At 35.8% G+C, this 70,892-nt stretch overlaps 1 protein-coding gene, 2 long non-coding RNA genes, 8 other non-coding genes and 1 pseudogene across 13 annotated transcripts; 10 read left to right on the plus strand and 2 right to left on the minus strand.

The window, feature by feature from the left end:
* Positions 1-7,524: 7,524 nt before the first annotated feature.
* utrnp (utrophin, pseudogene) lies at positions 7,525-16,964 on the minus strand (annotated as a pseudogene). Its single transcript, NR_003374.1, is given in 3 exon segments — positions 7,525-7,615; positions 7,712-7,836; positions 16,576-16,964. The product of NR_003374.1 is annotated as an utrophin, pseudogene (transcript).
* Positions 9,254-15,260, plus strand: LOC147839909 (uncharacterized). Of its 2 annotated transcripts, XR_015513038.1 has the most exons (5): positions 9,254-9,297; positions 10,603-10,717; positions 10,978-11,015; positions 14,096-14,927; positions 15,149-15,260. It is a non-coding gene; the product is annotated as an uncharacterized LOC147839909 (long non-coding RNA). The 2 variants fall into 2 exon arrangements; XR_015513039.1 differs by lacking the exon at positions 15,149-15,260 and having other exon boundaries at positions 10,643-10,717; positions 13,770-14,219.
* Positions 10,638-10,720, plus strand: trnal-uaa (transfer RNA leucine (anticodon UAA)). Its single transcript has one exon. It is a non-coding gene; the product is annotated as a tRNA-Leu (tRNA).
* A 5,565-nt stretch (positions 16,965-22,529) lies between the features above and the next one.
* trnal-uaa (transfer RNA leucine (anticodon UAA)) lies at positions 22,530-22,612 on the plus strand. The gene has a single exon. It is a non-coding gene; the product is annotated as a tRNA-Leu (tRNA).
* Positions 22,613-23,891: 1,279 nt separating this feature from the next.
* On the plus strand, positions 23,892-23,974 carry trnal-uaa (transfer RNA leucine (anticodon UAA)). Its single transcript has one exon. It is a non-coding gene; the product is annotated as a tRNA-Leu (tRNA).
* Positions 23,975-26,983: 3,009 nt separating this feature from the next.
* Positions 26,984-27,066, plus strand: trnal-uaa (transfer RNA leucine (anticodon UAA)). The gene has a single exon. It is a non-coding gene; the product is annotated as a tRNA-Leu (tRNA).
* A 2,261-nt stretch (positions 27,067-29,327) lies between these two features.
* On the plus strand, positions 29,328-29,410 carry trnal-uaa (transfer RNA leucine (anticodon UAA)). Its single transcript has one exon. It is a non-coding gene; the product is annotated as a tRNA-Leu (tRNA).
* Positions 29,411-30,076: 666 nt separating this feature from the next.
* On the plus strand, positions 30,077-30,159 carry trnal-uaa (transfer RNA leucine (anticodon UAA)). The gene has a single exon. It is a non-coding gene; the product is annotated as a tRNA-Leu (tRNA).
* A 432-nt stretch (positions 30,160-30,591) lies between these two features.
* On the plus strand, positions 30,592-30,674 carry trnal-uaa (transfer RNA leucine (anticodon UAA)). The gene has a single exon. It is a non-coding gene; the product is annotated as a tRNA-Leu (tRNA).
* Positions 30,675-30,887: 213 nt separating this feature from the next.
* On the plus strand, positions 30,888-30,970 carry trnal-uaa (transfer RNA leucine (anticodon UAA)). Its single transcript has one exon. It is a non-coding gene; the product is annotated as a tRNA-Leu (tRNA).
* A 2,294-nt stretch (positions 30,971-33,264) lies between these two features.
* Positions 33,265-38,768, minus strand: stx11a (syntaxin 11a). The gene is given in 2 exon segments (NM_212910.1): positions 33,265-34,538; positions 38,689-38,768. A coding segment is annotated over 1 exon segment (885 nt). The 5' UTR covers positions 34,534-34,538; positions 38,689-38,768; the 3' UTR covers positions 33,265-33,648.
* Positions 38,769-47,594: 8,826 nt separating this feature from the next.
* LOC137488070 (uncharacterized) lies at positions 47,595-52,723 on the plus strand. The gene is made up of 3 exons (XR_015513003.1): positions 47,595-47,785; positions 48,544-48,739; positions 50,636-52,723. It is a non-coding gene; the product is annotated as an uncharacterized LOC137488070 (long non-coding RNA).
* The last annotated feature ends 18,169 nt before the right edge of the window (positions 52,724-70,892 follow it).

The raw sequence follows: 70,892 nt of genomic DNA on the forward strand, positions 1-70,892 counted from the left end.
TAAAGTGGCGTCTACATCATGTCTCCATCCAATCAGCTCCCTGTGCAAGCCCTGTGCCAAAAAAGCATAATAAAGGCCCAGAGATGTGACATTTAAACAAAACAGCAAAGATAAACATTCATTACATTTCATTCCAGAAACATTAGAGGCGGCGAAACTGGAGATATAATAACTTAAAAAGCAATCAGAGAACAATAATAAAAGCCAAATATAAGCTGAGCTGAAAGTGACAGATCGAGGAGCGAAATCAATATCAGAAGGAAAACTTTTGATTAATTCAGTGTGGTTTCCGCCGATAACGCAAGATAACATCACATGTATAAATGAGCCACTGACGTTAATAATAAAGATGAAAAATGGGGGAGGGGGGGGGGAATAAAATGAGATGCAGGCTATAGCAGATATTGCTTTTCCCTGTAAAATACTGCTGAATTGAATCACCATTATACACTACCTAACAAAAGTCATGTCATTGATCCCTGTTGTAAGAGCAACAGATAACAACTTGACTTCTATTCGATCATTTGGAAATAGTGGCAGAAGGTAGATCCTAATTTCCATCCCAATCATGACAAATACTGCAGACAGCCTGTTTGAATCCGCATGGACCCAAGATTCTCACAGATATCAGTCAAGTTTGGTGAAGGAAAAATCCTAGTTTGGGGTTACATTCAGTATGGGGGTGTGCGAGAGATCTGCAGAGTGGATGGAAACATCAACAGGCTGAGGTATCAAGTCATTTGTGCTGCCCATTACTTTACAAACCACAGGAGAGGGAAATTTCTTCAGCAGGATAGCGCTCCTTCTCATACTTCAGCCTCCACATCAAAATTCCTGAAAGCGAAAAAGGTCAAGATGCACCAGGATTGGCCAGCCTAGTCACCAGCTATGAACATTATTGAGCATGTCTGGGGTAAGATGAAGGAGGAGGCATTGAAGATGAATCCAAAGAATCCTGATAAACTCTGGGAGTCCTGCAGGAACGCTTTCTTTGCCATTCCAGATGACTTTATTAACGAGTGATTTGTGTCATTGCAAAGATGTATGGATGCAGTCCTCCAAGCTCATGAGAGTCAGACAATATTAACTCTTTCTTCACTGCAGCATGACTTTATAATCTATACTGGACATTATTTCTGTTAAGTGACATGACTTTTGTCTAAGCAAAGTCAGACCTTACTGTCCTAATTAAATAATTAAAAAATCAAGCCATAATTATATTTTATTTAGGTATAATAAGCGTAATCTAGAGGCCTTTGCCTTTCATATAAGCCACTTCTGACACCAAATGATCAACTAGAAGTCAACTTATTATTTGTTGTTCATAAAACTTGAATAGACAACAAGACTTTTGTCAGGTGGTGTATATAAAAAACATTTCATAACCTTGTGATGAATATAATTATATGAGTTATATTCATGATGACAGCCTTATTGCAAATGATGATAAAAGTGCAATGTTTTAATGCAGTGAATGCAACAAACTGCACTGATAAACTAAAGCTGTGCATCTAAAGGACATCAATAATTCAGCAGAGCAATAACAAACACAATCATTTCACAGCTTCTGCTTGAGGAATAGTAATCAAGGGGATTAATTATTTTGTATTGTATTTTTTTTAATAAACTAATGATGTCTATATTATCTAAGGACCTCAAGACGGCCAAAAAGCCAATAATCAGTGAATGAGGGTAGGAGGTGCTGAATGCAAAGGGGTAAACAATCAACCACGGCACGGTGGCTCAGTGATTAGCACTGGTGCTTTACAGCAAGAAGGTCGCTGGTTTGAGTCTCGACTGGGTCAGCATGTTTTCCATATGTTGGCGTGGGTTTCCTCCAGTTTCCCCCACAGTCCACAATTCCATAAGTGAATTGGATGAACAAAATTGACCTTTGTATGAGTGTGTGAATGCTGTGGATTTCCCAGTACTGGGTCGTGACTAGAAGGGCATCCACTATGTAAAACATATGCTGGAATAGCTGTCGGTTCATTCCGCTGTGGCAACCTTTGATAAATCAGAGACTAAGCCGAAGGAAAATGAATGAGAGTAGGAGGTGCTGAATACAAAGTGGTAAATAACCACGGCACGGGGTCTCAGTGATTAGCTGTAACGGGGAGACTGACACTGAGGGATCCATTATGCAGTATTTATTTATCAAGTTCTCACTCAAACACACAATATGCACAAAGGTGCAAACACACATCAACAGTAGTATTAAAGGTTTCCAAGGCTGGCGGCAAACAGACACAGAGTGATTTACCAGGCATGGGTAAAAGGCAGGATGCGAGAATCAGAGTCCGTGTATCAGGCTTGGGTCGAGGGCATGCAGCGAGTATCAGAGTCCGTGTTTCAGGCTTGGGTCGAGGGCAGGCAGCGAGTATCAGAGTCCGTGTATCAGGCTTGGGTCGTGGGCAGGCAGAAGGCGAAGCATAGTCAGAAACAGGCTGGAGTTATACACAAGAGATCAGGCAGGAAATAACGCTCAGTAATGCTGGCCGGGGCTAAACAAGACTTCACACTGACTGAGTGTTTGAGTGCGGCTTATAAGGGGTACGTGGGTCGTTAACTAGATTCAGATCAGGTGTGTGCACAATCAGCGTAAGTGGATGATGTAATGCTAGAAGTCCGGAGATGGTGGCCTCTGCTGGCCAGCGAGGGGAATGACTGGGACCGAGTCGGTGACATTAGCACTGTTGCCTTACAGCTAGAAGGTCGCTGGTTTGAGTCTCGACTGCGCCAGTTGGCATTTCTTTGTGGAGTTTGCATGTTCTCCCCATGTTGGCGTGGGTTTCCTCCAGTTTCCCCCACAGTCCAAAGGCATGCGGTATTAGTGAATTGGATGAACAAAATTGACCTTGTATGAGTGTGTGAATGCTAGAGTTTATGGATGTTTCCCAGTACTGGGTTGCAGCTAGAAGGGCATCCATTACGTAAAACATATGCTGGAATAGTTGTCGGTTCATTCCGCTGTGGCAACCTCCGATAAATCAGAGACTAATCTGAAGGAAAATGAATGATTGAAAATAACATCACTCAAACTTCACTGTGTTTATTTAACTGTCCTTCTACTGTGATTTAATGATCCTTACAGTTCGATTAGTTTCATCCTGTGAATAGGGGTGTGTGGAATTTACTGTGTGCAATAATATTGTGTTGTTTAACATTGGGCGACGCAGTGGTGCAGTAGGTAGTGCTGTCACCTCATAGCAAGAAGGTCGCTGGTTCAAACCTTGGTTCGACTCGGCTCAGTTGGCGTTTCTGTGTGGAGTTTGCATGTTCTCCCTGCGTTCACGTGGGTTTTCTCCGGGTGCTCCGGTTTCCCCCATAGTACAAAGACATGCACTACATGTGAATTTGGTAGGCTCAATTGTCAATAATGTATGAGTGTGCATATGAATGAGTGTGTGGATGTTTATTAGAGATGGTTGCGGCTGGAGGGGCATCCGCTGTGTAAAAACGTGCTGGATAAGTTGGCGGTTCATTCCGCTGTGGCGACCCCGGATTAATAAAGGGACTAAGTCGACAAAAAAAATGAATGAATGAATGAATGTTTATAATTGTTGAACAGAAGTACAGATAAAATGAGACATGACTGGGACAAGGAAATGAGTTTTAGCATTTGTGATAACAGATGGGATGACTGCTTGAGTAATGTACAATTATGTTCTGTGAACACAAAACTGATCCAATATAAGGTCATTCATAGGCTCCATTATTCTAAATGAAAACTTCATAAAATATTCCCAACAATCTCTTCATGTAGTAAGTGCAATGTGTCAGCAGGAACTCTGTTTCATACAATAAACAATACAATAAACTACAACCATTTTTTCTGAGGTGTTCTCCACCAATCTGGAACCTGATTCTAGTATTGGACTTTAAGGAGCTGAGAAAAGTTCTTGCAGTAGAAACCAAACACCAGCAATTCTATTATGTATGTGTATTGCAAAAACACTCAGAAGAACTGAGATTCACACTAAGTGACAAATTGTCCATTTCAAACTAAATTTGGGAACCATTTATATTATTTTTGTAGATACAGTGCATTCAGAAAGTATTCATAGCGCTTCACTTTTTCCACATTTTTTCATGTTACAGCATTTTCCAAAATAAAAATTACTTTATTTAAAAATAAAGTAAATGAATTTATTTCCCAAACATTCTACACACAATACCCCATTATGACAATGTGAAAAAGAGAAAATATGTTGCAGAATTATTAAAAATAAATAACCTGAAAATCACATGTACATCAGTATTCACAGCCTTAGCTTTAAATGTAGCTCAGGTATTTTCTGTTTCCTCTGATCATTCTTAAGATGTTTTAGCAGCTTAGTTGGATTTCACCTTTGTTAAATTCAGTTGATTAGACATCATTTGAAAAGGCATACACCTGTCTATATAAGGTCCCAGGGTTGACAGTGCATGTCAAAGCACAAACTAAGCATGAAGACAAAGGAATTTTCTGTAGACCTCCGAGACAGGATTGTCTCAAGGCACAAGGCTGGGGAAGGTTACAGAAAAAAATTCTGATGCTTTAAAAGTTCTAATGAACATAGCGGCCTCCATCATCTGTAAGTGGAAGATGTTTAACCACCAGGACTCTTTCTAGAGCTGGTCGGCCATCTAAGCTGAGTGATCGGGGAAGAAGAGCCTTAGTCAGGGAGATGATCAATAACCCGAAGGTCACTCTGTCTGAGCTCCAGTGTTCTTTTGTGGAAAGTACCTTACAGAAGGAAAACCATCTGTGCAGCAATCCACCAATCAGGCCTGTGTGGTAGAGAAGCCAGACAGAAGCCACCACCTGCCTGGAATTTGCCAAAAGGCATCTGAAGGACTCGCAGACCATAAGAAATAAAATTCTCTGATCTGATGAGACTAAAATTAGACTCTTTGGAGTGAATGTCAAGCATTATGTTCCGAGAAAACCAGGCACTGCTCACACACACATACATGGTGGTGGCAGCACAGGGGCGGACTGGCCATCTGGCAATTCTGGCAAATGCCAGAAGGGCCGGACCATTTTTTTAAAGGGCCATGAAACTCCCTCGTTTCAGCAGGGTGTTTTCACACCTCTACTTTGGAAAAAGTCAGAAAAGTGGGCGTGTCCAGCTCTGTTTAGGGGGGAGTGTCGGAGGAACTAAAGTGGGATGGTGTGTGAGTGTCTATTTGTGCACGCGCGAGTTTCAGAGTCAAAATACACACACACACAGACAGGAGAAAGTGATGGTGTTTAACCTACATGGACATCTGTAGTCGAATTATTTGCCAAATTATTAAATGTTGGACTTTAACTGCAGTTTGGCTCTTTCATTCAGGGAATTCATTCATGCCTCTCGCGACAAACAAGATATTTGATTCGAGGATCTGCTCTAAGCGTGTATTTTTCATGCAATGTTTGATACCGCACGGCGAATGAGCGAAAAAAAACTCCGCATTTCCCGGAAACTTAGATTCACACGGCAGGTAGTGTCAGAAAGCCGCGTGTGTTATTCCGGTCACAAAATGCGGTGCTATGTTTGCACTCAGTGCAATAGTTAACTTAATTCGATACGAACAAACTGAATAAACAAAGAGCGCTGGTCGCTCACTTACCAAATCTGTAGAGACAGGACAATCACCAGCAACTAGAGCCGCGTCTTTATGAAGAGAATACTACAAGCGAATCCAGATTTCAGCGTTTGCAGATGAGAACAGCTCTCAGGTAAACAATAATCCCCCTTAGACACGTAAGTTATTGTTGTCGAGCATCGCGTACACTGTAATCCACACGTGATCCAGATAAGCTCTCACAGAGAGAAAATGAAAACAAAACTTAACTATAAAAACTATAAAAGCAACACTTCACGCTTGTTTTGCCAACACAACGTGGCGTCTTTGTGGTGTAAGCACGGTGACACAAATGAATATTAATGAAGTTGCACAGTAGAGCGCGCTGATTGGTTTGAACCAAGCCTTACTCATGCATTAATGCATCACACTGTAAGACGTAATAAGACTCACTCTGGCACAGACGTCCAGTCTGCACGCTGGAATACAACGCTATTATGTCATGACCGTGACGCAGCTTCAAAAATTCGTTTCAAACAGGAAGTACGAATTTGCTTAAAAAACCGCAAAAACAACCAATTTACACTTTTTAGTGAAATATAGGTGTCCTAATAGTGTTTTTAGCAGTGTGGGACACATATACGGCTGTCAACAGCTCAAAAAATGTGTTTTGGTGTTTCGTGACCCTTTAAATGTGGGCCAGTCAGTTTTTTTTTATTTTTTTTTATTTTATTATTATTTTTTATATGTATTGTTTTTACATGCAGGCAGCTTTTATCTCGTGTAACGTGAATATTATGATGACGTTGATGATGGTAATAATAGTAATAATAATAGTAAATGTTAAGCATTTGGCCCAATCGGTGATAGTTTCGAGAGGGGCTGACTCAATCAAAGATTACGCGGACATAATCAAAATCTGGCAAGAATGTCAAACAAACAGTACGTATGGTAATGTGGGCTGGTGTGGCTATAGTGCCAGAGCTGAATTTTTGTCCCAGTCCATCCCTGTGGCAGCATCATGCTGTGGGGATGTTTTTTAGCAGAATGAACTGGAAGACTAGTCAGGATAGAGGGAAAGATGAATGCAGCAATGTACAGAGACATCCTGAATGAAAACTTGCTTCAGAGTGCTCTTGATCTCAGACTGGGGCGACGGTTCATCTTCCAGCAGGACAATGAACCAAAGCACACCGCCGAAATATCAATGGAGTGGCTTCACAACAACTTGATGAATGTCTTTGGGTGGCCCAGCCAAAGCCCAGACCTAAATCCTATTGAACATATCTGGAGAGATCTGAAAATGGCTGTACACCGTCGCTTCCCATCCAACCTGATTAGTACTAAGTTTGGTGAACTGAACAATTTAAGTATAGTTTACAAAACCGGCAAGTTAAATAAAATTAAATAAGCAAGTTTTGTGAGACCCCATTACTCAATTAAACTGATGCAACGAGTTTCCTCAATTAATTTAGTTTAGTCAACTTATTAGGGTTTTCAGTGTTTGTATGAAGGTTTTTTCATTAAAAAAAAAAAAGATTGTTCGAGCTGATATTATCATGTCTGTCATTGTAAACAACTAACACAATCAAATATTGAAAGTCCAAATGCACTGAAAGTTAAATTAATTTTATTCAAATGGAGTTAGAATTATGCTATATTTAGGATTAGGGTAGATATATTTATTTTTGACAGAACTAAACCAGCCAAACCACACACTTAGGAAATTATATATATATATATATATATATATATATATATATATATATATATATATATATATATATATATATATATATATATATATATATATATTTAATATGCTGTAGAAAAAAAAAAAAAACAGAAACATCAAGATTTGACTTGTTGCTGTCAATATCGCACACCTCTTACCTGTGAGTTGACCGTCCGGTAGCGTTGTTTCTGCAGTAAAGTATGTACAACTTCTCCCATTGGCCTTTGCCGTGTCAGTTCCTCATCTTTCAGCTTTACCCAAAACCAAAGCTCTTGAAGGACGGCTATGAGTCCAGTCCATTTTTCCACACCAGCCTCCAAACGCTCCCTGAAAAAACAAGTCAATTTGAAGGAAAGCTCTGGCCGTTGTGTTCCAGTGGTTGAGATATTTATTTGTTTATCTTGCTGGATTTATTGCACAGACCTTCTCGAGGCTACGTGGTTCATTTCGGCAAACTTATCAAGCTCTTGTGTTTTGGTATTCAGGATCTGACCCCCCAGAGCCCTTTTCGAAAGATCAGTCTGGGTGTCAACATCTGTCTGAATGTCCTGAGGAGAAATAACAGCAGGCACGAGGCAGAATTTGCAGCAAATATCTCAAATCTCAATGGACTCTGATTAAGTGATCTTCTGCTTGTTCTTTGTGGCCTATAAATAGCGTCAGATAGCACCGCTTCAATAGCTGTTTAATGCAGGAGGACAAAGTCTGGAAAATTATGTGACAAGCCATCCAAAAAGTTATCCAAAAACACACTTAACTATAAAGCATTACCGCAAACAGCGGTTTTCTCGCCTGACATCAACAGACTGCTGTAATTCCTGCCTATAAAATGTTCATTTATGGTGGCAGTCCTCCACAGACATATAATGACTTGTATATCAGAGGAACTGAATCTCTTTCTCTCATTTAGGGCCGCAGTGATGATATACAGCCGAAAGAAAGACATCAAACAGAGACAGAACAGGCAGACTTTGCTTATTATTATGCTGGGATTCATTAAAATGCCTATCCGTCGTTATCTAATCAGCTAGAGCTGGGGAGTATGAAGCAAAATGACATTTGACATCATTATTACTGCATAAGATGTTGGTAACACGTTGGTTTTAGTACCAATTCTCACTAATTACTAGTAGTTTATATATACAGTTGAAATAAGAATTATTAGCCCCTGAATAATTAGCCCTCCTGTTTATTTTTAAGACACACTGTGAAAATTTCCTTGCTCTATTAAACTTTATTTGGGAAACATTTAAAAAGAAATAAAAAAATTAAAAGGGGGGCTAATAATTCTGACTTCAACTATAGGCCTACCTGCCTAATATAAAGATGTTGTTGTTGTTTTGGATTACTTATGCATGATCTTACTAACTTAGCTATTATTACTAAAAAACAAACGATGAGTTTAATAATACAAAAGTCACAGTTTATGATTTGTTAATAGCGAGAATGGTTATACAACGTGTGACAATAATTAATATTTTTTACAGTACTGTTAGGTTTGGGGCGGGGGTAAGCATTAAAAAATATAATTTATTGGGTAATTGGATTACAACTTTATAGAACATTATAATGTTAGCCTACTTGTTTTTAAAAGTATAATGTATACTATAAAGGATTGATTAGCAATCTAATGAGAATCTGAGAATTAGTAGTAACCGTCACGATGCTTTGTTTAGCTTAGCCTGTAGGTTTGAATCACTCGTGGGAAGGAGCCAGCAAAACCATCTTCTCCGGGTGTTGGTGAAACAATCAAAACAACTCAATACACATTGTATGATAATTACAGTTAACCTTCTCATTTTAACGGCAAATATTTGTTAATTTTTGACAGAGTAGTTAATCTTTACTTAAGGGAAGATAACGCCGTCTGATCGATAGTTCCTGTTACGACGTAACTGACTCTTGTGAGCCGACTCTTTTAGTGAATCATTCAAAACGAATTAGTAAGTACCAGCTTTATGAATCATTCAAGTTGATGGAGCATATACGAACATGCTGAAGCGATGCAGGTACTGTATGATGGCTTCCATTATTGTCAGTCTCACATCTGAATCAAAAACTGGCTCTTTTTGGACAACCAAAACAGCAGAACGCCTGCAATCAGAGTGATTCTCAGGAAATCTTTTCAACAATTAGAATGACAAAGCAACTAGCATGCTAAGAGCTTCTGAAACGTACAGTTTTCAATGAGATTTTTGGAATATGTTCATATTTTAGGGATACTTTTTGTACTAATTCTTTACACTGTAAAAAAGACTGGGTTTCACACAAATCCTTCTAGTTGTCGCAGCACAAATCGATTAAGTTAGCCTAATTGCTTTTACATATTGAATAGGATTGAACGTAAAGCAATTGAGTTGTCCCCCTAAAAAACTTCAGAATTGTGATAATTCAGCACATTTTAAATAAGTAGTTTGAACAAGCAACAAAAATATAAATAATAAAATTAAGCATAGTCGTAGCCCTAAATATGTATGTAATAAAATACATTTATTTTAAAAAATGTATGGGTTTTAACCTTTAATGTATGGAATGGTGCTGAGAATTGACAGAAACTAGTTGGGAACAGAGAGAGGAAGGGTCGACCACGAGTCAGGAATTGAACTCTGGTCACCGTGAACACCATGGGATCATATATTGGCACATTTAACCACTAGGCTATTGGCACAGACAACAATCAATTTTTAAATCTACATTTTGGGGATGTGTATTTAATGCTTTTCACGTTTAATCAAATTATGTCTGTTTAAATGTAATATATTAAATTAAAGCTCTTATTTAAAAAATATTTACTAATAGAAATTTAGTTAATTAGACTAATTTGTGATGAACTCATTCATTTATTTTCAGCTTAGCTGCTTTATTAATCAGTGGTCACCACAGCAGAATAAACCACTAACAACAGCAGATGTCCTTCCAGCTGTGAACGTGGGAAACACCCATAGACGCTACACTAAAGACAATTTAGCTTACCTAATTCACCTATAGCACATGTCTTTGGACTTCATGGGAGAACATGACTTAGAAATGTCAACTGACTCAGCTGAGGCTTAAACCAGCAACCTTCTTGCTGTGAGGCGACAGCCACTGCACCACCCTTTGTGATTAATTAGATTCAATTTAAACACATTTGGGCCTACCTGTATGTGACTTGGACATGCCATTCAATGCATTTTGAGTCAAAAGATAATCATTTTTTGAGTGTAATAAAGATGTCAAATGTGTTACTGTATCTGTCATTAGAAGCAGTATCTTATCTATGAGATAAAACATATAGGTTAGCTTGCTCTTTATGGACTTTATGGCCACTTTAGGGAGTATCCAAGTGCATTAAGCTTGTCTTTGAACGACCAGGGTGGCCGAGTGGTTAAGGCGTTGGACTTAAAATCCAATGGACAGATGTCCTCGTGGGTTCGAACCCCACTCCTGGTAAGTTTTCAGTGGAACTGATATAAACTTGTTTACATAATCAGCATCTTTGAACGAAGACTGCATATTGCTGAAATAACAATTTCTTTGTAATTGATTAGACTTTGGATGGCAAATCTTCAGGACTACCTACATAAATGCCAGAAATGCATATATATTGAAAGAATATCAATAAATGAAATGCATTAAAAATGGCTTGTGCTGAAGCCTACAATGATATTACAGTATGCTCTTTTGATTTGTTAATACTTGTGTTTCAGTGCAAAGTGCATTGCCTCCTCTTGGATTTATCTCAAAGGTAAGGTGCAACTCCTTCCATGCTCAATGCAAAAAAAGATGGCAGCCAGTATCAGTCACACATTATTTTAAAGTACAATTCTTGCTATTAATAAACCTTTAACTATGACTTTTGCATCAATACACTTTTATTATGCTTATTTATAATTATTATAATAGTAAGATTAGATATTAGGCTGGGGATGCAGAATAAGGTCTAGCAGAAAATATACTTTATAAGTTCTAATAAACAGCCAATTTCTTAATAACAGGCAGGTAATAAGCCACTACTCAATAGAGAATTGTTACTTAAACCTACGTGTTACCATAATATCATAATACTGTTTATGCCAATCTAGTGACAGCCTAGTGGTTTAGCGTTGGGTTTAAGATCCACCATTATTAACTGTGCATATTTTCAATGCAATAGCTCATGGTTGCAATTAAAAATAGCTGCTTTAAAGTGAATTTGAAGTGTCCATTTCTTCCAAAAATGTCAGTCACGTTGTAGATGATGCACCATGTCAAAAAGTTTAAATGGTTTAGAATTTCCAGCACAAGAGACAAAACTTTGTATCTCACATGACCATATTTCTGAAAAGAATCCAGGAACTCAGATTGCAACATCTTTGAGATAAGCAGTAAGTCTGTTTGCTTTTAGCCCGGATCAGAGATTGGCACGCTGTTTTAGGCACATTAAGAAGTTCATAAATGTCTAATGTTTTTGGCACCTCACAGACAAGATGGCACTTGCATCCCTGTATAAATCACTTCAACCTGTTGGGAAAAATCAGAGTGTCTGAGTGGGAAAAACACTGTACACAAGATCTAATGATTGATATCCTTTTAAAGTAAATCCCTCGGTTCCAGCTCGCATCTCAGCCTGCCTGTTGGATATTTCACACTGGATGAAAGATCATCATCTCCAGCTGAACCTCGCAAAAACGGAAATGCTTGTAGTTTCTGCCAACCCGACTCTACACCATAACTTTTCAGTCCAGATGGATGGGGCAACCATTACTGCATCCAAAATGGTGAAAAGCCTTGGAGTAACGATTGATGACCAACTAAACTTCTCTGACCACATTTCTAGAACTGCTCGATCGTGCAGATTTGCACTCTATAACATCAGAAAGATCCGACCCTTCTTATCTGAACATGCAGCTCAACTCCTTGTTCAAGCTCTTGTTCTCTCCAAACTGGATTACTGTAACTCTCTACTAGCCGGGCTTCCAGCTAACTCTGTCAAGCCTCTTCAGCTGCTCCAGAACGCAGCAGCACGAGTGGTCTTCAATGAACCTAAACGAGCACATGTCACTCCGCTGCTAGTCCGTTTGCACTGACTGCCAGTTGCTGCTCGCATCAAATTCAAAGCTCTAATGTTTGCCTACAAAGTGACTTCTGGCCTTGCTCCTTCTTATCTGCTCTCACTTCTGCAGATCTATGTGCCCTCCAGAAACTTGCGTTCCTTGAATGAACGTCGCCTCGTGGTTCCATCCCAAAGAGGGAAGAAATCACTTTCGTGAACGCTCACGCTAACTCCCTAACTGCATCAGAACGGCAGAGTCACTCGCTATTTTCAAGAAACGCCTAAAAACTCAACTATTTAGTCTCCACTTCACTTCCTAATCTGCAATTGCCTCTGAATATCACACTAACTGTACACAAAAAAAAAAATTACTAATACTACTAATACTTTCCTTCTTAGACTTTACAGACCTAAAACTTGCCTATAGCACTTATTCATTGTTGCTCTTAGTTGTGTAAGTTGCTTCCTTGTCCTCATTTGTAAGTCGCTTTGGATAAAAGCGTCTGCTAAATGACTAAATGTAAATGTAATGTAAATGTAAATTCCCGCTTGGTTTTAAAAAGAATATTGCCAAAGTATCCAGTACCTTTCATGAGGTTAATGTGCAAATTCGTGTATATTTCATGAGAAATGGTTTGGGATTATACCAGGGGAATGTTCTCTATAAATAACCAATGTCGTTCTCATTACAGTCCATGAACTGCTGCTTTATTGTTTGGCCATAAATGAATCATGCATCTTTTTTTGCAAAATCGTTTCATATTAAAACTGGATTTCATCTCATTCCTCCTAAAACAATTAAATGGTGTAATATATTTATCTTGCTTCCCAGTAAAGGCATTCATATATCAAAATATGAACTAAACGACAAGAGATATTAAATCTTGTTATCTGAAAAATGAATCTAGTTAATATCTTTCAGTGAGGACAGAAAAAATCAGCAGGTGAAGTTTATATATGCCATATTCCAATTGCAGACTTATGTTTAAATTTTTAGGCTTAAAGGGATAGTTCACCCAAATATGATAATTCTGATATTGTTTATTAAATAATGTTTGGGTTTCTATCAAAAAGACATGTAAATGGGCAAAGTATTACAAATGTCACTGAATTCAAATATTTAGATATCACATTGGACCCAAACATTAATTTTAAAACTCAATCTTAAAAAGCCTGCTACCACACTGAGATTCAATCTAATAAATATTATACATATAATTAGAGAGACCTTTGGTATGTATTTAAACAACATGATTGTTCCACATTTGTTGTACTGTATAATGAGCTGGTCTCAGGCATGTAAATCATCTTTGGATCAACACCATTGGAATAATTATACAAGAGAGCACTTAAAATTCATGATAAAAAGCCTTGGTTGTACCATCACTGTAATATCTTTAAAAAACATAGTCTCTTAAGTTTTAATAATATTATTAAATATTTTAATATTTGTTTTATTGTTCACAGTCTTTCGGCTCCTTCAATAAAAGATTTTTAATTTCCACTTTGGAGAAAACATCGTGAATGACACGCTTTGTGGTAAGGGGAATGTATTGTCCCTAGATGTAAAACCTCAATCTTCGTTCATTTATAAAGCCACCAATCTATGGATTTCTCTCCCAACAGAAATAATCCCATGTTCAATAAGGTGGTTTTTGTCAAATTAAATTTGTACATACTGAGTGAAATATTTTTGATTTGTCAGTGTTTTAGTTCATATGTGAATATGCCTGTTTGTTTTAAACTGACTTTTAAATTAATTGATTATTATTGTTTTATTTGTACCTGTCCAGGGACTGCAGATGAAAAAAAGCAATCCTGCTACAATCTGGCACAATGCATCTATCCTTTTTGAGGTAAATGTAATTTTTGTGCATGTCTCTGTTAAATAAATAAATTCATTCATTCTAAAAACTGTAAACTGATACACTGAAAACAATGATTTATTGCATTTACTAAAATTAGCAAACCAACTCAGGCTTATTCTGAAAACGTACCCCTATATACATTTCTGGAGAGCGCCAAATACGTCCCTGGGCGTACTTTTTTTGCACTTTTTGTTTTTGTGAATCCACAAGAGGCCACTGTGTATGCTTTTTCAGAACTTAAATTTCTCTCTCGAGTGCCATTTGCACCTGCTCTCATTTAAATCCACAAGAGGCCACTGTGTACGCTTCTTCAGATGTCAAATTTCTCTTTCAAGTGCTCTTCTCGCGTAAATCCACCAGAGGTTGCTGTCGACTGACTGACTGACTGACTGATCGACTGACCCACCCTCTTCCTTCCCTAAACCCAACCAATTTTGTTTTCAAAAGCACCGATTGGTCAGCGCCCACCCACTTTCCTAAACCCAACAAACAGTTTTAAAAAGTAATCCAGAAAAAGCAAAGCCCTCGCCTGATTTTTACCACATTCTCACCCTGTTAATTACTTGTTTATTTTAGTTTTTGGCTTTTGTTTTACCCGCTTTCTGGAACTGTTGTTCACCAGACTCAAACTTTACCCTGTAGCAATCCTCATGGTCATCTCTTCCCTGCGTCTCAAGTCCGTCAACGTATCCAGCGAGCCACTGAACAAGGTGATAACAGTGGGAAAGCAGTCAGATGGTAAGCGCGAAAAGGAATGGTGTCATACCACCAGGGGAGCTGCTGGCCGGTATGGTCCATAAGACAACATTCTGACAGTGTCATGGACAAAAGTGAAGAGCAGGGCAGCATGGCGAGTGTAGGGGATTGGGTGGTTGGAGGTCGCATATGAAAGTCCAAAAGTGAAGAGGAGGGGGGTGGTGTCATGGACAAAAGGGCTCCAAAATGGCATTAGAATCATTCTAACTCCATTCCCCCTAGCGGCGCTGTTACGCACCGTCTAGGGATGGTGCACAACATGAAAGACAAGACAACAAAAATGAATTCAATGACTTATTGGGGTTTGAATTCGGGAGCTGACAAGGCCAAAATATGGCCTTTTTAAAATTTATGTTAAATCTCTAACTTACGTGATCGAAAAGAAAAGAAAGTACAATTCTCTACCCTAACTACCTAACACAAAAACAGAGGTCAAAAGGTTTTACAAAGAAAATGGCGTCAAACTCCTTACTATCCCAATACACTATTTACAGTCAATTTATAAAAAAAAAGAAAACCTTATTTGAAAGACAATCCAAAATCAATGTCAGCAGGCAGCAAAGGTCAAACAAGCCAGTGGAACAAAATATCATAAACAAAGCAAACACTAAAACAAACAGTACTCACAATTCTCAATATAATCTCAGAAGTCACACAAAACAAACAGTACTCACAATTCTCAATATAATCTCAGAAGTCACACAAAACAAACAGTACTCACAATTCTCAATATAATCTCAGAAGTCACACAAAACAAACAGTACTCACAATTCTCAATATAATCTCAGAAGTCACACAAAACAAACAGTACTCACAATTCTCAATATAATCTCAGAAGTCACACAAAACAAACAGTACTCACAAATCTCAATATAATCTAAGTCTTAACTCATCCAAAAAACAACAACTCTGCACTATACCACATACAATCGTTTCAATAAAACAACAGGAAGTGACCAAAAACAAGATGGCTGCCAAGGAAGTGGTGTCATGTGTCATGGCTTTTTAAAACACTGTAGGCTAATCAGGAACAAGCAAGCTGGAAGTGGCCAATTAGGTGTGTTCTAAGCAAAACAGAAAAAAAAACAGGTGAGACAAGACAAACAGGATTGTAACAGGCGCCCCTACATGCCGCCCCGTAGTGTTCATTTTAAAGATGAAATGCAGCCATACGTACTTCTGGCTATATAATTAGCGATCTCCAGTAATGTATATAGGGCTACGTTTTTCAGAATGAGCCTATGTTGCAACCTTAATCCCAAATGAATTGTCTGCAACCACTTACCTTAAAAAATAAGAGTAAATCCATTGAATCACATAGCCATTGACATCCATATATTTCTCTTTTCGTACTATGGATGTAACAAAAGAAATCCAACATTTTTCAAAATACCTTTTTTTGTGCTGAACGTAAAATAGAGAAACTCAAGACTTGAAACCACGTGCCTTTTTTATGAAATAATTTCTGGAAGAACTATTCCTTTAAAATTACTCAGAAAACATTCATCTTACTTTCTAATTTGATTTAAATTCAACAGTAGCCTGAATCTGTCTTGACTTTAGGTATTTGAGCTGGAAAACAAAACAAAAACTGTCTATAGTGTAGATCTGAATGCAATGCCGTAATTCAGTGTAAAGCGCTCTTTTACCTTGCACAGTTTCTGATAGCGTGGTGAGGTGACAGCCATTCTTTGGATGTGCTGTAAAAAAAGCATGACTTTCTGCAGTGAAGATCTCACCATAGCCATTATCTTCAGACTGCTGGGCTTGTCTAGGACTCTCATGGTAAAGAATCGCCACTCCTGAGGTTTTCACAGTTCATCTAGGCTTAGAAAGTGCATCCAAATACTCAAACAGCATGTCCAACAACTTCTTATGCAAGCGTAAAGTAGAACAAACGCCTTTCCAAAACAATTAGACCCAAGAGATGTCCCGTCTTCAGACTCGTCCTGTAATTTTCAACGTGATATTGAATGATAAAGAGAGAGGATTGATTCAGAAGCATGGAAATTGTAAGTTGAGCTACGGTGAAAAAGCTTGTTTCCTTGTCAGCAAAAACTCCCCGTGTGGAAGAGATGATGCTGGGCGGGAGAACGAGAGTCTGAGTGAGTGGCAGAGAGAGGGAGAGAGAGGTTTGAGGAGAGCACAGAGCATCCTCACTACTAGACCGCATTATACAGACTTATATAACCAAACTGCAACCTTTGCAAATTGTACTTAATAAATATTGGATGCTTTCCAAATGTCTTTTTTTGCAGGAGAATGACAAAAGGGGATATAAGTCTATTTCTGTAATCAGTAGTTCTATAAAGAACCTTTAACTCTTGTGTATGGTTTAAACTGACTACCCTTTCGTTGTGTCAGGGGCTTATTTTGCCCCATTGACTTCCATTATAATGACAATTTTTGAGTGCAAAGCCTTGACACCATGTAATGATGCGTTCTTCATTGTTGGTGGTTTTCCCTGTTGGCAAGAGGTTAAATGTGTTATTAGTTACCCCTACCAGTGGCGCCTGCAGCCGTACGGCTGTACGCACTGTGCGTACCTACCATGGGAGGACAGGAATTAATGCCGCTTTTTATTTATTTATTTGTGACATCATTTAAATTGATTATTAAACAGTATACACTACAGCTGCCTGCTTTTCCACTATCGTGCCAAATTGTTTTAAAAACACTTCCGTACGGTCATGGTTGTTTCTTTACTGAGCTTGGAACGGCGCGTCACGATTACAAACCGTTCTCAGCCTGGAATTCTCCGCACGGAGACAACCATGCTGAACTTTGCTGACAGATTCTGTGTGTTGACGTCGCGGCTCTGTTGCCAAGCTACCACAGCTGGTTCAGCGGGAGCGCGCTAGTTATCAGACATCCACAAGTGAACTACACTACATTTGAATTAAAAACATTGATACAGGTGTAAACCGTACAGTTTTGAAAAGGGTTTTAAACAGCAGTCTCTGGCAGAGAATCACTGGCCCAGCACATTCTTACGAAGATATGGTATTTATTAAAGTTATCATTTTATTGACTTAGATATAACCATGTATAATACAAATACTAACTCGTCGTCTAAAATCTTAAAATAATAAAATAGCCTATTATTTTATTCGTGGCTAGAGCTTGATTATTGTGATTGACATCCTAGGACAGTGGTCACCAATCTTGTTCCTGAAGGGCCGGCGTCCTGCAGATTTTAGCGTCAACCCTAATCAAACACACCTGAACAAGCTAATCAAGGTCTTACTAGGTATACTTGAAACACCCAGGCAGGTGTGTTGAGGCAAGTTGGAGCTAAACCCTGCAGAGACACCTGCCCTCCAGGACCGAGATTGGTGACCCCTGTCCTAGGCAATGAGACCTTTACTTCGACTGACTGAATGTGAGTTTATTGCATGCATCGCTATATTTGGTAGCACAAAAACTCGCTCTGATCCGGGAGTGAACTTTACCAACAGCTGCATGCACCGCTGAAAGACTTTTATTCTGATGCGCATCGAATAAAGACACGCTTAACATCATCGATGTCCACAATCCTATACATCCTATATCCATGAAACACGAACTTTCAGACTCTTTGAACAACAAGGAAATAACTGCACTTTAGGCCGTACTCACACTAGGTACAGTTGCCTCGAACCGGGCCAAAGCACGCTTGTCCCCCCTCCTGTCTCCCCCGATGGCCCGCGCTCACACCACAAATGGGCCTCGGCACGCTTACGTCATCGCTGCTGCGATTTGTTATGCAGTGACATGCAGTCAAATATTTCGCCAAACAGTCCTTAGGGATGCGGGGACACGCAGTCAGATATTTCGCCGAACAGATCCGCCACTTTTGGCGCTCAAAAACAATCATAAAGCTCTCGTGCTGCCGGAATGAGGAGGTCTGCTGAAGCCGCGCAGCTGCCGTGCAGTGAGGAGTTCTCGTCTTTAATAAACTACGGCAGTTTGCGTTCACTAAACAGTAAGAATGATTAATAAATCCATATGAAAAAGCCCCTTAAAAGTCACGTCTCGCTTTCAGTTTCGGGCTTTGGCGCGTTTTGCACTCACACACAAGCGTACCGTGCCAAAGCCCTAGTGAACCGGGCTCAGGCACACCTCTTCCAACTGGGCCATGGCCGGCCAAGTGAACCGTGCTTGAGCCTGATTCAGCGCACTTCAGTAGGCCCTTAGTCAAGCCAGACGGCTTGATTTGTAATTTAATGCCAGCTCTAGCACCTGAAGGACGGTTACGGTGTGTTGTGACGTCGGCCATCAATGGAGAAAATCAAGTCTTTCTTAACTTTTTTGGACTTTCGTTTGAAAGTTTTAGTGGCTCTTTAGCTGTCCAATTTACTGTTGTATGAGTTAAATTATTGCCTATATGCACCAATAAACAGGTCAAATTAATGAATAGATAAAATAAATATGGATTCTTAAATGTCGGTAATATTTAAAAAAAATAATAAAATGTTTTATAAAAATAAAATGAGCAATTTTCACCTTTTTTTTTTACAATGCAGTTATATAATTTTGACATTTATGGGGCCATGTAACATGTTTCTGTGTTTGTTTGTTTGTTTGTTTGTTTGTTTGTTTGTTTGTTTGTTTGTTTGTTTGTTTCTTTGTTTGTTTTTTCTCTGTGATCTTTAATGGCTGGGTAGCTACGCAAAACATTTTCTGAAATGTCAACCAGGAATTTGTCGATAGCTTTAATTATGAAGACAATAAAATATTAAAAATGACAAAAAATAAAATGATAAAAATACAAAGATAAAAAGAGCAGCATTTAGCTAAATTATAATAAAAATATTTGTTTTTATTTCACTTGATGCATTCATTATTTAATGTTTGAATACTGAAATAACAGCCATCGGAAGGGGGCGTGCGGTGCTGGATTTGTGTACCTTGGAATAAAATCCTGCAGGCGCCCCTGACCCCTATCCCTAAACCCAATCCTCTCAGGAAACATTTAGCATTTTTACACTTTCAAAATACTTACTTCTGTGTGATTTATGAGCCGTTTTCCTCATTCATTTTCTTGTCAACTTAGTTCCTTTATTAATCTGGGGTTGCCACAGCTGGTGTCCGTTCTTCGTACGTGGATAACTCAGTTAGCTGGATTTGGATATTGACGATTTGCCATGATCCAGGATCGTTTCGTTCTTCAAAGCTGATCCGAGAGTTGTTGTCATAGCAACAGTTCTGCTAGGTCAAACCTGATCGGGAGCAGGTTCAATTCATATAAACAGGATTAGATCTGCTCAGTTCAAGCAAAGATAATACAGAAAGTATGTTCTGAATTCTGATATTTTCTTACAGTAGTAGTTATATAAACTTAGGGAAATGGTACATATTTTTAAACTATATAAATAAAGTTATAGTCATTAATAAAATAAATTAAGTTATACATTTTAATAAAACGTATGCAATCTGCACCCTCGAAATAAAAGTAGGCTACAAAGATTGCCACCTGGTGGTGCAAAGAGAAAACTTATTGATATGAACTTTTTAGATCGCTTTAGTACAAATTGTGTATAATAGAAATGCACAATATGTGACTTTTTTAAAGCAATAATACATTAATGCAGTCATAAACATGTTTTGATGGTTAATATGACAGTGATTTGATGCTTCACAAAAGTTGCAGACGCCTTTACCAATATGAAAATGCTTTTGTAAACAACCAGTTATTCTTTACACGGATTAAAAAACGGTTACTATAATAAAGAAAATATTTTCTAAATGAAGAACTAAATACATTGATTTGCATTGAAATACATGATGAATACACTTGTCTTGACAAATGAAAGTGTAAAGCCTGCAGCTCACAACAAATGTGGAAGGTTATTGCGTGTCATATTTAACAAACCGTTTACTGCTAATTTGATGTAATTTTGCTCACATGGATAATTGAATATTAATCAGATGATGTCATTACGCTGCTGTGCCGTCAGCCAATCGTTGCATTGCTGATCATGATTTCGAGGATCGATAGATCTGTCCTTCACAACACACACAGCGATCTCAGATCAGTTTATCCAGACATTCTAATCTGATTCGCAAACTTGTTTGAAGAACCAAATTAGCGAGAGATCAGTTATCAAGATTAAAAGATCCAGCATCTGCCAAATCATCTTAGATCATTTAAGCGAGGTACGAAGAACGGACCCCAGAATGAACCGCCAACTTATCCAGCATGTTTTTAAACAGCAGACACAACCCATCTCTGGGAAACATCCACAAACACTCATACACTACGGACAATTTAGCCTACCCAATTTACAGTACCGCATGTCCTTGGACTGTGGGGGAAACCAGAGCACCCGGAGGAAACCCACATGAACGCAGGGAGAACATGCAAACTCCACACAGAAATGCCAACTTAGCCAAGGATCAACCCAGCGACCTTCTTGTTGTGAGGCAACAGCACCTATAAATTGGGACTGGGACACACACACACACACACACACACACACACACACCCCTATATATAAAGGGTGAATTGGGGTTTGAACCCACAAGGACATCTGTCCATTGGATCTTAAGTCTAACACCTTAACCACTCGGCCATTCTGGTCACCCATTTTCCTCATAGGGACCAAAAAAAAAAAGTCTTGCATTGCTAATCTTGAGGGCAATTTGGTTCCCACAATGTAGGGATTACAAGGTATACACACACATGCACATATTAGAGCAAACAAGCAACAGTATATAAAAAAAACATGTTTTCTAGGAACTGGGATTGATATAGTTTCATGAAGAACCTTTAACAAACTTTTCATTGCCCAAAATGATCTTTATAGTGGAAAAATTGGTTCTTAGAGGGATTAAGATTAATAAATTGTATGTCCTTCACACAAAGAAAAAAAAAAAGCTTAAAGACTTTTCACTGTAAGGTTCTTTGGAAGGCAAAATAATGTAATAAGAAGTTAGTGTGAATTCTCTTAATCTTCATCTAATATATTACATGTACAGTTCATTCATTTGGCAGCTTACAAATGACCATAGTAGAGGCAATTTAACCAACAATCAACTGACAATATGCAAGTGCTGTAATAACCCACGCAGCAGGCACAGGACGTCAACATGATGTCAGATTGACGTTGTACCCCGACATCATAGGGACATTGCATTTTGTTTGGGAATGAAAATCAGGTTGATGTCAGAACCCAACGACCAACTTAAAATCAACTAATTATCAACATCTAGTGATGTCACAGCATGACGTTGTGTGGATGTTACCACCATGACGTCTATCAGATGTTTAATTTTGGTTGCCATGTCTGACAAATAAATGTCAGTATTTGACGTCAATGTGAAGCTGGTTTAAGATGTTGGGCGGTCACTTTTCATCACAACCTAAAATCAATCAAATATTAACGTCATTTCACGTCGTTACTGGACATCAAAATAAAGTTGTCATTAGACGCTGGCTAGATGTTGAATTTGTGTCACATGACGTCACGACCTAAATCTAACCTAACATTTTATGATGTTGTGTGCCTGCTGAAGGCCCAGTTGGTCTAATGCAGGTGTGGTTTTTATTAGTCATTTCTGATACATTAATTGTACATTGGAAATAAACGTACTGGGATGGACATCAGTAATATGTTCTGTGACCAGGATGGCCGAGTGGTTAAGGCGTTGGACTTAAGATCCAATGGACAAATGTCCTCGTGGGTTCAAACCCCACTCCTGGTAGAACTTACCCTATTTATAAGGCAGAGCGTCTATATAATGTAATTTATATGATTAGTTTTATACAACTAAAACAACGAAAAGGGAAAAAAAATATCTATTAATAATTTCAGAGTTGTTCTGTATCAGTACACTTTCATTTAGGAAATAACCGTGAATCTTCTTTCTTTTTAAAGTACTTTTCTTCTAACTAGCTCATTGTGAAGTGTTGCTTTCAGATTTCTTACAGTGATGTATTCAGTGTCACAAGCTTTACACTTTTGCCTTGAGGCTTTTCTGTAGATCTGAAAAGCACATTGAAGAGAAGTACTTTAAAAAGAAGGAACATTTACTGTTATTTCATGACTGAAAGTGTACTGATACAGCAAATCAATCTGAAATTATGAGTTAATTGACTATTTATTTGCTGCATATTTTTTCCCAACTTTATTTATAGAATTTTCAAAAAATTTTACAAAATCACACATTTTACAATGCTGTTGTACTGTGCATCCGGAGAGTATTCAGAGCGCTTCACTTTTTTCCATATTTTTTTATGTTACAGCCTTATTCCAAAATGGATTAAATTCATTTTTTTCCTCACAATTCTACACACAATACCCCATAATGACAATGTGACCAAAATATTTTTAAAATTTGTTGCAAATTTATATAAAAAACCCTGAAAAATCACATGTACAGAAGTATTCACAGCCTTTGCTCAATACTTTGTTGATGCACCTTTGGCAGTAATAACAGCCTCAAGTCTTGTTGAATATGATGCCACAAGGTTGGCACACCTGTCTTTGGGAATTTTTGCCCATTCCTCTTTGCAGTACCTCTCACGCTCTATCAGGTTGGATGAGAAGCAACGGTTTACAGCCATTTTCAGATCTCTCCAGAGATGTTCAATAGGATTTAGGTCTGGGCTCTGGCTGGGCCACTCAAACACATCCATTGAGTTGTTGTGAAGCCACTCCATTTATATTTTGGTTGTGTGATTTGGGTTATTGTCCTGCTGGAAGATGAACCGTTGCCCCAGTCAAGAAAACAGTGGAAACAGAACGTACCTGAGCTCAATTTAGAGCTTCACGCCAAAGGTTGTGAATACTTCTGTACATATTGCGTGTAGAATTTTGAGCAAATAAGTGAATTTAATCCATTTTGGAATAAGGCTGTAACATAAACAAATGTGGAAAAAGTGAAGCGCTATGAATACTTTCCTGATGCACGGTACATTTTGACAGAGAGAGAGAGAGAGAGAAGTAAACAGTGATTTTGCCAAATTATTCACCAGCTTGTCATCAGGATGGCCGAGTGGTTAAGGTGTTGGACTTAAGATCCAATGGACAGATGTCCTCGTGGGTTCAAACCCCACTCCTGGTAAAGCTGAGTTTTAATGTGCTTATAATCATGTTTGTAAAAGTACAGCTATCAGGATTCCTGTGTAGATGTCTGTAATGTGGTCCTAAAGCAACATGTCATTTATTTGTTTTAGCTTCAACCATTAGATAGTTCACCCAAAAGAATATACAGTTTACTCGCCCTTTTTTCCAACCTTTCTGAGTTTCTTTTGATGAAACCTAAAAGAAGTTATTTTGAAGAATGCTGAAAGCATGTAATAATTGACTTTAATTTTTGTTTTTCCTACAATGGAAGTCAATGCTTACAAGTTTTCAACATTCTTCAGACTATCTTCTTTTGTGTCCAACAGAAGAAAGAAACTCATAGCCTAAAGGTTTGGAAAGATTTAAGGGTGAGTAAATAATTAGTACATTTTAAATTTAAGGTGAACTATCAATCATTCATTCATTTTCCTTCAGCTGAGTCCCTTTATTTATCAGGGGTCGCCACAGCGGGATGAACCACCAACTAATCCAGCTTATGTTTTACGCAGCTAATGCCCTTCCAGCTGCAGCCCAGTACTGGGAAACAACAATACACTGTTACATTCTCACACTACGGCCAATTTAGTTTATTCAGTTCACCTTCAGTATAGCACGTGTTTAGACTGTAGGGAAAATCGGAGCACCCAGAGGACACCCACACCAACACGGGGAGAACATGCAAACTTCACACAAATGCCAAATGGCCCAGCTGGGACTCGAACCAGCGACCTTCTTGCTGAGAGAACTATCCCTTTATTTAATTGTTCTCGGTAGACCAGTTACTTGTTCTGCTAAATTGACAATATCTAAAACAAAGGTAATCTTACAACATTTATTACAGCATTTTTAAATATTAATTAATTCATTTGCTCAATATGTAGTGCATCAGTTTAGGTCTCATTGCAACACATAGATTGAGAGCTAAAAAGTACGATGAGGACATCTAGTGGTGTAACAGCAAAACATCCCATTTCCTCAACTGAACTGAGAATTAATGTTTGATTATAACAAATATCACTATAAACAGGGCAGGCCCGTGGCATAGGCAGTATAGGCAAGGGCGCTATACATCCAGGGGGCGCCAGAAATGAGCGGGGGTAAGTTGGTTTTGTTTTCAGTATTCCTGACACACATTCAGTGATAGATGGCAATAACTCAAAAACCTCTAACCCTAAAAAGATCTAAAGTGTGTTTCCTACAAAAAGACCAAGCTGGCTATGTTTCACAGCTGTCTTTTTCTCTTTTTTTCGCTCGATATTACGAGCACTGCTCCGTTTAGCCGGGAGAGCTGAGCTCGCGCGGAGTGGAGCTCTCAGTTAAGGGACCGTCGGAAAAGTGCTTCTTTTTTATTTTTATTATTATTATTTTTTGCTCTATTCTGCTTGTTTTATTTTAAACACAACTAATTTTCTCTTAAATGAGCACAACAGTTACTAAAGTAGTCGAATGCTTCATTCATTCATTCATTATAGATCTGTGAATTCTTACAATTAACACCTCTGTTATCAAACAAAACACAATGAGAGATTCATTTGCTGCTCTTCACTAAATAGCAAATACAATTAAAAGTTTTTTAGCTTTATTTAATTTCTGGATAGGCCATTGATTTTAATAGGTTTTAATAGGTTAAACCTTTTATTTTATTGTCAATATTTTCTATTGTTTGCTATGTATTCTATCATTTGAAGCTATTTGTTGTCCCATATTTTAACATCCCAACGTTGATAGATATGACATAACATTGCTAATCATTAAATAGCTATAGTGCTATCTGTTCGTTTTACGTCAGCTAATGTTATGGAAGGGCATAGAGGTTTTGGAAAATAGTATTATTAATGTAACTACCTCCATCATTCCTTCCTCAAGCAAATGTGTAAATATTAGATCTATTCAGCAATAATGTTAATTGCATTGGCATATTTATCTGACATTTTCCCAGCTTGTAGTTGTCGATCAAAAAGCTGTTTAGTTTCTTTTGACTTTACACTAGCAGTGGAATTTACTGCGATGTGACGGGGCGCCACCTGAAATCTTGCCTAGGGCGCCAAATTGGTTAGGGCCGGGCCTGACTATAAATAATGCAGTAGGACACTCAGTTTTTCAGTGCATATAAGTTTTCAACTTTATGCTTATTATATATATATATATATATATATATATATATATATATATATATATATATATATATATATATATATATATATATATGTAAGAAGATAGCATGCTTTTGATTTAACACGTTTTTGCCCAAATCTAACATAACTGAATAGGAGCATTTAGACAAAAGGAGCAGGAAGGCAGTGAGTCACTTCTCTCTGAAGAGGACATCACAAACACATTCATAAATGACAGTGCTTTAATGTTGTTGGCCGTCAAATACAGATGCAGCGCCAACTGCAGTCACGAAGTGAATTACAACATCAAATTGTCTGTATGGCCTTGTTTCATCAAAATCCAAAGAAAAAAGACCAGAGAATAAACAAATGCAATATAGCTGACACTGACTGACAACAGTTTGAAGATCTACTGCTACAGTATGGTAGTATACAGTATGACTGAAAGTGTACTGAGATATGGCAAATCTGAAAGCATTAGCAAAATCACTAGATAGGCATCCTCTTGAATAGCTGATTAGCTGACAAGATTTTTGTTGTTATTGTTTGCAGTCAGGTGAAACGGTGGTGCAGTGGGTAGTGCTGTTCCCCTCACAGCAAGAGGCTTGCTGGTTTAAGCCCCGACTGGATCTGTTGGCATTTCTGTGTTTGCATGTTCTTCCTGTGTTTGTGTGGGTTTCCTCTGGGATGTGAATGGATGCTTCTCAGTACTGGGTTGCAGCTAGAAGGGCATCTGCTGAGTAAAACATATGCTGGATAAGTTGGTGGTTCATTCTGATGTGGCAACCCCTGATAAATGAAGGCACTAAGCCGAAGGAAAATGAATGAATGATGTTTGCAGTCATTGGCAATGAAACATATTTATTAATGATAACATGTTTGAATACTTTGCAATCGGGATGGCCGAGTGGTTAAGTCGTTGGACTTAAGATCCAATGGACAGATGTCTTCGTGGGTTCAAACCCCACTCCTGGTAGAGCTTAACTTAATATATATTGTAAAATTCAAGTAAGATATCACAAACATTTTGATGTCTTTGACAATTCAAACATGAGCCGAAAACAGAGACAAATTGACTCCACAACCCAGCAGACAGGAAAAGACCAGTTCCCCTCCTTTGCTCCATTTACATTTGAATCCCCTGAATCTCCTTTGTTCAACCACCCCCTCTACACACTGTACTCATACAGTATGGCCATCTCAAAGTCTGAATGTTCTATTTCCACCCAAGTGACTGTATCTATCATGTTTGATATCATTTGAAATGTCTCAGTGCGACTAGTACAATGGTCTCATTCCGTCAGAAATAGACATACTCAAAACAATAAATATATAACTTCAGGTATCTTTTGAACCACTGTAAAAGGTGTGCCTTTCCTACAGTCAGCACTGAATGCAAATGCCTTATTCACACACCCCTTTTCTTGAGGGAATTCTTGGATTTACTACTTAAAGGGAGGTTTGAAAAGTGTTCAGCGCAATTCTGCTTACAGATCAGCCCATAACGGTCTGATTGACGCCATCATACCAAAAATTATGTTTTTATTTTTTTGTAAACTATGTTTTTTGTTGATGTTGTTGTTGTTAATTTAACTAAAATGATGCTAAATAAATTTTATGACCCCAAATTGTACTTTTCAGATCTACAGAAAAACCTCAAGGCTAAAGTATGAAACGTGTGACTGAATGTATCTCTGTAATAAATCTAAAAGAAACACTTCATGATGAGCCTGTTTGAAGAAAAGTACTTTACAAAGAAAGAAGATTCACTGTTATATCATGACTGAAAGTGCACTGATACAGCAACTCTTAAATTATTAGTACATTCACCTGATGGGTGTTCTCTTGCACTATAATAAACTATTAAACTATAAATATGGCAATAAAACTATAAAGATTTGTTTTGTTTTAACTAAATTAATGCAAAACTTTTATTCTGACACCGTATGTTCATCTGCAAATCCCAATAAAATTATTTTTTACATCTGAAGTCATTCATTTGTCAAAGAGAAGGTCAATCACTATAATTAACAACCAGGATGGCTGACTGGTTAAGGCATTGACCTTGAGATCTAACAGACAGATGTCCTTGTGCGTTCAAGCCCCACTACTGGTTGAACTTCACCTTATATGTAAAGCAGAATATGAAAATGACACCATTTATGATTAAAATGTAAAATGGATCTAACAGAAAAACTGAGAAAAAATAAACAGTTCCTTTCTTGAAAAGTCTCTTCATACCAAAAGCATGAGCATTTAGCTATAAAATTGTGCATTTGGAAATATAAATTAAGCTTGAACATTTAAAACATCATGCATGTGCTTTTCAGATCCACAGAAAAACCTCAAGGCAAAAGTGTAAAACTTGTGACGCCAAATACATCACTGTAAGAAATCTGACAGAAACATTTTATGATGAGCTTGTTAGAAGAAAAATACTTTAAAAAGAAAGAAGAATCACGGTTATATCATGACTGAAAGTGTACTGAGCCAACAAATTCACTGGGAATCTCTTTATTAGCTGCCTAAACTAAGCTTCCCAGATAGCAAAGAATTCTGGCCCAGATTTGGCATAAAGCTGGCACAGCAGGCATTCGTCCAGCACTGGCATGCAGCATGTAGGCCAAACATGGCCTAGGTTTGGCTGAGGTGGCACTGTCTTACAAGCGGCACTCAAGTCTTGGGCCAGATCCCAAATGTAGTATTTGGCCCAGATGTTTACATGTATATATATATATATATATGTATATGTATATCTGGGCCACATAAGTTTGGTCTATCTCGATCGACTTTTAAAATAAATTAAAATTATTTTTGTGCAAAGAAAAAATTCTATCAATCAGGTCGCTTCAAGAAAAAGCACAGCCATAAAGAGAAATACTTCATGGGTTAATAAAAAACATTGCAGTCATGACACCAACATAGCTGGCCTAGTCCAGGCCCAGTTATGTGTTAATTACTTGGCTGAGACTTGGCCCAGATATGGTCCATGTTTGTCACTTGTATGGAAGCCAGACTTGGTCCAGTCATGTACTGTAATTCACTGCGGCATGTGGGCCAACCAAATGCTGATGGTGTGGGCCAGATCTGGGCCAGATAAATTTTGCTATGGGGGTTTCTTTTTGTTGAAAACTGTTATTTTGTCCCCCACATTCATCAGCAAATCACAATGAAATTCATTTTACCAGAAATCTCTAGTTATTTATTTAGCAAACGAAAGATTGTTATCTCACAATTACCAGGATGGCCGAGTGGTTAAGGCGTTGGACTTAAGATCCAATGGACAGATGTCCTCGTGGGTTCAAACCCCACTCCTGGTAGAGCTTAGCTTTATATATAAATACAGCCAAATGAAACAAAGTGAGAAAACAAACTGCTGCTTTTTACAAAGACAAAAATATATCTAAAAAATGCTCATTAAATACAGTGACGGTGCTTTTTCATGAGTCTCTTCATACCAAAATCATATTCACTGCACTGATAGCCTCTTTATTTGCTGCATAAACTATGATTTTTTTAGTAAACTGCATCTAACAGAAAAAATAAAACAGCACCTTTCCAGAAATGTCCCTTTTCACCAAAAGCATGAGCATTTAGCTATAGAATTGTGCATATGGAAACATAAGTTAAGCTTGAACATTTAAACCATCATGAATGTGCTTTTCAGATCCACAGAAAAACCTCAAGGCAAAAGTGTAAAACTTGTGACACCAAATGCATCACTGTAAGAAATCTGACAGAAACACTTCATGATGAGCTTGTTAGAGAAAAAGTACTTTAAAAAGTAAGAACATTCACTGTTATATCATGACTGAAAGTGTATCCAATAAATTCACTGGGAATCTCTTTATTAGCTGCCTAAACTAAGCTTTCTTTTTGTTGAAAACTGTTATTTCATCAGCATTCATCAGCAAATCACATTGAAACTCTTTTAACAGAAATCTCAAGTTATTTATTTAGCAAGCGAAAGTGAAATACTCACAACAACCAGGATGGCCGAGTGGTTAAGGCGTTGGACTTAAGATCCAATGGACAGATGTCCTCGTGGGTTCAAACCCCACTCCTGGTAGAGCTTAGCTTTATATAAATACAGCCGAATGAAACAAAGTGAGAAAACAAACCACTGCTTTATACAAAGACAAAAATATATTTAAAAAATGCTCATTAAATACAGTGACGGTGCTTTTTCAGGAGTCTCTTCATACCAAAATGATATTCACTGCACTGGTAGCCTCTTTATTTGCTGCATAAACTATGATTTTTTTAGTAAACTGCATCTAACAGAAAAAAATAAAACAGCACCTTTCCAGAAATGTCCCTTTTCACCAAAAGCGTGAGCATTTAGCTATAGAATTGTGCATATGGAAACATAAGTTAAGCTTGAACATCAAAAACATCATCAATGTGCTTTTCACAATGCAAATCACATTGAAACACATCTCATTTTAACATAGATCCCAAGTTATATATTTACCAATCAAAGAACTATCAACATGTAACAACCAGGATGGCCGAGTGGTTAAGGCGTTGGACTTAAGATCCAATGGACAGATGTCCTCGTGGGTTCAAACCCCACTCCTGGTAGAACTTTGATTTAGGGTGACGTGGTGGTGCAGTGGGTAGCATGTTGGCCTTAAAGCAAGTAGGTCGCTGTTTCTGAAACAGCAAATTCACTGGAAACCTCTGTATTAATTTTTATTTTACCTCCCACATTCATCGGCAAATCACAATGAAATTAATTTTAACAGAAATCTCCAGTTATTTATTTAGCAAACAAAAGATTATTAAGTTTTAACAACCAGGATGGCCGAGTGGTTAAGGCGTTGGACTTAAGATCCAATGGACAGATGTCCTCGTGGGTTCAAACCCCACTCCTGGTAGAGCTTAGCTTTATATGTAAATACAGCCGAATGAAACAAAGTGAGAAAACAAACCACTGCTTTTTACAAAGACAAAAATATATCTAAAAAATACTCATTAAATACAGTGACGGTGCTTTTTCAGGAGTCTCTTCATACCAAAATGATATTCACTGCACTGATAGCCTCTTTATTTGCTGCATAAAATATGATTTTTTTAGTAAACTGCATCTAACAGAAAAAATAAAACAGCACCTTTCCAGAAATGTCCCTTTTCACCAAAAGCATGAGCATTTAGCTATAGAATTGTGCATATGGAAACATAAGTTAAGCTTGAACATTTAAACCATTATGAATGTGCTTTTCAGATCCACAGAAAAGCCTCAAGGCAAAATTTTAAAACTCGTGACGCCAAATGCATCACTGTAAGAAATCTGACAGAAACACTTCATGATGAGCTTGTTAGAGAAAAAGTACTTTAAAAAGAATTTATTTTTTTTTTTAATTAAAATTATTTTGTCCCCCACATTCGTCAGCAAATCACATTGAAACACATCTCAATTTAACATAAATCCCAAGTTATATATTTACCAATCAAAGAACTGTTAACATGTAACAACCAGGATGGCCGAGTGGTTAAGGCGTTGGTCTTAAGATCCAATGGACAGATGTTATATTATATTATATTATATTATATATATATATATATATATATATATATATATATATATATATATATATATATATATATATATATATTAATATATATTAATATATATATATATATATATATATATATATATATATAATATATATATATATATTAATATATATTAATATATATATATATATATATATATATATATAAATATATATATATATATATATATATATATATATATATATATATATATAATATATATATATATATTAATATATATTAATATATATATATATATATATATATATATATATATATATATATATATATATATATATATATATATATATATATATATATATATATATATATATATATATATATATATATATAATATATGGAACAGTGTATAAGCCAAGCAATCTATAAAAGAAAGTAAATGCATCTAACTGACCATAAAATTAGAAAACAATTGCTTTATTTAGCCTAGAAATAATTAATGTGCATATTACATGCATTATGAATATGCAAAATAAAATTGGCATTTGAAACACAATGAATCTGCCTTTCAGATCAACTGAACAGCAAAAACTGAAATGTTGTGATGCCAAATACTTACTAGGTAGGTAGGTAAGTAAGTAAGGAGGTACAGTAAGTAAGCAGTTAAGTAAGGAGGTAAGTAAATAGGTAAGTAGGTAGGTAAGTTAGCAGGAAGTAACCAGGTAGTATGTAGGTAAGCAACCAAGCAGGTAAGCATCCAGGTAAGCATGTAAGCACGTAAGTAAGTAGGTTAGAAGCATGCAAGTAGGTAGGTAGGTAAGTGGACAGACAGACAGACAGACAGACAGACAGACAGACAGATAGACAGAAAGATAGATAGATCCTCGAGCCTGGGGCTCCCTTCCGTTTGCAAGGCGAGAGGGGAGTTTGAGCTCAGGTACATCTCAAGAACTCCTCTGCTGTAGTAACTAATGGACAGATAGCGACTGCTCTTAACAGATAACTACTTACTAGGAGCATGTCTATGGTGCCGATTTGGATAAGTCAATTAACTTTAGTTGCATGTTTTCAGACGGTGGAAGGAAACTGGGAAAAACCCACGTGAGCATGGGGAGAGTGTGTAAACTCCGCACAGAAACGTCGGCTCGCTTTGTAACGACTAGAACCAGTGACGTTCTTGCTGTGAGGCAACAGTGCTAACCATTGTGCCACCCATCTAGAAAAGGAGGAGGAGTAGGGGTGGAAGGGGGGATTCTTCACAACGAACATGGCTGTTATATAAAACTTAGGGTATTTATAGTGGCTTAGGAATCGTCTGATTGGTGAATCATGAATTGAATAATAGGCTGCAAGCAATCATAAGCACGTGATCCTCTCCAAATTAGTTTATAAATAAACTTATATGTAAATACAACGATGTAAAAAGTTGCTTGGAGATTGTTCTCGGTAAATTGTTCAAATAAAGGAGGTTTTCAACCTTTACTTCGAAACCACAATGTACTTTTGCACAACACCTTTTGCAAGTGATATTGCAGAAGTGCCTCTCATGCTTGGGAAACCTACAATGTTGCAATACAACGTATTGCCTAAATGTTCTCATGATGAACCCCAGAGCAATACGCTGACGAAACAAACATTAAAAGAAAAAGGTTTCAAAGATAAAAATATTTATTAAATTAATACAAATGTACACAAACCCAAATGCCCCTTAAAACAAAGCAGTGGACTCCCCATTAAAACATGTTTCTGTGTAATGTTTTGCATGTGTACTGTACATGGGCGTAAAAAACACTTGTGGTTTCCTTTTTAATATCTTCAAACACATCATCTAGATGTCCTGTGACACCCACAGAAGAGCAGCAGTGAAAATGCATGATCACTTCACCTCATTTGCATCGCAGTTCCTGTGGTTTTTCACAATGACAGCCATAAAGCGCAGGCAACGGGCATTGGTTGGTGTCTTGAGAGTAAATCACATGACATGGTTAACGCTAGCATGCAAGACAGCTGTTTGTCTGCTATGCGAAATGCACAAAGGTTATTTATTGCAACACGGAAAACAGCAGCAGAAGATCTGCCGACAGGGGTTTTTCTTCTTGTATTTGACAGCCTTCTTTATCTGAGTTGTAGCTTTGGCCATGTAGTCTTGGGTGGCGTATACATTGGCCTCAATGTTGTCCACCATGGGCCCTTGTTCCTCCACCAGTAAAGCCAGTTGGAAAAACAACTCTCGGATGTCCCGTATGCGACTCTCCAACTCCAAAAGCTCCTTGTGGCGATTCTCGATCTCAGTGAGCGCTGAGCGAGCCGTTCGCCCGTCCGTGAGCAAGTCATCAGAGAAAACGTTCCACTTGCCGGTCTCAATCATTTCTTCGATTTGATTCTCAGTCACTTCTTTGCCCACGATCTCCGCTTGCCTTTGGATGCGTGTCATGCAGTTGTCTCTCTGAGCCATTTCTGCTGCATTGTACTCATTCATAGCCTCGTGAAAAGCACCAGTTATGGAGACAAACTGGCCGCGTATCATGCGCACCAAAGCCGAATGAGCTCCTTGTTTCTCCTCCAACTCTTTGCAAAGTCCATCCAGCTTCTGTATCCGTGCATACAGGCTCTCCCCTTTGGTTTTGATGCTGCGTGCAATGGTATTCGAGTCGCGCTTGATGCTGCTAATACGTCTGACGGAGGTGAGAAAGCGCGTGTTCTGCTTACCCAGCCTCTTCACCTCCATTCGGAGCTGGGCGATTTCTTTCTGGATGGATTGGGCTTCCTTGAAGGCGTCCTCCATGATGTCCTCGCCCTCGAACACCACCGCGTGCTGCTCAAATTCATCATTGTCCACGTCATCTCCACTGTCTGCTTGGTCTTCTTCTTCTTTGATGATTTTGGTGGCGATACCTTCCAGTTCAACCAGCCTGTCTCGCATCTTTCCTAGGAAATAAAGATTAAAACAGAGAGTAAATGATGAGGTTGTTATGGCCTGCGAGATTTGCCTCTACAAACACATGTATGAGACCTTTATTGCACCATATACAATGCACTGTTGTTCATAATGAAAACTTAAGGGGATGTTCACACTTGAAGTTTGGTTCTTTTAGTGCAGACTTTAAAAAATAACTATATAATAAAAAATGTATGTTGCAATGATAGAATTTATTTATTTTTTGCTGTTGTTTTTGCCGATGCTAATTTTAACAACACAAATGTTCAAGTTCTGACTCTGATATTGGTCAATTACATGCAGTACTATCTAGTATCTTTTTTCTCCATTAAATTAATTATACGGGGTGACGCAGTGGCGCAGTAGGTAGTGCTGTCGCCTCACAGCAAGAAGATCGCTGGTTTGAGCCTCGGCTAGGTCAGTTGACGTTTCTGTGTGGAGTTTGCAAGTTCTCCCTGCGTTCGCGTGGGTTTCCGCTGCATGAAAAAAAGAGCTGAATAAGTTGGCACTTGGCAGTTCATACTGCTGTGGCGACCCCAGATTAATAAAGGGACTAAGCCGAAAAGAAAATGAATTAATGAATGAAATTAATTCTAATAAACATGGATTGGATGGATTTCAATTATACAACATTTTAAGACATTTTAAGATTTAAGATAAAAAAAAGACAAGTTGATCTTGAAAAAAGTACAATATGAAAATCTACAAAGGTGATTTTTGACATTCAGAATTCGCTATAGGCCCTATCATACACCCGGCGCAATAAGACACAAGACGTGTATGGCGTGATTTGTTTCTATTTTCAGACCAGCGCAACTCTAATTTTCACATTTTGCAAAACGTTGTTTAAATAGCAAATCAATTTGCATAACCTTATGTATTCATGCGTGTGCTGGTCTACAAAGGAAGTGTGCTAAGGCGCATTGTTGGTGCGTTGCTATTTTGAGAAACTGAAAAAGACCACGCTGTTGACCAAGTAAAAGTCCAGAGCAAAGCGCGCAAGTTAAGTGCCTATGCAGGTCCAAACGCTTACACATTGCTTAATACACACAGAATGTAGAGCAATACACAAATATCTTTTTTAAGTTTTAAAATGTTTTAAAAAGTTTTAAAATATATATATATATATATATATATATATATATATATATATATATATATATATATATATATATATATATATATATATATATATATATATATAAATTATTTTCTACATAAATATTAAAACCACTGCCTCCATGCCTTCTTCACCCCAGGACTTTTTTTTTTCAGTTAATTCATGACAATTTGCATTTGTATAATGTTATTATTAGTAGTATTATTAATTTTATGCATGTTTATATTTGATTTAATAAAAAAAGGTTTAGATTTGTCCACCTGTTGGGTTTTAGAGACATTTGCATCACCATATGGGGCATAAGAATAGGATGCGTGTTTGGATATTACTTTGCTTTTTGACCACACTTCATTATTATTGTTCATTTATTTATTTGCTGGAAATTAGAACTGAATTCATAAATAGTTTTGAAAAAGTCTTTCCACTTAAGCTGAATTAAGTATGTAGGCTAATAGATGTCTTCAGTGGAGTGTGTATAACACCGTTTCCTTATTCCACGAAATAAAGGAGTGAAGGGTAAAAGTAAAGTAAAGAGTAAGTAAAGAGGCATAATGAAGAAGGCTCGTTCTTTATCCTCGCGCTGCAGATGGTCTGTTTAACAGTTTTCTTGCTAGTGAGGTATTTAGTTTTTCCACTTCAACACAAAGTTCGCCATGTAAATAGCAAATGCGCCATGGCTTGACACAACTGACTCTAAACGGGAATGGCAGATGAAACTCTGATTGGTTCAATGCATGTTGTGCTAAAAGCACACCTATAACTCATTAAGAGAACAAGCACAACCCTGTTGGACCAGGCGCCAGGGCGCAGACTGTATTTTTCCATCCTTAAAATAGCAAAAGTGTATTCGGACACGCCCTTAAAGCTTTTGCGACATGCGCTTTAGACTTTGTGCTTAGATCATTAAAACAGAGCCCTAAGACTTGAATTTGACCATGTCGATGTACTTCCAAGTGAAATTAAATATTAAGTACATCATTCTCTTACATCAAACTAACCGTAAGCAGGGTGTGGTTAAGGACATTAATATGCAGTTGTTATGAAAGCCCTCACTTTGACATCAACGAAAGAAATTCTACTTCAAATGCAGAAGCAAACGGTCAGAATTTATTTGAAGATAACCAAAACACATTGTTTTTTTAGTGGATTACCTAGCGTGGATTAATTATTCACCTTAAGCATAACTATGTGAGCTAGCAAAATAAACATTGTAAATTTTGATTTCACATGGACTTTAACAACAGCAACTTTCATTTGACATATAATAGAACACATGTATTTAATACAGTTAACTAATAAAGCCAGTGCTTTTGTTGTAAGGAATATATAAATCTTGCTGCTCCAAACAAATACTGACTTATTAAAGTGTGGTTGATTTCTTTTAATGTCAAAGACGTTTTACCCCAAAATAACTAATCATTTTTCCCAGTGTATGCGCATGGTGCACACCAGCTGATTTCCCAAAGCACATCTGGCATTTAGTACACATTCTAATATTTTTTTACAGATTATATTTAGTTCTTTGCAAGTATTTAACAATTTTGCGCTGAGAAAACATTGAATTACCGAAAAAGATATCCAAATTAATAAAGCATCGATGCCTTTTCCCTTATTATTGCAATAGCTTAAAATATAAATATCAGCAGCCGACAGTCAGTGCATCCTTAATAAAAATACTTTTCATAATATACAAATAGGTGTACACATTGTAATTTATAAGACATAATTGCAATTTATAAAATAAAAACAAACTTTTATGACATATTTTGTGACTAAACTTTCCAAACATCCAAAATAAATGCTATGTGCTGTGCATTTATGACTTGTATTGACATGACTCATTGACATTGTATGTCTATTATAACTCTATTAATATTATATTAATAATATTCCTCTTGCACACAAATTAAGATCTACTGGCCAGATTTCAAATGCATATTGATGTTTTTTTTTTTTTTCCAAGTTGCATAAATGTATTGTGTTCCTGTGATGAGAATAAACATGTATGGCTTCTCTCATTCTTCAAATCATGTCTAGGTTTAAGTTTGTCTGAATGCCTTTGGTATGTTTTCACCAAACATATATTTTAATTTAACAGCACCGTGGTTCATCTGGACGTGATCAAAATTCATCATTTCAGTAGTCTTGGTCCACTTCTTGTTGAATAGTGTGATTCAAATAGCAGTGTTTACACTTACAACACCAACAGAGCAATCACACCAGTGTTTATTTAAATCCCAGCAAACCTGTCAAGGGTGAACACAACCTAAAAGTGTACTTCTAGCTTCTTATAAATAGTTTTAATAAAGCAACAACCTTTTACCATAAAGCCAAGACCAAATGTCTAATACCAAATCTAGTTGTTAGTCACCGCAATGACAGCTATGATGCTGCAGATTTCCCACCAGAAATGATCCCCACCACCAACATAGAACATTAAAAGGGTGGGGACTTCCCTATAGAGAACACTATGAGGCAATATGAGCAAATAAGGGATTACGTACTTAAATCTTAAATCCTAGACTGAACTTGTAATTGTTTTACCGTGAACATGCAAACATCAAGCAATAGATAAACAGGTCAAAAGAACAATAGTCTTTTATGAGACCATCCATTCAGGCTATTCCCGGATGTAAAGTCAACAGTGGACACCAAATAAATACGTCAAGGTACATTATTATGTCTCACAAGAAAATTCAGTCATGAAAAACAACACTGACAGGACACCATTTTACTTTTGTAAACACTGATGGTTCAGTCTCTTAATAACTAACGTTAGCATCCTCATTTAACTTCCTCAAATAATCCCAGTAGGCTAAATCACTAAAAGGATGTCATTAAAACCACATTTTAATACAATAGAAGCATAATCACACTGCATACATGCTGTATTTTGCAAGTTCCTTGTTTAATTCAAATCAAACGAGAGACTTGAGGTTCCGCTAACAACTTTGCGACGAACTTTTTTTATGTAAATCGTACTGAAATCAGTTGAAAAGATTTATAAAACGTCACTTTACCTTATTTCATGTCCCTCCTTTCAATGCAAACGCTATAAACGTGAGCTTTTATCGTTTCCCTATGCGCATCACCTCATGTCACACACATCGCTGCAGGAAATAACGTTGCACTTGAATGACTGACTTGTGGGAGTTTCCGACAAGTCAAAGCACGAAAGTACCCGTGTTTACTCAAGTCTAATTATAAGGAGTTCACTCGGAGTCATTTACCATAGTAGAGTACAGTTTACACCTTGCACCTGTGGTATCACTTGTGGTAAAAAAAAAAGTTCATATTTATAAGGGTTAAAGTTCTCAAACGTTTTGTTATTATATTTGCTGAACATTTCCAGTCAATGTACATTAAATCTTACAAAATGATATTCACATTGTTGCATAAAATATGTAAATAAAACGGATCATTCATACTAATCAGTGGCATTTGTGTCCCCAATGTAGCCTATTATATGGTACGGAATATTTAAAATGAAATTCCTTAAAGCTTGTCTAGGATTATCCCTTCTCCACAACAGGATACAATAGCAAGTGCTCAGAATTTAAAGTAATTACTTTAATTTCAGTGTAAGTAGCTGAATTGCCATGTGCCATATGTGTGTCATGTATTCTCATGTTCCCTTAGCTAATACAACTTTTAAAAAAATCTAATAAATACTATATTTTTCATTGATCTTGTATTGTTATATGTATAATATAAATAAAATATGTAAATAAACAAAAAGAAAGAAAGAAAACAACTTATTCAATACTTATTTTTATCATTAAAAGTGCAGGATGACGTTTCACACAAATGTAATATTCACTCATTCATTTTCTTTTTGGCTTAGTCCCTCTATCAATCAGGGGTTGCCACAGCGGAATGAACTGCCAACTTATCCAGCATATGTTTTACTCAGCGGATGCCCTTCCAGCTGCAAACAAATGTAATATATGATTGAATCCAGATAGCATATGTATTTATAAATGTACATCTGTAACTTAGAATACAGACCATTTCATTCAGTCATCCACTATTTCATAACTGTAACAAGAGGCAATTTAATCATAACTTAATGGTAAAACAGCTATCATAACATTATTTATCAATATGTGGCTCTTTTTGCATTCTCGGAAGCTATAGAAATTAAAAATGTAAAACAGGAAATACATTTGGACTACTGATTTTGTTTACATCCCTCAAAATCTCAAAATGGTCTATACACACACACACACACACACACACACACACACACACACACACACACACACACACACACACACACACATATATATATATATATATATATATATATATATATATATATATATATATAAATATATTTATTTATTTTTAAATCCTGGTTGTTTTTTATTTTTAGGCTGAATCAAATTAATCTTATGAGTCCATTGAACTTATATTATGTTGAACAGACCTAAAACAGCTTGCATAACTAATAAAATTAAGTAAGATCTTGATTAACCTAGATAAGTTACTATGAACTAAAAACATGCTGTCATGATGATTATATATAATCCTTATGATAATATACTGGAATATATGTTAATACTGCATAATCATATTAATCACATTAATCATATCTAGCCTCTGATATTAAATGCTGGGAAATAGGCATACACACTTATTCACACACAAACACTACAGATAATTAGCTTACCCAATTCACCAGTGGTTCTCAAAGTGGGGTCGGGACCCCCTAGCGGGTCGCAAGACAATGACTAGGGATCGCTTGATGATTTCCAAAACTCAAATAAATATTATATACCATAAATTATTCACAGAAGATACCCATAGAAGATAGCTAGTTGCGTTAAAGAAACAACAACAACATACAAATAAAAATCAGCCATCAGCCTTACATTTTTTTGTATTAAATTGCAATTAAATTAATTAATGACTATCAAAATTTTTGTGTTGTCAATATGCTCATGTTTTTATATGCCTATAATTGTGTGCGCAATTTTTGTATATTTACAGTATGGCCACTTCGAAAAATGGGGGTCGCGACTCACTGACAGACTGAAAAGTTTGGGAACCCCTGACCTATACCACGTCTTTGGACTGTGGGGGAAACCAGAGCAACTGGAGAAAACCCATGCCAACACGGGGAGAACATGCAAACTTTATACAGGAATGCCAACTGACTCTGTCGAGACTCAAACCAGCGACCTTCTTGCTGAGAGGTGAGAGCGCTACTTACAATGTGACGCTTAAAAATATTATTATTATTAAATTATTTAGGAACATTTTAATGTATTTTTAACATTAATGTTAATTTAGCAGTTGTGGTTTTTAATTTGCACATTCAATCCTATGGCTAGCTTTAGTGCACAAATCACTTTGGTTCACACCAAGGCATTGGTCAAAGACTATTCATTTATCAGTTCTGCAGAGCTGGAGCCTAACTTGTGTATTGATTGTCCTTTTAGAGAGAATCTATAGGCCTGGTTAAATCATAACTTTATCAAACACACACTCGCGCACACACACACACACACACACACACACACACACTTTTAATTTAAAGGACAGAGGTTTAAAATACAAGCAGAGCCACTTAGCAGAGCCTCTCTAAAAGACGTGGTATAGGTCAGGGGTTTCCAAATTTTTCAGCCTGTTATGACTAAAATAACAATGTCAGTTAGTCACGACCTCCATTTTTCAAAGTGGTCATACTGTAAATATACAAAAATTGCGCATACAACTATAGGCATATATAAACATGAGCATACTGACAACACAAATGTGCAACAGTCTATTATAATGTTTTTTATAGTCATTTATAAATTTAAGTGCATTTTAATATAAAAATTAAAGACTGATGGCTGATTTTTTGTGTATGTTGTTGTTGTTTCTTTAATGATTAAATAGCTATATAAATAAATATATGACAATAAATATAACTATTATTATTATTATTATTAATATTTTTTGTTTTATTTATTTGTTTATTTATTTGAATTAGGTTGCTCCTCTTTTGTTTATTCCTTCTTTTGGATCTTGCCAAGCCTCTTATGTTACATGACAACATATGGACCAAACAAATATGGTACACTGTTTTCTCAGTCAACTCAGAAATGATATATATTTTATTTTTATGTTTTTTTTATTGTGGGGATTGGTTACAGTTTGACCCAAAGAATGACCAGTCTGGTAGATGAAGAAGAGCCGGAGTCAGAGATTTTAATAAATAAATCAAGTTTACTGAAGATAGTTTGCAGTTACATCAACAGAAGCCAGCTTCAACACTCGCAATGAGTTCCTAGGCCGCTCTGCTCACAATCACCAATCAATAACAATTATACTCTCACATAACGTCATTAACTGCGTCACACATACAGGTGTTCTAACCTGATTGGTTAAAACACAGATAAACTAGGAACATTTCCATGTGGGGTTTGTGCGTACAATTCTGAACAATATCTAAACATAAACGTCAGACATCCTTTAGACTGATTAGAGCTGGCTCCAGACCTGTGAAACGGATCAACAATCAAATAGAACACACACACATAAAGTATAATCTGTTTCTTATCCAAGGCTGAGTGTACCGTCAGCCATCTTTATCGAAACTGGTTAAAAACTGGTATAATCTACATTCAGGCAGTTATATTCTTACTACACAAAGTCTCTTGAATAAAAAGTAGAATCACTTTAAAAGATTTACCCGTAAAAATAGCAAAATCACTTTAGACATTTTAGACAGTATTAAGTCGTAGAAATAACAACAGAAACAGTTGCTTCCAGTCCTCAGCCCTCAGTTCCACTCAAGGTCTCCATGACCTCTGACCTAGTTTGCTGGCTCCTGAAAATAGGTATAAAGAAACAGGCAAATGCACTGAACATTCTTATATTAAGCAATGTGTTAACTTATTCATTAATTAAAATCAATTCACAGTTAAATACTGAGAAACAGGATGATGAAAAGGATAAACGTTGGTCCATGATGAGACGGATTGGAAAGCAGAAATCAGAATCCTTCATTATTTTATTTTTGTTTTTTCATTTTCCTTTTTCTTTTCTTTCAAAGCTGTGTAGTTGTGGTAGGGTAGGGGTAATGTAATGCTTTAAATTGTAAATGCAAAAAACTTATTTGAATAAATATTCCAAAAAAAAGTAACAAATAAAACGTGCTCATGCTTAAAAGCAAAGTGTGGCGTTCTAACTGTATTGAGTTATTTACTTTAACTCTGACACTACTTTTTCCTGCATTTGAGTCAGTGTCATGTGGAAAATATAAAAGCAGAAGTGACACAGCATGGTCGCAGCAAGGTTTTTGCACAACCCGATGGCCTAGTTAAGCAACAGAAGCAAAGGTTGTGTGCATTCATGTAGGATAAAATACTTCAAATAAAAGTGTGTATTGTTATTTATTTTATTTTTTCCCCTCAGTAATATGAGCACATTTCAGATTATACGGTGCTCAGCATGATGGAGTACAGCCCGTTTTGAAAATGAATATTTTGATCCATTTCTCAGTGAATATTGGCGATGTATTTTGGTGCATTAAACAAAACAGATTTATTAAACAGATATATTTATTAAATAAATAAATATAATATATAATTTATAAATATAATATTTTAGTCTTCAAACATGTTTAGAAACTGAAAGATAATTAAAACAAAATATTGCAAAACACTTAAAAACTACAAAATTTCAGCAAATTTTTTTTGCTTCTCTTGATTTTTGCTCTTTTTTGAATTTGTATTTCATATTTTCTATAACATATAAATATTGGTGTACTAGTCTTTGGACCGTTATCGTAAGGTATTTTCTTTGATTAGCTCCAGATTTGGCTTCAGCCACTGACTAATCTAAAGTGCATAAATATAATACTGTATTGCTTCCTAGTTCCTATTAAAATATGAGTTTAAAAGATAGATTTGTGAGGGGTGTACTTATATATGCTGAGCACTGTATTTTGTTCTGTGCACACACCACATGATGGCAGTAGAGCTTTAAAAAAGATGATCAGAATCTTGTCCTCGTGACAAAAAAACTGACACTGAAATGTTTGTACCTACAGTCTATGGTTTGTACTAGGTCAAAGTTGGTTGCTCTTTTTGGAATTTGGGACTTAATATTTTGGTGAAATGTTGTTTGAGCATTACTGTTTACTTCTGTTTCTTGTGGCTTTTAAATCTAGGTTAACCAGAAGAGTTTGGGTTTCCTCTTTACCAAAGGTTCCTCTACTCTGTATGTGTATTTTTGCATTTCATTTTCCTTTGGCTTAGTCCCTTTATTCATCATGGGTCGCCACAGCAAAATGAAGCACCAACTTCTCCAGCATTTGTTTTTTACACAGCGGATGCCCTTCCAGCTGCAACCCAGAACTGGGAAATACCCATAGACTCTCACATTCACACAAATACACTACGGTTAATTTAGTTTTAACAATTCACCTATAGCCCATGTCTTTGGAGTGTGGAGGAAACCGGAGCAGCTGGAAGCCCACACGAACACAGCGAGAACATGCAGACTCCACACAGAAATGTCAACTGGTCTAGCCAGGACTCGAACCAGTGACTTTCCTGCTGTGAGGCGACTGTGCTAACCAATGAGCCACCGTGTCGCCCCCTCTGTTTTATTTTTATTATTATTTTTTGTTTCTCCATAGACTTTACATATGCATTAATGGCAATAGGTATACAGCTAACGCCACAATATTAATTGAGCTACAGCAGTTACCATCACAGTGCACTGTTTGCTCCACAATATCTACCAGGCCAAAATATACTTGAGGTGTAGATTCAGATATTTTGGCCTTGGTGTTCCATAATACATTTATTTTAAAGTATATGTATGCCATGGCTTTTTATTAAATTAAATGGGAAGATTGCGTTGTACAAAGTCAAATAGGCAAAGTGATGTCAATGGAGCCCAAAATTATTTCAAATGAATAACTGGCCGGTTTTCAGAGAAACATTTAGATATTTGAACTTAACTTGTTTTCAAAATCTCTGCAAATGGCTTATGCTATTTATTATGCTTTAGTAGAGTACATACTTTATATAGGCGTGTAAGTAAGCTAGGCTAGTGTATGTAAATATAGGCTTGTTACAAAAATCCGTTTTGACACCTAATTACAAAAAATTAATAAATGATAATAATAGAAAAAATCCTCAACCGCATTACACCTGATTGTAGAAGTACCTAAATACATTTTTTACAGTCTATAATAAGTACTAAATATATTACAATCGTGCATTTTGACCTGACGTGAACAGAACAGAACAGAACAGAACCGAACGGACATACTACTAATTCACTCAACATAGGGGAGGAACACATGCGGGAATTTATATTTCATGCAAAGAAAATATTACTAAACTAATTAAAGTAAATAACAAACTTTATTTCTGGCGTTGATAAATATATCAAGGTCAACCACTGGTGATAAAACCGATTAATAAAACTAATTCAAAATAAAATTATTTGTTCCCGCCCTCCCCCGTGAGGTGGCATCGTCTGATTGAACAGCCAGGTATAAAATCCCCACAGCGAATGCGGGTCAGCCTTTTGCCAGTCGACATCGGGTAGGTAAGCTCATCTGTCCTCTCCGTATCTCCTCACAGTAATATTGAAAAAAAACGTAAATTGTTCTCCAAAGATATTAAGTGTGCCCTTCCAACTAACAAACGAAGCACTAAAAACCTAAAGTTGGTGATTTCCACTATAAAACTGCAAAAATAAGTAGGCCTATTAAGAGTTTCAAACAAATGTTTCATTAGCCTAAGGTTACCTACATAAACCTCAGATAAATTCAAACTAAAAGGTGAATAACGATATTAAATTTCTTTTAGCGTGTATCCGAATGTACTATTAAGCAAACTTTACCCTTGTGATAAGCTTAGTACATGGATTAAATTGTCCTTGAATACATTTATACAGCAAGGTGTGGAAATGAAAAAGCCATTCGAAGTTAGCGGGTTCAGTTTGATACTTTACGGTGGATTATTTTAAGTTACTCGTGTAAAGCGTTAAATAGTTGTTTTTTAATCATTATTAGTATTTTAACACATAGATTGACAATTCTCGAAAAACATTGTCGTTTTTTTGTTTGTTTAGCACAAGTTATTTTGAAAAATACTGGAAACTGCATTTATTTTTCCAGTTTTATTTCCTATTTCAATATTTTGCAACATTTTAAGAAAACCAAACGTGTTAAATCCTGACAGTCAGTGGCTGTCAAACATTTAAAACTTTGTGATTTAATAAAAAAAAAATGCAGTTTAATTTATTAAATATTTACTTTGCAATGAGAAATAAATTGAGATAAAGTTGGGTTTTATATTTACACAGTTGGACTATCCTTAGTATCATTTCAGAAAAATAATATTTACAAATTTTAAATAGGGAGTTCATAACAACAATGACAATCCAAGTACAACGTTGTTCACAGTGAATTAAATAGTACGATATTGTTATACTGTGTAACTTGGTAAACAATATAACGGCCATTAAATGAACTAATGTGTGAATAAAAAACAATTTACCTAAATTTTTTTGTAAAAATGAAATGCATTTCATTTTGTGCATGTTGTTCACTACCAAATATAATTAAAAATAAACTCAGTTTGTGGCGTAGACGGAAAATTGTCAGCTAAAATGCAGCCAAATGTCTGTCTTAAAGTTATAGTTTACCAAAAAAAAAATAGAAATTGTTGTCATTTACCTACCCCTTTTAGTTGTTTTAAACTATTGACTTCCATAGTTTTTGGTTTTCATACTATGAAAGTCAATGGTACATTTATTCGGCTTTTTTCCAAATATCATCTTTCATGTTTAACAGAAGAAGAATCTCAAAGGTTTTATTTTTAAGTTGAACTATCTCTTAACAATAATTATAACTCAATAAATTAAAAAATGACTATTGCACTATAATAAAATAAAAATATTCTCATTTAAAGTAACTTTAATATAATGTATTAGGGTCAGTGTGTTCAGCTTATCGCAGGTCTCTGTCTGGATGGTGATGAGTGCAGTTTCCCCACACCATATCTGTGGGATTGAGGTAAAGTTGGTTTCATATTCGCACATTCATTCATTTTTGAAAAGTGACAACTTAAGACAATCTCTATATTGTTTATTACGCTAACATTCAGTCTGGATGCAAATATGACTTCAAAACAACATTAGCTCTATTTAACTGACTGTGAACAATGCTGTACTTTAGTCATTGGCTGCTAATATTTTACAATCTACAATTTGCAAATAATGCTTTTTTTTATTTATGATATTAAGGAGAAAGTCTAAATGTGCAAATATCCAACGAATTTTACCGCAATATCTATGAATTGTGGCGTCAGATGGGGCGACTATCTCACTCACCATCACAGCTGTAACCTCATCCTGACAGTCAATGGCTGACACAATTAAAACTCACTTGATTAAAGATGCCTTTTTAATATTTAAATGTCTACTTTGCGACTATAAAAAAAACAATTTTGTTGTATAAATGAAATATACTGTATAGCATTTTATGCATGTTGTGCACTAACTAATGTAATTGAAAAATAAAATCAGTTTGTGGTGTATACTGTGAAACAAATCTGCTAAAATTCAGCCAAATTGCTGTTTTCACCCTTTTAGTTGTTTTAAACCTTTGAGTTCTGCTAAATGTAGATATTTTTAAGGAAGCCTGAAACCTGTAATCTTTGACTTAGTACTTGTTTGTCAGACTATGGAACTCAATGGTTACTGCAGCTTTGTTCAAAATATTATCTATCATGTTTAACAAGAGGTTTAATTTTTGAGTAAACTACCTATTTAACAAACACAACAATAATAACAATAATGTGATAAATTAATAAAATGGCTATTGCACTATAATAGAATAACATGACAATATTCTTATTTAAAATACCTTTAATATAATGTAATACAGTAAGAGTGCCTCTGTGTTCAGCTTATCACAGGTCTCTGTCTGGATGGTGATGAGTGCAGTTTCCCCACACCATATCTATGGGAATGACCAGTGGCGTCAGGTGGGGCGGCTGTCTCACTCGCCCTCGCTCAGCTCAGTCACTCTGACCATGGCGAATCCCTGCCCGAGGTTCTCTCACTCTTCAGTGAAGTTCAGTGGTGATGCTTCAATTGGTGGGTGACGCTGGGCTGGGGTCCAGTTCAGCTTCTTGTGGGACAGTGAGAGCCAGAGTTTACTTTGATGAGAATTACTACTTTAAAAATATATATTGTATGTAATGTGAAGGAAAATGCCACATACTAAAAATCTCACCATTCTTCTAATATAACATTAATACACTGTAAAAAATGTTGGGTTTCACAGTCGATTTGTGTTGGGACAATATAAAAATTAAAATGGCTTAATAGTTCAAATGGGTTAAACATAAAAAAATTAAAGACTTTTAGCTTGTTTTAAATCAGTTCATATATTAACCTTTTTTTGTTCGAAAAAATGGTGATTAATAATTTTATTCTCTCTCATGGTGGTAATAAAGACAAAAATATAAAAAGTAAATATGTAAAGTAATTGCATATTACTGTGTGGTGTAGACTGGAAAAAATCAGCCAAAATTCAGCCAAATTGCTGTTTTCACCCTTTTAGCTGTTTTAAACATTTCAGCTCTGTTAAATTTAGAAGATATTTTGAAGAATGCTGGAAACCTGTAACCAATGACAGTTTTTCATACTATGAAAGTCAATTTACAGGTGTTCACCTTTTAAAAATGTCATGTTTAACAAAGACTCATAGGTTTCATTTTTGAGTGAACTATCCCTTTAACAACAATAATAAAGATGATGATAACTTTAATTAAATGACTATTGCAATACAATAGAATAACATTCTTATTTTAATTAACTTTAATATACTGTAATACAGTCTCTGTGTTCAGCTTATCGCAGGTCTCTGTCTGGATGGTGTTGAGTGCAGTTTCCCCACACCATATCTATAGGAATGACCTGTGGCATCAGGTGGGGCGACCGTCTCTTTGCTCTGACCATGGGGAATCTCTGCCCGAGGTTCAGTGGTGATGCTTCAATTTCTTGGGTGACGGTGGGCTGGCGTCCAGTTCAGCTTCTTGTGAGACAGTAAGTTTACTTTATTAGAAGTTACTGTAAATTATTTTTAATGTGAATAAAACGACAACTTACTAAAAGTCCATTGAGAAAATTTAGCATATTAAGACTTTCTCCTTAATATAATTTCAGTAATGTATTATTTGCAAATTTTAAATATGCAAATAATAATAGCTGCCAATAATTGTCAAAGTACATCATTGTTCAGGTCAATTAAGTACTGCTTATACTGTTTTGAAGTATTAATTTAGTAGTAATTTTAGACCCAATATTCAAATTAGCTTGGTAAATAATATAAGGACCATTAAATGAATGAATGTGCGAATATAAAACCAACTTACCCTCATATTTGATATTGTTATTAAGGCACAATGTAAAGCTTTAATAGATATTATTATCCTTATTTTAAAATTTGAAGAAATTTTTCTCAGTCATTTACTCCGTTCCAAACCTGTTTGAGTTTCTGAAAGAAAAAAAAATAAAAGATTTTGAAGAATGTTGTAAACTGTAAGCAGTTTAAGAACATGGTATGTTTTTTTGTACTATAGATTCCATCATTAGTTACAATATCTTCTACTGTATATTCAAAAGAAGAATCAATCGTGCAAGAAGAATCACAGCCAAAGCTTAATCCTGACAGTAACTGACAAACCTTTAAAACTCGCTTGGTAATTAATTAAAAGGATGCATTTTAATATTTAAAGTTTACTTTGTGACGTTTAAAAAGAATTTTGATGTATAAATGATATATATTTCACTTTATTCATGTTGTTTACAAATACCCAATGTAATTAAAATAACGTCAGTTTGTGGTGTAAACTGGGGGAAAAAGTTTGTTAAATTGCAGCCTAAATGTTGCTTTAAAAAAGGGTTCACCCAAAAATGAAAATTGTCAATTACTCACACTTTTTAGTTTTAAACCTTTGTGTTTCTTCTGTTAAATCCAGAGGGTATTTTGACTAACATAGTATTTTTTTTTTCGTACTATGGATGTCAGTGGTTACAGGTTTACAGCTTTCTTCAAAATATCATCTTTCGTGCTTAACAGAAGAAACTCATAAAGGTTTCATTTTTGAGTGAACCATCCCTTTAAAAATAATAACTTAATAAAATTAAAATTACTATTGCCATATAACACAACAAGAATAGAGAGAGCCAGAGTTTACTTTATTAGGAATTACTACTTTAAAAGATATTCTGTGTAATGTGAATGAAAATGCCTCATACTAAAAGTCTAATGGGGTAAAGTTGTTTTTATTCGCACATTCAGACTTTCTCCTTATTACGAAAAACTAATTTTAAATGCTAAATGAGAAAATCATTATAGCAGCCAATGACTATTGTCAAAGTACAACATTGTTCAAGGTCAACTAATTAGTTCTAATGTTGTTTTGAAGTCGTATTTTCATGCGATTTCAGACCGAATGTTCAAAGTAGCTCAGTAAACAATATAGGGACCATGTCAGAAGTTGTAACTGAACGAATGTGGAAATATAAAACCAACTTTACCTCCATTCTTCAGAATACCTTCCGCTGGAAACCTGTAACCATTGACATGCATAGTATTAATTTTTTATATTATGGAAGTCAATGGTTGCAGGTTTATAGCGTTCTTCAAAATATCGTTCCTGTTTAACAATATACATATATACACTCATAAATGTTTAGTTTTTATTTGAACTCCCTTTAACAATAACTATCCCTTTGACTAGCAACCTGTAGGACACACTCCTCCTGTCTTAATGCACCAGACATTCAGTTAGAGCTCTCATATGCTTTACATGTTTGTTTCTGTGTTTGATTATTTAACTACTATTTTCATTTTTAACTCTTAATTTTTGCATCTTGTTTAAATACACTATGAACAATATCTGTGCTTATTATTTTCTTCATTTCCACCTTTTGAAGATTATGCAGCGCCATTGATGCGATTCAAGAAATGATTCCAAAGTCACCATAATCCTGGACCAGGCCGCATTCTGAGCTGATGTTGTGGCAGTCGTGGAGGTGTGGAGAGCATGAGACTGATTCCCGAAAGACCCCAGTGACAGAGGAGTTTTTGCATTGATATCATGGGCCAGCCTGAACACCCGCCAGTGACCTACTCACACCTGCAGCTTTTCCACGATGGACGTCCAGCATTCTCCAGCCTCCGACGCGTAGACTGCAGCTCTGCACAAGACGTTTGGCCAGAAGAGAAATGGTCGTGCCCAACTGTGCCAGGTTTCTCTCAAGGTTTATTCCGCTTCACTTTTGTCAATTGGTGAAGTTTTGGTCTTCGCCACTCTCTTGCTTGGTTCGGGACTTGTGGAGCTGCGCATCAATGGATTTGCTCTTCAGTGTTTGGACTTTCAGAAGTGAAAAATTAAACCACACTAAACTGAACTTAAACTCTGAAAACTGGACTGACACAGTTTAATAACTACTACAACTTCTATGTTTAGCTGCTTTGACACAATCTACATACAAGACAAAGATGAATTTAAAAAAACAAACAATGACTCGATTGATTAAAAAATGACTACTTCACTTTACTAGAATAACATGACAATATTCTTCTTTAAAATACCTTTAATATAATGTAATACAGTAAGAGTGCCTCTGTGTTCAGCTTATCACAGGTCTCTGTCTGGATGGTGATGAGTGCAGTTTCCCTACACCATATCTATGGGAATGACCCGTGGCGTCAGGTGGGGCGGCTGTCTCACTCGCCCTCGCTCAGCTCAGTCACTCTGACCATGGCGAATCCCTGCCCGAGGTTCTCTCACTCTTCAGTGAAGTTCAGTGGTGATGCTTCAATTGGTGGGTGACGCTGGGCTGGGGTCCAGTTCAGCTTCTTGTGGGACAGTGAGAGCCAGAGTTTACTTTATTGGGAATTACTTCTTTAAAAATATATATATTGTATTTAATGTTAAGGAAAATGCCACATACTCAATCTCACCGTTCATGAAGTATAACATTAATACACTGTAAAAATGTTGAGTTTCACAGTCGATTTGTGTTGGGACAATATGAAGGAATTAAAATGGCTTAATAGTTCAAATGGGTTAAACAAAACAATTAAAGACTTTTAGCTTATTTTAAATCAGTTCATATATTAACCTTTCTTTTGTACGAAAAAATGGTGATTAATAATTTTATTCTCTCATGGTGGTAATAAAGACAAAATATATAAAGTAAATATGTAAAGTAATTAACAAATATAAAACGTGTAATGTGATAAGTAAATAATACATGCAAAAAATATATATATATTAAATGCATTAAAGTAAATTATACTGTTAATATCTGCAAAATAAAAGGTTTAAACTCTAGCTGCTGTTGTGTCATTTGTGTGGCTGTGCTCTGATGTGAGCGGATTAACAAGTTGATGTACTTAATGTATTAAAGAAACATGTTTTATGAATAAACTTTCCACGATTTATGCAAAGATATGTTGGCAATTTAAATGTTTATTTTATTATATTATATATTATGTAAAACATTGTTCTTATTTTAGGTTATTGTAATGTATTAATGTAATTGAAATAATAGTCATGAGATTTACAGTTGTTTAAGTTATTTAGAAATGTGCAATGCTTTAATGTTCCAATGTTTTAACCACCAGGAAAGATTTTTTTTTTTTTTTTTTTTTGCTTTTTAATCTTTCTAAATTAACAGAACTTATGTTGTTGTGTTATTGTGGGATCGTTGTGTGTATGCAACTGTCTTATGCAGAGTTAAAGAAATTTCCTTTGTGTCAGGCAACGGACAAAATTGAAACTAAAGCTAAAAACAGTTTGCTCCTGGCTAAGATTCATTTTTATGTAAATTATTTAATTTTTGTTAAGCTGTTGTTTATTTTTTATTTGTCTTGTTGTTGAATATGTACAATATTTGTTGTATGGGTGTGAATTGAGGTAAAGTTGCTTTTATATTTCGCACATTCTTTCATTGTCAACTTGACACTCGCTGTATTGTTTACCATGGTACTCTGAATATATTGGGGTAAAGTTGGTTTTATATTAGCTCATTAGTTCAGTGACAACTTGTGATATGCTCCCTCTATTTTTTATAATGGTACTTTGAATATAGTAAGGGAACGTTGGTTTTATATTCACACATTTGTTCAGTAACAACTTGACACACTCCCTATATTGTTTACGCTGGTACTTTGAATATTCTGGCTGAAATCACATGCAAGAATGACTTTAAAACCCGAGCACTGTTTATTTGACTCTTACCACTGTGGTACTTTGCTAGTCATTGGCTGCTAATAAGATTTCACTATTTAAAATGAGCAAATATTACTTTTTTTAAACTTAAATTGAGAGTGTGAATATAAAACTAACTTTACCTCAATTGGCTATGCCCTAGTATCATATTTTAAGACAAAAAAAAAAGTTAAGAAATATATATTTTAAAAAGATGCTTTAAAAAAAAAATATATATATATATCATTATTCATTTCTGTGTAAAACGGTTGTTTATTGTTTTATATGTCTTTATATTCACCTTTGCTTAAAAAATATGCAATATTTGTTGCATGGTGGGATTTAAAAAAAATATATATTTTATATATATTTTTTTTAAGTACAGTTTTTGTTTTTACATATAAAATGAATCATATTTAAGAAATGATCACAATTGATACTGGTATTTTTTTTGACTGAAAAAAATATTCAGACAATACCTTAGATTTTTTTTTTTATTGTTAGTCAATTTATTTGGGCTGAATTTAAACAAATTACGTTGAACATTACTACATTTACTTTGTTTAACCCGTATAAACTGTTTGCAGAAATGATTCATTTCAGTGATCTTTACATTAGTTCTTCATACTGATATTATATGTATTTGATCTAATGGTAATTTATTTGATGCAGTATCACTTTTGATGTTTCAAACTGACACTATCTGCATTATACTACAAAAATAGTGACCGCACGAGAAAACTTCTCAAATTAAAAACATGCCAATTAAAAGCTTTAACTGAAATGATTAACTCGACTGCAGTCTGATGACTGATCAAAATCTGCATTAAGCTCTTTATACTCTTCTATTACAGTACAGGGATTTTATCATGCAAGAAATCTCGAACTAATAAACACCCATATTAAAATTAAAACTTTATTAAAGACGAACTTATTTTTCAGCTAAAAGGTACTGGATGTTCTTATATAATTACATTAAAAGCATGCATGAATGCCAGCTTATGCCAAAAGATGGTAAATAGAATTTTAATAAACTGTATATGTATAATGTAATGTATATTTTAATGTAATGTAATGTAATGTTACATAATGTAATGTATATTTTATTGTTATTTCATCTTACTAATGCTAAGAATTTGATATTGCACCTGCATTTTTCAGATAATTTCGTCATTTTTTGATGTCTTCATGATGTTGCATTTTCAACAGATCAATTTAAATGCATTAAAATCAGTTATATGTTGGCCCAAACAGAATCTGCACGCGCAGATTTTTAGCCCATCATTAATTCTGTTTATTTACTTGAGTAAATGTGTAAATATAAATTTATTCAGTTTTTAATTACAGCAATTTTATAAACTAATATGAAAATGTTCATGTGATTTATGTACAACAAAGTTTGTTAAATAATATTTTCTGTCTTTTAGTAGAGATATTATATGAGAGACTTGCTTTGTTTACCAAATGAAGTGAATCTAATTGGATTTGCATTTTAAACATTAAATAAGTTAAAAATGTATTACTTTTTATTTCATATATTAAGGTTTTAGTTATAATAATCCACTGGATTACTGCATATTTTTGTTACATGACAATTATTATTTTTAAAAGTCAATTGTTTTTCTTTGTTTTTTTCAAAGGATCTTTTGGCTAAATAAAAAGTATAATATACAGCTATATTTAGCTTGTTTTGACACATTTAAAATTTGTGGCTAAGAAATAATAACTGTTTGGTGTGGTCAGAGATAAATTTGGTAAATCCTTAACTTTAAGTTCTGAAAAGTGATGTGAAATAAAAACTAATTGTAATACAACACTGAAACCATGAGCCATTTGCTCATACACGACACACAAAACATGAAATGAATGAGGAGGCATGTGGACAAAACACAAAATCTCAATCAAGTAATTTTAGCATGTCAAAGTCATTTATGCGAATAAAAATATTTTTTCAACAAAATTGTGGCTTGTGAAAATGGACAGTGAATAGTAATATTGGAAAACTACTACCCACTGTGGCTGGTGATCAAAAAAGTTAATGTCATGCCCTGTGTGTGTGTATGTGTGTGTATATATATATATATATATATATATATATATATATATATATATATATATAGGGATAGTTGTCCCAAAAATCAAAATACATTCACTGTTTCCTCTTCCTTTATGAGTTTCTTTCCTCTGTTAAACACAAAATAAGATGGTTTGGATAAGGCTGAAAACCTGTAATCATTAACTCCTAGTATAGGAAGTCAATGGCTACTAGTTTCTAACATTTTTCAAAATATCCTCTTTAATGTTAAACAGAAGACAGAAACTCCTAAAGGTTTGAAACAAGTAAAAGGTGAGTATAATGAGAGAGTTTGTATGTTTTGGGTGAACTGTCTCTTTAAAATTAGTCAAAGACGTCTGAAATACGAAGCTAAATTTGCTCTTAGTGAAAATCTAATAGATGTCTAACAATAGTCGAAACATAGACTCGTCATCAAATTAGACTCTTAATCTCTAAATTGCTTCTTTGAAAGCTTTAAAACCCTTTCAGCCACAAATCACGGTGTTTTTGTACATTATGCAAGATGCTGAACTGTTTAATATCGCTTAGTTGTACTTTTGCTCTCTGCTCAGTTTCTGTCTGTCTGATTGAATTAAGACTCTTTCGTCTAAAGTTGTACCTGCAGTCTCCACCACGTGAGAAAGAGTAAACAATGGGATGCTGTGCAAACACAGAGACACCAAGTGTTTCCCAAATTAATTATGTGCTTCGAATGTCTTTTTTAATCATTACATTGAGGATATTAAATCACTTCAGGAGAGCACAAGCAATGGAATAAAACCCTGCATGACATAACAGTTCATGACCCTCTGCAAATGTCTTCACGAGCTTTAAGTGGTGCAGTGTTCTGGAGAAACGAAGAATCTAGCTTGAATTACAGACATTAAATGAACACAAACTAAATGTTTTGTATTTATGCAGTGAATCAGTGATCAGATCTCAAACTACATGTTAAAGTTTGGATTTTCTTTAATTTGCTTCAACCAAAAACTGAAATGACACTCGTAATGCAATACAGGCTTCATTTGTAGTTTATCTATTCAAAATTTTGCTTAACACTGGTACAAATATAAAGGTAAAAAATGGATTAGTGATGTATTTCTATTATATATGACAATACAATGTATTTCTGTTGATCTGAAACTACATGTTTTTACATTTACCAACCTGACATGACGTCTCATGGGTTGCAAAAAGAGACCGGTTGCAATAGCAAACATGTTGTGTTGTGCGGTAGGATGCCAAATTCTTAACTTTTACCGTACACCACACTGCTTTTAATGCCAACTGCAGACGTCTTTGGCTAAAAGGGAGCTGAATGAAGTGACGACCTAATTAAAAATGTTTGACTCAGCAGTTCTCATTTCATATCAGGTAAGTTCACGCTATGCTAAAGCCTGGTTTATACTTCTGCGTCAAGTGACCAGCGTTACTCACGGCGCAGGCAACGCGCGTGGCTGTGCATTTATACTTCTGCGCGCTGTCTCTGTTGGTCTGCATTAACACTTCCAAAACGCTAGTTGGCAGTGAGGTGTAAATGTTCCTCTGTGTCGAGTTTCTTCGCTGCTGCTTTGCTTTTCCTGAACACTTCCTGGATGTACAAGTGACTTAAACTCGCTCATTTTGAGGCAGGAACCGGCAGACGTGCAACAACTTTAACCATGAGGTAAACACAGAACAAAACTTTCCATCCGGAGCTCCTTCACTGGACTCCACACTTGTAAACAATCGCTCACGCCATTCGTACGGCTCTCGGTCCCGCCCAGACTCGTCAGCGCTACCAAGCCGACCAATCACAGAGCTTACGCTATGTGTTGTTGCAACGTGTAGTTACATTTTTTGAGTGGTGCACGTAAGTGACGGCCAAGGTGAAGGGCTATGCGTCAGCGCCATAGCATACGTCGGCGTTTTGACGCAGAAGTATAAATCAGCCTTAAGTCATACACATTACTCGTTTTTGATTGCAGCAATGATTTCATCAAAAACAATTACATATGGCGAATTAAACTGCGGACACTGAATACTAAGAATGAAATGTAAAAGTGTAAGTTCACATACCCTGCCGTACAGGTGCAGTTTACTGTCAGAATGCAGTTGTTTTGCTTGTTGCTGATTACCCAGGCTTTGTACAGCTCCGTCTTCTTTCCTTGTCTTTGGCTAGGCAGAACGTCGGTTTTTAGCACTACAAAGTGTTGAATCTGGTCACAGAACAGAACAAAACTGTTGGCATCCAAAGACTTGAGGCCTTTAACTTCTCTCTTGTTAAAACACTTGAAGCTTCAATGAGATGCTTGGCCATTTCGTTTTATTCAATATCCATTGGGAGGGTGCTATCGCAAATGGAGCTGTCAGATGAACAGCGCTCACTTTAACATTAATTTTGCTGAATCACTGTGCTTATCACTGGGTGACGAGCTGTTATAATACGCTGAAAGCATTATATAGATAATATATATAATATGTATTCAATATAACTTATCTCTAATACAACGACAAACTCTGTACCGCATCGGATGTCATTCCCTCGCTGTAAATGCTAGCGCATCCATTGCCTCAATCAAAACTGAAATGACACATCAAAATTATGCAGATTGCAAAAAAAATCTCTGTTAATTAATAGTTTCTGTATTTTGTGATTCACAAGTGTTTTCTTTTTATTTTAAGGTTGTGAATTGCATTATGGGATGTTGATCTCTGCTCTGTCGACTGTTTGATATTGACAATTCAACTGTACAGTGACTTTTACTGACATTTTAGTAGATTAAAATAATAAAATGTATAAGAAATATTATGTGTGCAAAATATCAGAAAATGTTCTGGCAGTTTATTACAAGATTTTTGTAGCGTAATACACAACACCAACCCAGACAATATATCACTTTAAAGTATTAAATTTGTTAAAAGTCACTTTTTTTAATCTTTTCAAGGTAAATTTTTTTGGAAGAAAGATCAAGATCCCATAATGCAATTCAAAAACATAAATAAACAGGGAAAAATCTAAAATTAAAAAAAATGTAATTTTGAAAATGCTAATTTATGGATGTTTTTTATAGTGAATAATAAAAACTGACACAACTGTTTAGGCAAGAATGGATTATTGATGTTTTTCTGTTTTATATGACAATGAAATGTATTTTGGAGCAATCCAAATTGTCATATTGAAGTGATGTTACTATTATTTTTATTTTAATGCTTTTTTAAATAGTATTTTTAGTTTTAGTTTGATGGTAAACGAAGGTATATTTTAAAATAATAAGGAAACTCACACTAAAGGTAAATTTTATCAAGTGTTTCTTGGGGCGATACTACAAAAAACGACCTCAAAGCTATTTTGTCTGTATTAACTCAACACTGTGTGTAACCTAAATAATTCTTTAATGATTTCCCTTGACTTAAAGCACAACTTGATATTTAAAATAAAAGACCCATAACAAGGATCTCAATATCTCAACACTTTAACTCGGTATTAAAGGAATTTCTAAGTTTGTAATAATATATACCTCTGAAGGCCCGTTTCCACTGACTGGAACTACCAAGGGTACCTTTTTGGTGGGCATGGTGTACGATAGAAAGTTTCAGTCGACGTCATTCTCACTCGAATAAATGTCTACAGTAAAGGTGTATAGGTCGTTCACATATCATACGAGAAGCACTTCTCACAAAACAGATGCTTTATACAGATAAATACTTTAGTATGAACTGTTAAAATAGTTGGGTTAAAAATACCCCAACATATAACCCAACTATAGGTTATTATAGCATTGGGTTATTTTAACCCAATGCATTGGGTTATATAATTTAACCCAATGCATTGGGTTATTTTGATCTATAGTAATACCAGAATGGAAAAAATGACATTTGAAGTACGACTATTGTTTTTGAATTATGACTGTGTGAATTAATGAATGTCTCCGCTGCATCCTAAAGGTGAGAATGACAGCCGAATATCCCAAATATGTGTATCATTTTCTCCCAAAAAAACTAGAGATGAACACGGGAGGTAGAGAAAGTGTTTTATTGGCTATGAAGCGCGCGTTTGTATCATCAATAATTAAGATTGCTTGTGAAACGAATAGAAAAAAACACCAGACGAGAGGTAATTTGATAAAAAAAAATAACAACAATATTATTACGTTAGACCTTAATAAACATTACAATGCAAAAACAACATTACGTACGCATACTAATACAGCTGTTCTGTCTCAGTTAAATCAGTTGATTGTTAAAAATTTAACTCTACTGGTTTAGTTATAAAATGAATAACCAAATAAAGGTTAAAAATAACCCAGTAAAGCATCAAATATTTAACCCAACCGGTTGAGTTATTATTAAATAACCTAATGAAGGATACAAATAACCCAACAAAGCACCAAATAGGTTTAACTCGACCATTGGGTTAAAGAAATAACTCAACGTTTTTTAGAGTGAATGTTCATTACCAACTTTTCTATGAACATGATTTGATTTTAACTGCAGATCAATGACTCTTACTGTAACTTACTTGCCTACTGTAATGTCTGCAGTTATATACAATAAATAAATAAATGCAGCATATATGAACCACTCAGTGGAATTGATGTACAAGTTATTAATAGACTCTTTAAGTATACAAATGTTTATCTTTTGATAGGTAACAGTATACACTTAATATATAAATATAAATATATATTTAAATATATCCATAAATTAGCAGATTCGTGTTTTTAATTAAATGTTTTATCTTGATTTCTGCTTTTGAATTGCATTGTTGGGCCTTAATTTTTCTTCCAACAACCTTTAACCTTGAAAAGTTCTAAAATGTGAGTTTTGTTAATATTTTTAATAGCCCGACATTATTCAAATTTGCACATGCACACAGCTCTTTTGCCTTTTTTCGAGAATGAGTCAATTTAACATAATTTATTCGTAACAGTCGTAGGCTGTAGGCCACTTGGAAGTTGGAACAAAGAAATAAAATAAGTCCTCTGTAACATCTTAACATCTCAGCACAAATAGGCTTAGGTACATACGCTTAACCTGTAAATTGGCCAACACACCAATGAAAATAAGTCTGTCTTAACAAATTAAATTAAAATAAATTCAAAATTATGACGGGTATTTGGTAATAATGAAATTAAGGCTGTGCAAGATTTGTTTCGCCACTTCTCTTCACAATCTGGCCTTAAAGAGATGGTGAAGCTGAATAATAAAATAATATCCTTATGCCAATATTAACCTGTATACTCTGCCTACATATTTATTTAATGTGTTAATTAATATTTATTTATCATTTTAAACCCCTTTACTCACCAAGATTAGGCTACGTGTTTTTGTGGAGGAACATTATTGAATCCACTACCTTTAACGCAGTCCTGCACTCAGGATGGTGTGACCGAATACCCTTTCACTGCTGCTGCTACAGGCCGGGATGCAGAGTTCTGATCTGGCTAACTTTGCAAGTTTTGGGTAGGATTGTTTGTTCATCTTCTACCAGTCAAGAACATCCATTGAATTTTATATGACAGCAGTTTCACTGTAGCGAGTGACCTCGACTTTTTACCTGTTAGGTTGCTGTTTAGCGCTCTACCATAATATGCAGTGTATGAGCGACTGCCGAAATACCTTGGCAGCAAGAATGACCGTTCCTTCTGAACTGGCGGCTGGGCTCACCGCAGTCAAAATTCGCTTTTTAACTTCTCCGTCATCATTTGTTTCACCTTTGCAGGGATGGATTTTAATGTTGTAACAAACGATTTGATTACTTTCTCGCGCTAATCGAAATGCCTCACATGACTATTCTTCAGCTCCAACTCATTGGTCCAGTATTAGGCAAATGCAGAAATTATAAGATCCGTTTTCAAAGGTCCATTGGCTCTCAGCCCTTCTGTAAGTCTGCACTGAATTACACCAATTAGATACCTTGTAATTCACTTACATGTACCATAATTAAGCGATGAATCACAGCACACAATTATGCAATCAAACAATTTCCATCTGTCGTTTTTTTTGTCGAAACTGGAGCACCTGGAGGAAACCCACGCCAACATGGGGAAAACATGCAAACTCCACACAGAAATGCCAACCAATCCAGCCGGGGCTTGAACCAGTGACCTTCTTGCTGTAAGGTGACAGTGCTAACCACTGAGCCACCATATATAAAGCTATACAATAGATATATAGGCTACTGTATAATGCGTTTAAAACAACATGTTAAATCTTTCAATGGTACTGTAGCGCTCTAAACAAGCACACAGGTTGGAAAAACAAGATGTCAGTGTCTGTCGTTCGTTCACAGGCATCATTTCATCCTGTCTGAACTGTATAATGTCTGAAGAAAACATCAGCTGTTTCTGGTTAGCTGAACTGTGACTCAAATTAGCTGATCGTCTTATAAGAATCTCCACAGCAGCTCCAGTGTTTCAGGGTCTTTGATTGAGTTAAGGGTTTATGCTTGTCATGTGTTTGGAGATCTTTCCTGGCTCAGTCAATGCTTGTTGCTGTGACTATCCATTTCCTTTATAAAGGAACAACAACCAAGATAATTTGTTGTTATTTCTGAATAAGATCTCTCTGATTGGACTATTTAAACGCAAAACGACACATCAAACGACAGCAAGAATTTTCCCATGAATAACTCAAACTTACATTTCTTAATGAAAATGTTATTCTTTTTTTTTTCTGTGGAAATTGATCCATCATTATGGAATGTTTGAATGATTAATGGGTTTTTGTTTAAAAAAAAAAATCACTTTACTTGCTTTTGTATGCTCTTATTCATGCTTTTTATGCATTTATTTTGATGTTAAAAACCCTACAGTAAAAGTTTTAAGTGCATTTAACAGTGATTTAACATATTAGTATAGTAAAACTATGTTAACTGCTAATACTATTGTACAGTATATGTGGTGATTAACTGTAAATTGACTCTCACAGACCTCCCTGCATGACCCTTCAGTTATTGTTTTATTGGCATTATTTTTTCTCATTTGTTATGTAGTTTTTTCACATCTAATGTTAATAAATAACGTTTATTACATTACTATAGTTTTTGTGTGAACAGCTGTTTCCATCCACCGATTATATGTGCAATTTGGGCTATTAAATCCCCAAAAGAATCTTAAAAGAAAAGCCAAGATGTGCATAAAATTTGAAAATGTATATAAAAAGACATACAGGTACACTGTAAAACCCAACAGTCAACTTTATCAAATTCATTCATTCATTCATTCATTTTCTTGTCAGCTTAGTCCCTTTATTAATCCGGGGTCACCACAGCGGAATGAACCACCAACCCATCCAGCACATTTTTATGCAGTGGATGCCCTTCCAGCCGCAACCCATCTCTGGGAAACATCCACACACACTCATTCACACACACACTCATACAATATGGAAAATTTAGCCTACCCAATTCACCTGTAAGGCAAGGCAAGGCAAGTTTATTTATATAGCACATTTCATACACAATGGCAATTCAAAGTGCTTTACATAAACAATAATAAAAGAAACAAGTAAAATAAAAATAAAAACAAATAATAAAAATGCGTAAAAACAAAACAAAACATAAAAACAGGTAAAATGTGATATAAAAGAATGAAGAAGAAGAGAAAAACATGATAGTGCAATCTGTCGGACGCAGCACAGTGCTCATTCAGTAAAGGCACAGCTAAACAGATGTGTTTTCAGTCTTGATTTGAATGTGCCTAATGTTGGAGCACATCTGATCATTTCTGGAAGCTGATTCCAGCAGTGAAGAGCATAGTGGCTGAAGGCAGATTCACCCTGCTTTGACTGAACTCTTGGAACTTCTAGTTTATATGATCCTAATGATCTGAGTGATCTGTTAGGTTTGTATTCAGTCAGCATATCTGTAATGTATTGAGGTCCTTGGCCATTTAGTGATTTATAGACCAGTAATAATACTTTAAAATCTATTCTGAATGTAACTGGCAGCCAGTGTAAAGACCTGAGGACAGGTGTGATGTGCTCTGATTTCCTGCTTCTGGTCAGAATTCTGGCTGCAGCATTCTGGATGAGCTGCAACTGTCTGACTGTCTTTTTAGGAAGACCAGTGAGGAGTCCATTACAGTAATCCACCCTGCTGCTGATAAAAGCATGAACAAGTTTTTCTAAATCTTCACTAGAAACAAAGCATCTGATTCTTGCAATGTTTTTGAGATGATAGTATGCTGATTTACTGACTGCTTTGACATGACTGTTGAAACTCAGATCTGACTCCAGAGTCACACCAAGATTCTTGACCTTATTTTTTGTCGTTTGACCTTTAGTGCCAAGGTACGCATTTACCTTGAGAACCTCATCTTTGTTTCCAAACACAATCATTTCAGTTTTCTCTTTGTTTAACTGAAGAAAGTTTTGGCACATCCAATTGCTCATTTCATCAATGCATTGGCAGAGGGTGTCAATGGGGCTGTAGTCATTAGGCACTAAGGCAAGGTAGATCTGAGTGTTATCAGCATAGCTGTGGTAGGAGATTTGGTTCTTTCTCATTATTTGGCTCAGAGGGAGCATGTAAAGGTTGAACAGGAGAGGTGCCAGAATCGAGCCTTGTGGGACTCCACACGTCATGGGTGTCCACCTCGACCTATGGTCACCTATACTGACATGGTAACCTCTCCCTTCAAGGTAAGATCTAAACCATTTGAGGACCGTGCCAGACAGCCCAACCCAGTTTTCCAGCCTATCCAGAAGTATGCTGTGATCGACAGTGTCAAATGCAGCACTGAGATCCAACAATACCAGCACTGTTATTTTACCTGAATCTGTATTTAGGCGTATATCATTGATTATCTTTATAAGAGCGCTCTCTGTACTGTGATGTGCTCTGAAACCAGATTGAAAATTGTCTAAACACCCCCTGAACTTTAAGAACTTGTTAACCTGGTTAAAAACAACTTTTTCAATGATTTTGCCAATGAAAGGGAGATTTGAGATTGGCCTGTAATTGCTCAATAGGGTGTTATCCAGGTTGCTCTTCTTCAAGAGGGGTTTAACAACTGCAGTTTTAAGTGAGGTTGGAAAAATCCCTGAGAGAAGTAAAGCATTTACCACTTTTAGAAGATCCATTTCTAAACAGGTAAACACCGTTTTGAAGAATGATGTGGGGAGCGTGTCAAGACTGCAGGTTGATGTTTTCATAACTTGCACAATTTCTTCTAAGATTTTGCTGTTAATTGCCATGAAATCAGACATAATGTCTGATTTCTTAAGTTGTGGTTGAGCTTGTTTGATATCGACACAACTTGACTGATTGGATGAGCTGATTGCCTTTCTGATACCACATGTCTTTGGACTGTGGGGGAAACCGGAGCACCCGGAGAAAACCCATGTGAACGCAGGGAGAACATACAAACTCCACACAGAAATGCCAACTGAGCCAGGATTGAACCATCGACCTTCTTGCAGTGAGGCAACGGCACTGTCTACTGCGCCACTAAGTCGCCTCTCAAATGAAATAAGTGGTTTACTCAAAATGTACTGAAAGTTAATTCTACTCAGTTGAATAGAGTTTTGAACTCAGTGTTGAAGGTAATGAGTTCATTAAATACCTCATTCAACTTAAATGGAGTAAATTCACAGTACTCATATAGATTAGTTTACCTCAAATGGTTTGTAGCAATTGGTTTTCCTCAAATAGTTTGAGTTGCCTTAACTTATCGAGTTTTACTTACAGTACTCATTTGGTTTGAGTTCTCTTCATTTACTGGATTTTACTGTGCTTAAAATGCTTTTGTTTACTCAAATGGAGTAAGTTCACAGTACTCATTAGGCTTAAATGGTTTGTTGCAATCGGTTTCCTTAAATGGTTTGAGTTACCTTAACTTATTGGGTTTTACAGTATGCTCATGTAACCCCGCTGGTCCCACACTTCTCAACCTGCTCTGAGCTAAGCAACCTTCTGAATGGGAGTCTGCTGTTCTAACAAGGAGGCTAAAGGCCATGGCCTCTTGCGTCTGTAGAGCACCTTTAGAGGTCAGAGGAGTGAGATTTACTTGCATAGTACATAGGGATGTAACGGTATTGTAAATACCATCATACCGCGATATTATTTTTTTTCGATATTACCGAAGTCGCATGACTCGGTAAAACTATAGGTCTTCTGAGAAAATTTGCTCAGGCGAATGAAGCGAACGGGAGGTAGCGAAAACTACAATTCCCATAAGCCCATGCTTGACCATCATCCCTTGCGGTCTGTTGTCGCTACAGATCCAGTAATGCGGAAATGGAGTGTGCTGCTAGAAGCGGGGATGAAAAAGAGCTGAAAAACTCTAAAGCGGGTGTTGTCGTCGCGCGTACTGAATAGCGGTGTTGTCATGCGAGTTCTTATCAGCTGTGTTGTCGCGCGCGTACTGAATAGCGGTGTTGTCGCGCGCGTACTGAATAGCTGTGTTGTCGTGCGAGTTCTTATCAGCTGTGTTGTCGCGCGCGTACTGAATAGCGGTGTTGTCGCGCGAGTTCTTATCAGCTGTGTTGTCGTGCGAGTTCTTATCAGCTGTGTTGTCGCGCGCGTACTGAATAGCAATCTGAACAGCACACTGATCAGATTGATGCAGACATGAAATCTCTATCTTACTCATGGTTTGTCCTCTCAAGTGGGGGAAAGACAATGCACTACGTTACCCACTGCTGTCAACCTGGGCCAAGTCATATCTCTCTATGTCCCAGAAACCTCAGTCCCAAATGAGAGGGTTTTTTTTCTGTTGCAGGGGACATTGTAAATGCCCAGAGATACCAGCTTTTACCAGATTATATTTATATGATAATTTTCCTTTAAAGCCCATCTCTATCTAAGTGAGTGAGTGATTAAATGTTGAATGTGATGAGTTTTCAACAATGCTAAATTGAAACTTAATTTTTTTACATGGTTTAATATTTTTTTGTTATTAAAATTGAAGTTCCTGTTTCAAAGCTTACAGATAGATGGCTAATTTGTATGTCATTGACACTTTTGGCACTTTTTTGGAGTATTTTCATAAGTTTTGTTTTTCCTGTAAATGATTCAATAAATACCGTACCGTGACATTCATACCGAGGTATTACCGAACCGTGAAATTCTGATACCGTTACATCCCTAATAGTACATCATTAGCTGGCGTTCGTTACACTCACCACCCTAAACCTCACTCCCATCTGGGTCACAGCACCAATATAACCCCGCCGGTTCTACACCACCCAACCTGCTCCGAGCTGAGATTGAACCAGCAACTTTCTGCATGGGAATCAGTTGCTCTACCAAGGAGCCTATTTATTTTAACATAGGCTCATTCTTAAAATGTAGCTCTATATACATTTCTGGAGATCACGGATTATGTAGCCAGAAGTACTACAGTATGGCTGCATTTCATCTTTAAAACAAAAGCTACAGGGCGGTATGATGCCATAGCAGCTGAAAACTTACCTCCGTATGGACGGCTTCACCGCTGTTACCAATCTGTCCAGTAGCTGGCCATGTACGTCGGCGGACTTGAGATGCAGAGAGGAGTTGACCACGATGCGATTCAAGTCCGGCGAAGAACGGTTCCAGAAAGCAGAAGCCATAAAAAAAATAAAGTAAGTAAATAACAGGGTGAGAATGTGATAAAATCTGAAAACATGGTAAAAGTCAGGGTTTTTCTTTTTCTGGATAGGTTTTTAAAATTGCCAGTTGTGTTTAGGGAAGTGGGTCTTTTGAAAAAACAATTGGTTGGGTTTAAGGAAGGAGAAGGGTGTGTCAGCTGATCCGTCAATCAGTCATATAAGAGCTGTCTCTGGTGGATTTACGTGAGAACAGCAGGCGCGAATGGCACTTCGAGAGAGAAATTTGAGATCTGAAAAAGTGTACACAGTGGCCTCTGGTGGGATCGCGAAAACAAAAACTGCAAAAAATAAATAAATAATAAATAAATAAATAATAAATAAAAAACGTATACCTCCTGCGACGTATTTGGTGCTCTCCAGAAATGTATATAGGAGTACGTTTTCAAAATGAGCTTGGGTTTCCAAATATACAGTGGAGGTAAAATTCTGGAAACCAAAGCTGCCAGTTTATTATTGTAAATGTTACATACATATTTTTACAGTGTAAGATCATGTACAATATATCAGAAAACAACTGGATCTTGTGGTGATTATTCACTTTTGTTATTGTGTTTTTGAAAGGACTCACACTTTGAACGCATGAATCTGGAATGTGATAGTCAAAAGGTTACTGAACAGCTTGTATAAATGTCTCTTTCTGCTCTGTGGATGCTGATTAAAGTTTCCTGTGAGATTTAAGTTTAACAACTTTGCGTTTAGTGGGCTCAGACCACCAACATGATGTATTTCTCTTCCCTAAAGATGACCCAAGACTGATCTACAGCATCTGTCCTCCAGAAAACAAGACATAAACAATAAACAAAACATTTATTCTGACCTTGATGTGTTGTTTCCCATTTTATAGGATCTTCAGGCGCAGTAGTATTTCATGTTGAGGTTATTTGTGGTCATGAAATAGTTTGTCTCGCCTCAATCTCACACTCTTGGTTGAGATATTCTTGTAACATTTTTGTCTGGTGCCACAGAAATTGGATGATTCATTTTTAAATATCACAAACCAAGATATTTGAAGGCTATCACTGCAAATTTAGTTTGACCATGTAGTGCTGTTTGATGACTCTGTTTACTGTGAAAGAAATTATAGTTAATGAATAAATTGAAAAATGTATACCATCATATAGACTGTCTTATTGTGTAAATGCATAATGTAAATATAGAAACTGATGCATAATGATGTTAAACACCGTTTCTTTTGTGCAATTGTAAATGTGTGTCATGTATGGATTTTTGCAATATAAACTTTTTGGATTCTGACAGCTTTTGGTAACTGTTAACACTGTAAAAAATATCCATTATTTTAGGTTTTATTTCTGGAAGCTGGGGTGCTGGAAATAAACATAAAATAACAGCAATTAAATAACAGAAATTTACTGTAAAATAGCTGACATTAAATTACAGAAATTTACTGTAAAATATTGAATGTTAAATTACAGAAATGTATTGTAAAACAACAGCCATTTAATTACAGACATTTTCTGTAAAAAAATTGAATTTTAAATTACAGAAATTTACTGTAAAATAGCGACTCTAAAATAACAGAAATATACTGTAAAATAATGACTTTTAAATTACAGAAATTTACTGTAAAATAGCAAACGTTAAATAACAGAAATTTACTGTAAAATAATGGCCATTAAATTGCTGAAATTTTCTGTAAAAAATCTAATGTTAAATAACAGAAATTTACTGTGAAATAGCAACAGTTAAGTTACAGGAATTTACTATAAAATAGTGACCGTTAAATAACACATATTTACTGTAAAATAACGGTCGTTAAATTACAGAAATTTACTGTTAGATAGCAAACGCTAAATAACAGAAATTTACTGTAAAATAAAGGCCATTAAATTACTGAAATTTTCTGTAAAAAATGTTATGTTAAATCACAAAAGTTTACAGAAAGATAGTGACCGTTAAATAACAGAAATTTGCTGTAAAAATAAAATGTTAAATTACAGAAATTTACTGTAAAATAGTGAACGTTAAATAACAGATACTTATTGTAAAATAACGGCCATTAAATTACTTAAAATTTTCTGTAAATAATCAAATGTTAAATTACAGAAATTTACTGTAAAAAATGACTATTGAATAAGAAAAATTTACTGTAAAAAAGCGAACGTTAAATTACAGAAATTTACTGTAAAATAGTGAACATTAAATAACAGAAATCTACTGTAAAATAGCGAACGTTAAATAGCAGAAATTTACTGTAAAATAATAGTCGCTAAATAACAGAAATTTACTGTTAAATAGCGAGCGTTAAAAAACAAAAATTTACTGTAAAATAGTGACAGTTAAATAACAGAAATTTACTGTACAATAGCGACAATTAAATAAAAAATTTGCTGCAAAAAATCTAATGTTAAATTACAGAAATGACTGTAAAATAGCGAACGTTAAATAACAGAAATGTACTGTAAAATAGTGAACGTTAAATAACAGAAATTTACTGTAAAATAGCGAACGTCAAATAACAGAAATTTACTGTAAAATAGCGAACGTTAAATAACAGAAATTTACTGTAAAATAGCGAACGTTAAATAACAGAAATTTACTGTAAAATAGAGAACATTAAATACCAGAAATTTACTGTAAAATAGCAAATGTTAAATAACAGAAATTTGCTGTAAAATAACGACCGTTAAATTACAGAAAATGACTGTGAAATAGTGACAGTTAAATAACAGAAATTTATTGTAAAATAGCTGCCAGAAAAAAAAACGAGAAATAATGGGTTTTCTTTACAGTGTACATTTTTTATATTTAAAAATAAAAATGAAATGGGTTTCAAAAAGACAAGGTTGTGTAAAAGTCCAAGTTGTTATAATTCCCCAGCGAGCATTGTTGTCAAAACAGCATTAAAAATGCAAATCGATTTGAAATCAGTTGAATTGCATACCTTGATTGTCTCAGTGGTTAGAACTGTCACCCAACAGCAAGAAGGTTGCTAGTCTGAGTCCCGGCTGGGGCAGTTGGCATATCTGTGTGGAGTTTGCATGTTCTCCCCGTGTTGGCGTGGGTTTCCTCCGGGTGCCACAAGTCCAAAGACGCTCTACAAGTGAATTGAATGAACTAAATTGGCCGTAGTGTAGGAGTGTGAATGAGTGTGTATGGATGTTTCCTGTAGTACTGGGTAGTACTGGGAATCCGCTGTGTAAAACATATGCTGAATAAGTTGGCGGATTTTTTTTCACTGTGGTGACTCCTGATGAATATAGAATGAATGAATGAATGAATGAATAAATGAATGAATGACTACCTTGATGTCAAAAAGACCTCAAATTACATCTAAAACTGGAGTCAAAAATAATGTAAAAAATATTTTTGAACTGTCCATTTTGAAATTGAAGCGTTCACTTTTCTTGTATTATGCTTCATATGTTGTTATTTTGGTGGTCAAAAGGACATCAATGTATAGATGTCAAATAGACGTCAAGGTTTTGACATCAAATTAATTTTTTGACGTTGTTTGGCCATCAAGGTTTAATCCAACTCAAGAAAAAGTCGACACTTTTGAAAAGCAGGATTATCAAAATGCTCAAAAAGAGAGTACTCTCTTATAAACACTCTAAAAATGCTGAGTTGTCCTAACCCAACATTGGGTCAAATATGGACAACTGTTTTGATTAAAAAGTGCACATGTAAATTTAATTGACAAAATTAACACAACAACCCAGCATTAATTTAGTGTATTACTGTCTTTTTGGACACTTGAATAATCCTGCTTTGTTAACAGTTAAAACTCTTCCTTGAATTGGGATGAAATGCCTTCAGATGAACCTGGGAGAATAAGAGAATCCTTGCAGAGTGTTTTATGTGTGGTTGTTTGTCACACTCGTGATGTTTGAGTTCACATGGACTCATTTAATCTCAAATTGCATTATGATGAAGTCTCAGAATAACATTTGACCAGTCAGTTGATTTTAATTCAGCCTCTGCCCCATTCTTTTCGCTCTACCGCTTTTGGCTATGAGCTGTCCAAAAATGTTTAGAAATCCATTTTCTATCTTGATTATATAACCAGTCAGACATTTTAAATACTCTTGTTAGAACGGCACAAAAAGCTTCCGACTAGAGTCACGCCCTTTGGTGTTAAATGGGCATCCTTTTTTCATACTGCTGTGATATAATTCATTTACCCCAAGGAAACCGATCGTTTTATATTTAACTGAATGTACTGTAGATTTCAACATGTTGACTTTGGCTGAGGATCAAACTGATTTTTTAAATCAGGGGTTAGTGTTCATTTTCATCTTGTCCCATGTGGCTTTGTATTAAAATATTTTGCTTATTTAAAGTAATAATGATTCTACTACCTGCTAAAGTCTTGTCGCCT

The sequence above is a fragment of the Danio rerio genome, chromosome 17 (genome assembly GCF_052040795.2).
Source record: "Danio rerio strain M-AB ecotype USA chromosome 17, GRCz13ab, whole genome shotgun sequence".
In the NCBI taxonomy this organism is placed as follows: domain Eukaryota; kingdom Metazoa; phylum Chordata; class Actinopteri; order Cypriniformes; family Danionidae; genus Danio; species Danio rerio.